The sequence below is a fragment of the Chanos chanos genome, chromosome 10 (genome assembly GCF_902362185.1).
Source record: "Chanos chanos chromosome 10, fChaCha1.1, whole genome shotgun sequence".
NCBI lineage: Eukaryota > Metazoa > Chordata > Actinopteri > Gonorynchiformes > Chanidae > Chanos > Chanos chanos.
In genome coordinates, this window is record NC_044504.1 from 24264132 (window position 1) to 24335159 (window position 71028).

General features: G+C 39.3%; 6 protein-coding genes across 8 annotated transcripts in view; 3 read left to right on the top strand and 3 right to left on the bottom strand.

Annotated features, from left to right (window-relative positions):
• Positions 1-6855, bottom strand: part of LOC115823459 (multiple epidermal growth factor-like domains protein 9) — a 51366-nt gene extending 44511 nt beyond the window's left edge. The window contains exon 1 of the mRNA XM_030787509.1: positions 6672-6855. Within this exon, the coding sequence (XP_030643369.1) occupies positions 6672-6855 (184 nt within the window). The remainder of the gene's footprint in view (positions 1-6671) is intronic.
• Positions 6856-8778: 1923 nt separating this feature from the next.
• ppp6c (protein phosphatase 6, catalytic subunit) lies at positions 8779-12717 on the top strand. Of its 2 annotated transcripts, XM_030785846.1 has the most exons (7): positions 8779-8853; positions 9659-9754; positions 9902-9967; positions 10343-10484; positions 10787-10866; positions 11187-11396; positions 11697-12717. In XM_030785846.1, exons 1-7 carry the CDS (start codon positions 8779-8781, stop codon positions 11943-11945), a joined length of 918 nt encoding a protein of 305 aa, XP_030641706.1. In that variant the 3' UTR covers positions 11946-12717. The 2 variants fall into 2 exon arrangements, with proteins under 2 accessions (XP_030641706.1, XP_030641707.1); XM_030785847.1 differs by lacking the exon at positions 9902-9967.
• A 5125-nt stretch (positions 12718-17842) lies between these two features.
• scai (suppressor of cancer cell invasion) lies at positions 17843-28277 on the top strand. The gene is made up of 16 exons (XM_030787110.1): positions 17843-17949; positions 20853-20948; positions 21404-21490; positions 21608-21706; positions 21998-22094; positions 22202-22300; positions 22723-22875; positions 23140-23241; positions 23347-23448; positions 24723-24801; positions 25664-25763; positions 26131-26212; positions 26756-26828; positions 27391-27564; positions 27795-27895; positions 28131-28277. Exons 1-16 carry the CDS (start codon positions 17843-17845, stop codon positions 28275-28277), a joined length of 1698 nt encoding a protein of 565 aa, XP_030642970.1.
• Positions 28278-32861: 4584 nt separating this feature from the next.
• On the bottom strand, positions 32862-39121 carry arpc5lb (actin related protein 2/3 complex, subunit 5-like, b). 2 transcript variants are annotated; one of them, XM_030786815.1, is made up of 5 exons: positions 38779-39121; positions 38466-38469; positions 34283-34360; positions 33863-34039; positions 32862-33349 (listed from the first exon to the last, which is right to left on the bottom strand). In XM_030786815.1, exons 1-5 carry the CDS (start codon positions 38916-38918, stop codon positions 33287-33289), a joined length of 462 nt encoding a protein of 153 aa, XP_030642675.1. In that variant the 5' UTR covers positions 38919-39121; the 3' UTR covers positions 32862-33286. The 2 variants fall into 2 exon arrangements, with proteins under 2 accessions (XP_030642675.1, XP_030642674.1); XM_030786814.1 differs by lacking the exon at positions 38466-38469 and having other exon boundaries at positions 34283-34355.
• A 1002-nt stretch (positions 39122-40123) lies between these two features.
• Positions 40124-43682, top strand: zmat5 (zinc finger, matrin-type 5). Its single transcript, XM_030787194.1, has 5 exons — positions 40124-40356; positions 40660-40722; positions 40829-40909; positions 41578-41689; positions 43541-43682. Exons 1-5 carry the CDS (start codon positions 40230-40232, stop codon positions 43680-43682), a joined length of 525 nt encoding a protein of 174 aa, XP_030643054.1. The 5' UTR covers positions 40124-40229.
• A 3840-nt stretch (positions 43683-47522) lies between these two features.
• Positions 47523-55326, bottom strand: cabp7b (calcium binding protein 7b). Its single transcript, XM_030787075.1, has 5 exons — positions 55218-55326; positions 49336-49479; positions 48536-48648; positions 47956-48103; positions 47523-47650 (listed from the first exon to the last, which is right to left on the bottom strand). Exons 1-5 carry the CDS (start codon positions 55324-55326, stop codon positions 47523-47525), a joined length of 642 nt encoding a protein of 213 aa, XP_030642935.1.
• Positions 55327-71028: the final 15702 nt, after the last annotated feature.

Here is a 71028-nt window from a genome sequence, read left to right on the forward strand (position 1 = left end):
GAAAACGATCCTTTCTGAATTCGTCCCCCAGATTTTGGCATTTTCTAATCATGTACTGTAGGAAGTGGAAAAGCCAAAACATTTGAGAAAAAGTGTTTTTGTGGCCACTGAGGACAGAGCTTGTTCTAGATCAGTCGGGTGTCATTTCAGACGAAGGCGAACAGAGGTGAAAAACTGGGCCATATTTAAACACTGGATAAGACACATGTAAATGTACTGAAACTGCAACACCTAACAAGTCCACACTAATCAGTTTGGAAGTATGTGTGTGTGTGCGTGTGTGTGCGCGCGTGCGCGTGTGTCAAAGAGAGCCAGAGAAAGAAATCACTACAAAATACAAAGCTTTAAAAAACCCTCAAGCACCAGTGCTCTGAAACCCAGCCTTTGATCTGAAGAAAACCATCTGCAAATCAGTTCTACTGAAAAATAAATCAACCGTGGATTTCAACATCTTTTCAGATTGTTTCATTTCAATTCAGGTGCAATTTTAATTTCATTCATTATTTCAACAGTCACTCCAGCCTTGGAAATCAATCCATTTAAGCTTTGCTTCATGGACCATGGTGCTCTTATCAAACCTACAAAGGTAAGGGCAGTGAACTACAGGTTTCAATCAACATGAGCAAGAGTCTACTGGTGTTGGACCAATATGGTAAGCCTAGTTTCATGGCATTGTGGACATTGTTTTCATGTCCACTCATGTTTATATGCTCATACGTAACAGGTGTGAACAGTGACCTTTGTCAGGTCTCTAATTTCATAAGAGAAACAGTGAGAGGAGGAGGTCAGTATGAAATCTGTCTTGCAGTAGTTGACTCCCGTAATGGGGAGAAAGGCATTTCATTACCAAGCTCTTAAGCAAGGCCAAGAACATGGCATACCAGCACTCCCAACAAAAAGAAATCCAGCAGAGCATCCAATTATCACTGGAAGACTAGGCCTCTGGCAGCCCTTAAAACCAGCCGCCAAACACAGAGGAGCAAAGAAAGTCAACAGACAGAACAAAGCAACACCTGCCTATGAGTGAGACAGTTGCAGGTACACAATCAATGGCCACACCAACATCAACATCATCATCATCATCATCAGCGTGATCATCATCATCAATATCATTTTAACGTGGATGAAACTGAACAGTGACTTTCTGTTTTTTTGTGCGCAACACTGACTGACTAACGTCAAGTGAAGGGGCAGCAGACGAGGGAAAATCTCCTGCCCATACTCTCACAAACGCACAGAGAAACACATCTTACCTGCCTGCTGCTGACTCCAACTCACAACTATTAAAGAGATTCTCTTATGCTAATCTAAGTGTAGTATCTTGGCACTGTGCCCTTTCAGCCTCAATATATCCATGACAATAGCCACACCTGGCAGCTGCGATGACTCTGAAAGCCAGGTGCTCTCTTGTGTTACCTCGAACTCTAGAGGGTGTGTATGTCTGGGTGTGTGTATGTACGTACACTTACTGTCTGCCACCATGAACAAATGTTTCCAAAACCAAATTCTATATCTATTCCCCTTGATTCAAGTCTGTTAATGCCATAAGTAACAATTTTGTACTTAATTCAATTTTTTCACTAAATAAAAACACAAAATATGTAGTTGTATTAATATTTGTGAATGATAACAGCTGATTATTGTCTAAACCAAGAGAGCCACTCTTCTGAATCTACTGGCTTAGAAATTATAGAGCATGTGTCTGAGATGATGTGTGTATCTGAGAACTGCTGAGGCAGAGGGAAAGACCGCCTAGCATGCTAAACAGTTCACACAATACTGCTTTTCTCTGCAGAGAGACAGGGAGAGAGAGAGAGAGAGAGAGAGAGAGAGAGAGAGAGAGACAGAGACAGAGACAGAGACAGACAGAAAGAGAGACAGACAGAAAGAAAGAGGGAAAGAGAGAAAGAGAACAGCAGTTGAGAGTGATGTGGAGGGGTATTTTAGGTAGTTTTGTTACTTACACACAGACACACTCTATTCCACTGATGGTTTGTCTGAAAAGCAGGGACTAAGACCACTAAGCATGAATAAACACGTACACACAACAAGTGCTGTCTGAGCAACATTATAGTCCTTTCTCTCGCGCTCTCTCTCTCTCTCTCTCTCTCTCTGCATGCTGTCTCTTGTCAGGTCATTGCAGTGCAATGACAGGAATGTGTTAACATAACTGCCACTCTTTCTATCATCATTTTTGAATGAATGGAAACAAAATAGCACAAGTAAACATATTTACACACCTCAGGGTGTGCTTAAGTGACAACCACTGAGGGAGGAAGAGACATCTTTTCTTTTATTGTGTCTGTCTCTCATTCTCCTCCGCCCTTCATCCATCAAATTACTGAACCAGTGCTGAAAGGATACACACACACACACACACACACACACACGTAACAACAAAACTAAAAAACAAAATCCTAATTATTTCACTTCACACAAATAAACTGTACATATTCACTTAAAAGCCACTTTATTTTGCCAGTTTACTGTTCTGGTTATCAGAAGGTTCAATGCTTTCAGGTTCTGGGATTGCAGATATACCTTTATCAAAACTTGCAACTTAATTTTATCAAATAGGGAAAAAGAAAAGAAGAAAAATTCTCACTGTAAAGAAGCCAAAAATAAGTAACACAAGGACCACAAAGATCAGACTGAAATAGAATAAAATAAAGTTTCTGGTTGACTGATAATCATTCAAACACTTCATTAATCCCAGAGTAAAACTGCAATTTTGTCTGATGCTCTCTGTCACACACACATACACACACACACACACACAAGCACACACAAAAGTTTTACAAAAGGTCTTTCCTGCTGGCTGAACACTACTGGTACGAAATGTCCTACACACACACAAACAGATACACACACACAGACACACACACACACAATTTCACATTTACACTCACACACACTCCCTCTCTACCTTGTTCATTATTGAGGGGTTAAAAGGGTGTGTCTCTGGACTACACCTATTGTGTGCAGCACTTTTACCTTGAATGCACTGGACTCCAGAGTGGTCTTCATTTCCATAATGACAGCAGACCAATGTGCCCATATGTGTCTCATATTTCCCCAGTTCTCAATAGTGAGAACTGGGGGAAGTTTTTAGATGTATATGTTATACTGAGTTCTGCCCAGTAACCTATTCTGGGATTGAGAAAGAAACAGAGATGAAAATGCTGGTGTACTCTGAGTCTGACAGGGCCATTGAAATCTTTTAGAGAAGAGAAAGAGGGAGAGAAAAGGGGAGAGAAAACAACAGCAGGCATTAAGAAAACAACAACAGGCATTAAGAAAAAAGCATGTGTAATCACAGCCCTGTCCTGTGGCCTGATAATGTGACAGAATTGCAGAGTGCATAAAACTGTTTTGTACAGTCAAGTCTATGGAGACAGAAGACAAAAGACAGGAGATAGAAGACAGGAGATAGAAGACAGGAGGGAGAGAGAGAGAGGGGGGCACCTGCAATCTGTTTATGATGTACTGAAGAAAACTGAAAATCTGGTCTGCTATGAAAATGAGCTGGGTCTAACACAACCAAAGACAACAAAGACACATGATCTAGAACAACAACAGAGACACCATCATGAAAGCAAACACAAAGTAGAAAAAAATCAGAACAAATATCATTACGTCAGAGAGGACATCAGATGGACTTGAACAGGACTGTCAACCAACAGAGAGAGAGATTTCCCAATTCTCTCAGAGAGAAAAACAAAAACAAATGGCCAGAAGAAAGGTTCCCTTTGGCTGCTAGCTAATGTTTATACAAAGTGAAGTATTATCTTTTCCTGTCAAGTTATTTTGTAACAACTGATATCATTATGTATTTTAAGTCACTTTTTTATTTAACATATGGCGAACATTATTTGTTTCTGCTGAACTGCGATGTATCTTTCTCAATCAGGGAGACAGAAAATGAGGCAGAGAAATCAGCAGAGACTGGCCAAGCAAGTGGTGCATAAGATGAGACACTGTGGAGATATCTGAGACATTTAAGGAGACACAGCCCCCCAGTCAGAGGGTGAGAGAGAGAGAGAGCCTGGGGCAGGGGTGTGTTTTCCGAAAAGCCATCACTGGGTAACTCCTGTATTTGAACAGTGAACATTTCAACTGTCAAAATATTTTCTGTATTTCACAATGCTGTTGATGCTGGGAACTGAAACTGATGAAATTATGAAAACAATACTGATTTATTTATGCTGCTGACATTAAAGGAAAGTTTCAACTATATCCCATCTGTTCACCGTCATGTTTGTATCCACATGACTCCACAGAAAGGAGGGGGGGGGTTGGAATGCATCGAGAAAACACAATGATGGAAACATGAATGACTGGTGATGCTTTCCTTCCCGAGATGGAAAGGAAGAAATCAGAACTGATTCTGATGGCTTTTTGATATGCCACTAGCACAGAGGAAGCCCTGCAGCTCAGGTTTACAGGCCTCGTGGGAAATTAGTTTTGGTCCGTCAAACGTGCTGTTGCCTGGTTAGTTTCATTAGAGCAATGAGGCAATGGAAAACCCTCTCGGTCCCTCACTGAATGGAGTATTGTACAGAATACTCGGGAAGTGGGCAATGTAACAGTCGTTGGTGTGCCAGCAAAAAATAAAATGCAATTTTTTCCCCCTTAAAGCGCTCCTGTTTTCCTGAAAATATTTCTGATTTTCCAAAAAACATTGCAAGTTGTAAATAAAAGAAATCATTCCATTCTGGCTTAAAACTCTCCTACGTTTCTATACAACATTGCTGTTTTTCATTAAAATGATTTCACTGACCGTCATCCAGAGAAATCCCAAACAACCCCTGCTGTTACGTCATCAACGTATAACCTACTCAAAAAGACAGTGCTGCAGAGAAAAAAAAAAACCACAGGTCTTTTTTTTCCCCTTTAACAATAAAGCGATGGTCTGTTGCAGCTCTAGTCTTGTGGGTCCGGATCCTTGCATGGTTAAAGCAGGCAATTTCCTGTGCACGGGCAGTGCTATTCATCTGTTCTGCTGTGCCGTCCTCATGTTTTCATAGGCCTGGGGCTGAGACATTTTGTGCTCGGCCATTTTGCAGACTGTAACTTCCTAATGCGTGTTAAGTTACGCTGAAAAAACACTGCAGAGTTTTAGTCATCACACTTCACTTGTCCCAATATCCTCTCTGGCTCAGGAGCGCATACTGTTCTCAACCTTGACCTTCCCCTAAACTCTAACAGGTGGGCCGCCAAGATTGGCAGGACGAGATGGACGAGATGAGGAATAGTAAAAGAGAGACAGAGAGAGAGAGAGATACACAAACCACAGCAAAGTCAGTAAACCCAGTAAAGAGACCCTCAGTGGATAGGGGGGACAAGTCTATGGTCAGGTTATGAGGTGATATCGAAGGCCTTCAGATTATTAGAGCAAATCAGTGGGCTCTGTTGTTTAGAAAGGCTTTTTCAGATCATTAGCACACACAAGTGGACACTGTATTTGCCCGTAGTCAAGGCTGTGAACACTTTTGTACTGGTGTACTTAAGCTGGTCCAGCTAATAGAAGTGGGTATGTTCTGAGTCCATGTTTAGCGAAAAGTGGAATGCGGTACGTAAGCCAAGACTCCTGTTCTTAGGAGCAGACCGGATAAAATAACGCGAGAGGGGGGGACCTAACAGTTCACGAACACTCATTTTTGTGTACAAATTAAGTTTATGACACTTTATTTTTTAACAGAAAGTGCGCTGATAGTGACGGTTAATATCAAAACACGAAGTCAAAACACGGTATTTTCACTTCCCCTGTAAACATTGCTAGGAAAACTCCACAAATCCGACGTTCTCTCTACAGCAACATGAGATAGAGGAAAAACAGGAGGAGAACGCTACAGAGAGGAGAGAGAAGCTCGCAAAATAGCAGCTGAGGAGGGAGAGAGAGAGAGAGAGAGAGAGAGAGCAAAATATGTTGTCTCTACGGTTAACTTAAAAGGTCCTTTATAATTCTCTTTAAATACTTGACTTACCACAAGGGCAAAGGATACCAGAAAGACATCTAGCCTAACACTGCAACGAATTAAAACGATTTTATCCACCTTCTTATCTGATACATTAAATGGTTTTTAAACACATTTTGCTATATATTCTCTTCAGGTGGCTATGAGTCAACATATTTTAAGATTCATCGCTGATCTAATTTTGGGGCATGTTCGACATTTTTCCCCCAATATTTTTGCTCTTTGTGGGAAAGGTAAGCGATCACCCGACAAAGGAATATCGCTGGACACAGACTTAAGAAGCTCAATACGGGATGCAACATTCCTCTCCTAATATACTCTGTTAATACATTTCTGCATCATGTAGTTACCTCGCTGTCCCATTTTTCAGGTACACACACTTTGTGAAGCACAAGTGACAAAATTCGCACATTTACCTGGGAACTAATAGAGTATGCAGTATTAAAGGTATAAAGGCGAATTCTCAATTGTCAAAACACACCGTCGTTCCCCTGGACTGCCATTCATTTCAGTATCAAAATGTTAGGTTCACCTAATGTGTGGTTTCCCTTGCCATGAGCCAGTTCATGACACGCTGGCTTCACAGAGGGACACTGACAGCGATTCTTACAAGTCACAACACTGAACTTGACGAAATTTAACATGTTATTCTCCAGTAATTCATTCTACCAGTTACATTACCAAATGACTCACGTTTATCTGTGGACAGGACAGGTGGCACACTGGTCCAGGAGGTGGTATTGTAAGAGCTTGATGTATATGGCTTTTCCACATCGTTTTGTGAAGGAGTGGACGTGTAGACAGGTTTTACTGTAGTGTTAAATCCTGTTTCAGTTGTTTGTTTTGTGGTTTCTGTTTGTTTGACTGTTGGTACCATTGTTGTACTGATGAAATTGGCTTGAGTGATATTTGAAGCGGAGTCCAAATGACCATTTTTATCGTAGCTACTTGCGTCCTTGACTGGTATTACTGGGACCGGAGTGTGTGTAGATGGTGTGGAGACTCTGAAACTATCCTCCGGCAAGTAGTTTGGCATAGTTGTAGCTTCAAGCTCAAGTGGGGCATCCGTGACAGCACGAGTGTGTCTGGCGACAGGCGATTCATTGTTGTCGTTACCCGGTGGTGCACTGTGACACAAACCGGGTGTGCATAGAATCAAAAGTATATCCAAGACCAAAGAGGCAAACATAATATACCAATGTTTCATCCTTGCTCTTTCAACTCCCCATGTGAAATCTCCTGGTATTCCTTTGACAAAAGCGTGTAATTGTGATTTCTCCCCTTCCTCGTCCAGTAACCCAGCGCCTTGTGAGTACTGTAACCCTCTTCTCTTTACTCGTATTTTTTGACGTTCACCCTGTCACCTCGCATCCACACTACTACAGCCACTCCCGCCAATCAAACATGTGCAAGCTAAGTGGTTAATCGATTGACTGACGTGTCCTTGAACCAATAGTAATTCTGTTGGGAAGCGTCAGGGTGTTTCTAATCTTTAATCTTTGTGTGAGGTGCTTTCTCTGAAACAGCAAATGTTTGAGCTCAAACAGAATCCTCTCTCCACACTGTTTAAATAATTTTCTATGACAACTGAAGACAATTTTAGATGTCAAAACATAGTTACGGCCATCAGCCACCAACGTATCCCATGAGATCCGCAAGCAATCTTGGATTTGAAACTAAGGGCTGCATCAGGATCAGGATCAGCATCATATATTCATATGATTTCTATACATTCAGTATTGCTGACTAGGAGAAAAATCTTAATCATGTGAAAGCAAAAGAAAAGAAAAGAAAAGAAAAGAAAAGAAGGAAACTGTGTATTACAACCAAGTGCGCCACCTTGTGGATGAAAGTACATCGAGACTTTAACACTATACCTCTCTCTTTTCTGTAGAATAGAATAGAATAGAATAGCTGTTCGTTTTTAACTGTGAAAACAGTGAAAGTTTGCATTAGCATCAATCTTGCCTTTTAGGTCACGTGTATACCTTTTAATTACAAATGCAGGATTTCCGTGCTTCTTTTCAAAGACAGAATCTTCAGTCAAAGCCGCAGTACACGTTTAGATGTTACTGGTCATGCTTCTCTGTGACATTGTGAACAAGGACTCCCTCTGTCGGTTGTTCTCTTGTGGTGCGATATCCAATGTTGCTTCAAAGCACACCTTTGAAGTTGAAAACGTAACCTAACTGATGCACCAGAGAGAGAAAGCAGTAAGTTTACGAAAAGGGAGTCCTGAAACCCGTATTACACAATTTTAATTCTGTTACATGTCAGACAGACTATAACTGTGTGTAAATAAATAACATTCATTTCAAAAATAGCTAACTAACTAAATAACGAGTTAAGTATACAAACACAGAGGCGCACATTTTGTCTGACATAAATATGTCTTTGTTGTCTTTGACACTCAAACGTCTTAAACGTCAGTTTTGTTCAGCGTTCCTTCTCTCTTCATTCAGGCCATGGAACAAAATATTAAGTTGTACTGCATTTTTTCGTTTTAGATGGATAACAATTGTATAATTATTTCATTAAAGCTGAAAAAAAAACTAAACTTAGATGAATCCCCGTATGTCCATGTTCCGTTCATGTTTGTTTCATCACCACGAACGTGATACATGCAGGTAGTCATGATGGCTATTAGCCTTGCAATTTATCAGATCTTAACACCATCTTTGAGAACGTGAACACATAGTTTAGATATCGACAATTTTGCACATACTCTATGCTATCAGTCCTGTTTTTAGTGACGTATACAGACTTCCTTTCTGCTATCACAGCAATTGTTATTCTTAAAATGGCGCCGTTAGATCTGGACAAGTATGTCGAGATTGCAAGACAGTGCAAATATCTACCAGAGAACGATTTGAAGGTGAGCAGTAATATTGTCATTTATCCCTACAATTTTGTCAGAATCCCAGCTGCTTTCAATACTTCAGGGAATTGAGTGTATTAAGTATAATGTAGCGCTCTTAGTTGTCTCACTTTAGCGGAAGGTTAGCAAGCAAACTAGTTAGCTAGGCAGCTAGCCAATGAGTTAGCATAGCATCAAGCATCAAGTGAGGTAGTGATATTAACCCATACACAAGAGTAAAGAGATACAGTTTTCACTGGCTGCTCAACTCCCCCGAACTGTGCTGTCGATCCAGAAACTCTTATCTGCAGGAAGTAAATGTAAACCTCCACACCAGCTCAGTGTCAGTTATGATGAAGGAAGGCTTAGCGTAGCCGACCGACTCCCCTGCATCTAATATGATCAGTCGACCTAAGTATTTGTTGACAGGTTAGACTGTGGTCAGAGTTCACTAATTTACCTCTTGATCGAACAGACTATGTCGCTTTTTATCGGTAAGTGGATTATTTAGTTGTTATTACAAGCGGAGGATATTATCATGACTGTGGATAGTCACTAGGTGAAATTTCGTCCCCATCCCATGTTTGACTCTCTAACCCACAAAACATGTTAGGAGGTGTGAGTGGCGTAAGTAGCGTTGCTGCTAAGACGAAAATATCAGTCACATTTTCTGCAAAATCGAAAAAAGACTGTTTTAATGGAAACCCAGACGAACATTGATTAGACGTAGCAGAGGTACCAGCAAGGCCTTGGTGAGTTTGATGGTCGCGGCTGTGGTCAATTTACCTGTCGTATAACTGTAAGATGCGTGCTGTCTTCACAGAGACTGTGTGATTATGTATGCGACCTGTTACTAGAGGAATCAAATGTTCAGCCAGTATCAACTCCAGTCACTGTGTGTGGAGACATCCATGGACAGGTACCTCTGTTTGTCTACATACTCTAAGTCTCACAGTTTCACTCGGGGGTTCCACTGGTGATATTCTGCACATTCTATTGACATGGAGTATTTTTGACACATGGAATATTATTTGGAATTTCTCATGTCACCCTCTCTGTTCAATAGTTTTATGACCTTTGTGAACTCTTCAGAACTGGAGGACAAGTTCCTGACACAAACTATATTTTTATGGTAAGACTGTGGGCGTGGTTTTTTGGAAGGCCAGCAAAATGTGGTGTCTTGTTTTCTGTTTGCTCTCTCATACAGTTTGCAGTACGCATCTTTCTTACTGACTTGAAATACTAGCATTGCTGTTGTTTTTAAAGGGGGCAGCCCAAAGGGGGCAAAATGTTTGAAAATCGCTAACATAGTGTAAGCCTACAGTAAAAGGATTTTTTTGCCATAATGTATGTAGATTGATACAATTTTTTATTTGACATAAGCTTTTGGCTTAATGTCATACAGATACCATAATTTTCACTTTAATCAGAAACAAGTTTGCGAATGTTAATTTACTGTCTGTGTTGTATGAAGATGCATATTTTTTAATTTTTTCTCCTGCTTTAGGGCGATTTCGTGGATAGGGGATACTACAGTCTAGAGACATTTACTTACCTGTTAGCATTAAAAGCCAAATGGCCAGATCGCATCACACTACTGCGTGGGAACCATGAGAGCAGACAGATCACTCAGGTCTACGGTTTTTACGGTGAGCAAATGTGCAAAGTCTTATGCCTCAAGACTGCACTGGCTGTGACTGATATAGGAATTAAATCGAAGTAATTCTGGATGAGAATCGCAGCTCAATGAATAAATCTTTGTGTTAATGGCATTCTCCGTTCTTTTTTGAGGGTGGTCATTGTTGGGGTGTACACATTTATTTATTTTATTTACCATGCTTTGATGTGATGCGTCATGTTTGTGTTAGTCCACTGCAGTGAATCATGCAATACAAAGCTATTACACTTGGTAATCAGAGTGTTTGTGTCTTGTTCGTGTTGTGTCATACAGATGAGTGCCAAACTAAATACGGGAACGCCAATGCCTGGCGGTACTGCACTAAAGTGTTTGACATGTTGACTGTCGCTGCTGTGAGTAGATGTTTCATTTCTTTGTGTATGTGTTTTCAGCAATATCAGATTTATACTCAAGCAAATGAGAGTTTACAGTACCCTCTCACCCCTCTGTAAATGCTACATATCTAATCGCTAAATGTCACATTTCACACCGTCTGACCACTAGTTGTGGACCATCAATCCATCAGTCATTTCCTGCTAGAAATTCTTATTGGATTGAATTAGTGCCCGGGTATTTTGTGAGCTGGTTTAAGTGAAGAGCTAAGCCTAACTCAGGCTTTAACATACTTTCACAGCAGCACTCTGGTAACGCTGAAATGTGCTTTTGTGTTCAGCTGATCGATGAACAGATCCTGTGTGTGCACGGTGGCCTCTCCCCTGATATCAAGACCCTGGATCAGATTCGCACCATTGAACGGAATCAGGAAATTCCCCACAAGGGGGCATTCTGTGACCTGGTGTGGTCTGACCCAGAGGATGTGGACACATGGGCCATCAGTCCCAGAGGGGCTGGCTGGCTCTTTGGTGCCAAAGTCACCAATGAGGTAAAACCTATACTGTTCCCATAGTAATCACCCTGTTTCATACTGGCTTTATTTTTAGCAGTAATTCAGAGTTTTTCCTTGTCTAAAAATGTAGATAAAATAATCTCAGATTGTAATTTATTGAATGGAAAACCCAAACAGGGCCACACATTCTAACACTCTTGCTTCCAGATTTGAAGACTCTAATTTGTGGGGTGTTTTCCCGAATACACTGAACTAATTAATCTTCCGTGTGTGTGTGTCTCTCTCTTTCCTTCCTTCTTCCCCACCTTTTCCTTTTTTGTTTGTTTGTTTGTTTAGTTTGTCCACATAAATAACCTGAAGCTCATATGCAGAGCCCATCAGCTGGTCCATGAGGGATATAAGTTTATGTTTGATGAGAAGCTGGTGACAGTGTGGTCCGCGCCGAATTACTGCTATCGCTGCGGTAACATCGCCTCCATTATGGTGTTCAAGGACGTCAATACCCGTGAGCCTAAACTGTTCCGTGCTGTGCCCGATTCAGAGAGGGTCATACCTCCCAGAACAACAACGCCATACTTCCTCTGAGTCAACGCCCACTTGCCCTCCCCATGCCGTCACCACCCCTGCTGTTCCCATCTTCCCACTCCCTCTATTTCTTTATTTCATCTCTCTCCATCTGTCCTTTTTTTTTCGTTCCCTGCCTTTTTAAGAAATAATTTTCTTAATGCAATGACATCAAATTGAGCCCTCAGTTGAAACTAAATCTTATGTCCTCTCTATTCAGTTTTTGTTTGATTTAATTTTATACATTTCTTTGTTTATCTTGTTAGAAAAATATACAAATAACTGAAATATGGTTTCATTTGCTGAGAATACCAATTCCAGTGCTAAATGTCTGTTTGAATGTGAACCGTTTCTGTAGCTACAACTCCTATCAGAGACTGAATTGATGAAATGGAGTCAGGCATGGTGTCACTGGTCCAGGCATGGAGACAAACCTCAAATTTAAATCGAATATTTCTGGCAATGCTCATTGAATGTTGAGTTTTAGTTAGTAAGAGCAAGGAAAATTGGTGGAGAAATTGTATCTTGGAACATATTTTTCTTTTTTGTCTCCTGTCTTCTGTTAATTTTATGGTATTCCCTCAAAGATAGCTGCAGTGTCCACTTAAAAATTTAGCAGGGGTGAAGGAGAGCAGTATGAGAAATACACAGGGGTGTGTATGTATGTGTGTGATCCTTTTGTACATTCAGAAAATTGTATTGATTTTTCTCCTTTTTCTTTCTCAGATTTGTTGTATTTTATTATGTAGAGACTGCAGCCCATATTCCAATTAAATATTGAAAATAAATCGTCTTTAACTTAACTCTGTGTAAGTGTGTGTTGGGGGGGGGGGGGCGGGGTGGGTATAAGTATGTATGCATGCTTATGTTACTGTAAACGAACATGTCCGTCTTTTCCAAGTGCTGAGATGACGTAGTAGTTCTTCAGTATTGGCCACGCGGTGGCGGATTTGCTCCATGGAGTGCATTTTTGCCAGCCGTGAATCTGTCCAATAGACGCTCTCTTAAGAAATTACGACACTGATTGACTGGTAGGTTGGCGAATCAAATTTGCCTTACGTCAATGCAGCCCAAGAGAAATAGAACCGAAACATCATGTTTGATTGAGCAGTTGAATTAAGGTTAGACACCCCGGCTGGGCGAATCTACGGTGCAGTATCGTACGGGTGTCCAAATGCACCGGCAGATGCCCGTGTACTCTGCGGGGAGGGTGAAGTGAGCTCGCCGTTAAATGACGGTGCAGCGCTGCACTGGACGTTGTGACTTAATTGGCCTCATACATTTCCATACGGGTTGCACCTGGATACGGGTTTCAAAGGGACCACTGGAGGAGAATCTACGCAAGTATCTAGCCATAACGAAGGTAGACCCACTGGGAAATTCTTTCTTATTTTCGTATAATCTTATTTTCGCAAAAATGTATCGTATTACAAGTCGAAAACGAGTAAGCTGTTTTGTACCCAAGGCGCTTTCCAATTCTGAAATACACACATGCATTTGCTTTGAACAACACTTTTGCTTCCAGCACATTTAGTTTTAGATAAGCCCCTAAATGCATTCAGTTTAGCACGTTATAACTGCTATACAGGTGTCGTTTGTGAGACAGAACTGCCGCCTATGTCATTCCTCAGTTACAAACGCATACATAACATTACATTACAAAGACACTACACTAGATAAGTCACATAACATGGAAATGCTTATCTGTTGTTAGTAGGTTGTAACTCTACGTGTGTGTGAGTATGATTCACTCATCACAGTGATTAACTGACAGACTCATCACAGATTTGTGGGCGTAAGTTTTATATTAATACCTTGCTGGGTCATCAAATGAACCACTTAATCACGCATTTGAACTTCTGAGAAAACCTTCAGTTAATAAAGTATCTTTTCAGCATCTTTTCCTGCGATCTCGTGGATGCGTGGTCATTTTGACAGCAATAAGTGGCACTGAGTCGGTCTGGCCGCTGTCTTGGATGGGAGCGTCTTATATATACCTAGTATTTAACAAAAGCCTAACTAGTCCTGTCCTTCGCTCCTTTACAGATGACAACCTTCTCTTTTTTAGCAGAATCAAACCAGTTGGCCTAGTCGTCAAGGCAAGGTATGCTAATGTAATCTGCAATTCCAACCAATTTTGAAAGCGACACGTACACACACACACACACACACACACACACACGCTGAGAGAGAGAGAGAGAGAGAGAGAGAGCGCAAACCATCTGGACCTATACACTGAGGGTAAGCCGTTTTATTAAACACAATATACAACTAGCGAGGTAAAAAACGGTATGTGTAGTGTGGAAATGCGCATGTGCTCCACGATTTGTGGTGAAAAGTATGCGATATAGTTTACCAGTGTGCACAACGCGTGCACCTTTTAATACCTGAAGGAAAAAAAACAGCCTCAAATTAGTATGATGTGATAACACCAAAGCGGACTAGACAGGTCTGATGTTCCTATTCACCATACTATACAACCACAGATGCCTCCAGACGGGTTCCGTGCAGACAGTAATATTCTTTTCATTTTGCTGTTGAGGTCTTGATCGAGATTTCGAATCGGTAGCATATTCATTGTCTAGAACTGACCACTGAACGGACCAACGGTTCGTCTCATGAATGGATCTTCACGTCGACAGAATCACCCCCCAAAATTGACTAACGTATATATAGATGCTTTTTGGAAGAAAACGTTGTCTTATATGTTGAAAATGTTTTAAAAATGTGAAGTCTTAAACGTCGACCTTGGATACATAATTGCACAGTTGCGTGCACAGCGACAACGGCGCTTTGCACTGCTTATACATGAGGTATGTGTAAGAGGGAAATATAGTTCGTAATGAGACACTGCATTTATTGCTGAATACGCCTTGAATTCAGTAGTAAATTCAAATATATTTTGTTATTAAAAAGAGATGCTTATTTATCCTGTCAGCTAAAAAAAACCCCACAGGCCACTTAAGCGTTTCTCCCACATATTTTGTCATGTACGCTGACAGGAACAAGTTACACCCTATAAAATATGATATCTGATTTAATTAAGAATGAAAAGTAAAACCAGAAGTGTTTATTCATACACATGTTAACGATAGCTTTGACAGTGACGTCGTCTGCTCATCTTGACCACCTCTTCCTCGGTGTGTTTTTGTAAAGGGAGTGTGAATGGGTCCGATATATCTGAATGGTTTTTATCGCATCGGCAGGTTTGTAGTAAAGCCAGTGCGAGGCACCAGTTTTAATGACGTCATCGTGCCCACGCAGGCTGCCAGGCATCTCTCTCTTTCTCTGTCTCTCTCTCTCTCACACTCACTCACTCACACACACACGCACACCTCCACCTCGTTTTAACACTACTCTAATACAACACTACACTACCGCAGCTGTCTGTAACTTTGTGTGTGGAATGTCACAGCCGAGCATAGATGCGTGGTTTATTGTCAAAGCTGTTCAGGGGCATAATATTTAAAGGGACATTTCAACTGGAGTTAACTTTTTGTGTAGCAAAGTCTAGTTTTGAGGCACTGAGTAGGAAATATGCTGTTTCTGCTAATGGATTTTGGCATCTGGGTCCAATAATTGGATGAAGGCTCTAATCAGAACCATGTGGTCCAGAGTGTATTAAAGCATGTGTTTTAATGAGGTGATGGTCTCACCTCACTCTCACGCTCAACCCCCCCCCCCCCTTTCCACTATCATGCCACTCCCACTGCCTCCTCCCGGAGGTATTGTCTCTCTCTCAAAAAATGGAGTTTGCTAAATGGCAGTTAAATTGCACTGGCCTAGTGTTGGTGAATTAGTATGAATTGCTCAGCAGAGATTTGGCTTAACCACAATACTGGTTTCTGTGTCATGAAGACCCCCTTTTTAATCCAGATGGAGTGATTTCACATGTTAATTGAGAGACACCTGTGTTGTGTTAGTGTTTATATGTGGGACTTTATGTGTAACATTATTGAGTGTCTGTATTGACTACAGATGATGTCATGAAAACCAGTCTAGTTAATTTGGATTTTTAGAGAAATACTGTTTTTTCTCATTCATGTCTAAGATTTCTGTCATATTAAGTTAAACATGCTTGTGGCGTCAGCACTTTCATGGATGTCAGCTACAGTTTGTCATGTCATCTTATGTGGTGTCAACTGGGATGTACTGCTGCTTCAGTTTGGTAATTCCACATGGAATTGTATCTCTCTCTCTCTCTCGCTCTCTCTCTCTCTCTCTCTCTCTCTCTCTCTCTCTCTCTCTCTCTCTCTCTCATATATTTGGTAGTTTTGGGTGTATTATTAAAGACCTGACTGGTTATTTGAGAGACGTGACATGACACATTGCAGTACAACAAAGACATGCATGTAGGCTACATGTTGTTTTTTTTTTTTTTAAATAATGTTACAGATTCTGTACTGCTGTTCAAATGTGAAGCTCACGTATTTTATGGCAAGAGGGGGTGTCTTTAAGAGAGTGATAGAAACGGACAGAGAAAGAGAGATACAGAGAGTGTGTATGTGGGTTAGACGGACAGTACAGTTGTTCACTAGCTCTCTCCTGCGCAGGCAAACACCACACTTTTAAGAATGAAAATACAGAGGGGCATTTACTTTAAGACAAAACTGGGCTGGGCTGGTTTGTCACTGTTGAGAACAAGGTAAAAATGTCATACACACATCCAAAGACAAAAATTCTCTTTCTCTCTGTGTTTTACCCCGTACGTGACATTTTCTTGGTTGCTGGTTGAAGGCTGGGATCGTATGGTTGGTCTGGTTGGTCTGTGTTTTGTAAACGTGTGGGTGTGTGAGAGGTTATGTATGAAGTTAGTGTGACTTCTTGGTCAGGCCAAGGTGTGTGGTGTGGAAAATACCCGACTTCTCCACTGTCACCAGATGGCTCATCTAGCACACAGAGATAGAAAAAAAGAGGGAGTATGTCACTAAAATCGCTACACAGGCATGTATTCAACCATAGACTGAAAACAGTTCATACACATTAGGTTTCTGTGTGTGTGTTTGTTCGATTGTGATCCAACAGCTGTGATCCTGTTTTTGCCTCAAGCATAACACCATAACATCCCTCCCTCGCTCTCTCTGTCCTCCTTCCTCCTTTCTCTCCATTCTCTCCTTCCCTTGAGCTCCAACATAGTTGTGTCCACTGCAACTGCTAGAGAAGTAGACAAACACATTGCACATATACCCACACCCACCACTGAGAGACCATGTGTGCTGGCATCTTGTTTGGTTGCGTTTCATTGGCTCATGGACCTACAGGCCAGCCAACCTCCACAAAAACTGTTTTCAGGACATGGCAAGGCAGTCTCTCTCTCTCTCTCTCTCTCTGTCTCACTCTCTCTCACACACACACACACATTGCAGTTCTCTGTTGAGCACACACTTGTGCAGACTTAAATAACTGTCAGTCAGAGTGGGACTCCAGTTCGATCAGTCTGCACATTGTGAGGTCTGGAGAGCTGGGTGTTGATGTAGAGTAACCATGCACAAACCATCTTAAGTCATCTCAAACTGTGTTTAGCCAAAATATGGAGACACAAGCATGCGCACACACAAGAGATGACAGACAGATGCTTTATGCTGTGTTATCCTGCCATAGTCTTTAACCTGACACTAGAGCTTTCATCCTTCTGTTGGTTAGAAGTATAACAGATCTCGAGGAACCTCAAAGACACCATTAGAAGCACCAAATCAGTCCTTATGTATTCAACATGGTTAAATTATTACAGCTATATAATTCAATACAGTCATAATTTCATTTGTTGTATTAATATGGGTGTATTATTCAGTGGGTTTTTCTAGGTTTATTTGGTTTATAAAAAAAGAATGAACAATTAGGAGGGATGATTGGTTTTTGATTATGCTTTGCTAACCGGTCATCTCCTCTCTCTCTGTGTTTGTGCATAAGCAGGGGCCATGACAGGGGTGGGGGCCGAGGATGACATCCCCTTGAGTGAGAGGAAGACTGTGACTGATTTCTGTTATCTACTGGACAAATCCAAACAGCTCTTCAACGGCCTCAGGTCAGCCTGGCTATTTGTGTGTCTATTTTCTGTGTCTGTGTATTTGTCTGTGTCTCTATATAAAAATAAAGCTCTCTCAGTACCCCGGATTTAGCTTTGAAGTGTTCACTGATGGAACCATTGCTACTTCAGCAGCAGAATCTTTCTGAAATCAAATTTAGTTCATATGTTGAGTAATTATTTTCTTAGCTGTTATTAGCTATACTAGTTTTCACACGTGACCTAAAGGGACGTTTAAGCGTTGTGGATGACCATTGTCTGTGATTCTCTTTCTTTCTCTCTGTCTCCCTCTATCACTGAATTATGTCTGTACCTCTTTGTAGTAGCCAGTTCTGGCACTTCTGTTGTATTTGACGTGAACTAAAGTGGTCCTCTCCCACCTCCTCATAATTGTGAATATCTTCAAAAAAAAAGAAAAGAAAAAAAAAAGGGAAACACGTCAGTCTGCGTTTTTCATTTTTCATCGTTCCTCCATAACCAGTGGGCTGAGTATGACTTAATCAGGCATTTTTAACTCATTCTATTTATAGGATGAGTCTGTCCATAGCTGCAGGCTCTCTCTCTCTCTCTCTCTCTCTCTCTCTCCTTCCCTCCCTCCCCCCATTCTGATGTGAAGCTGAGGCGGTAGAGGTATATGTCTGCTTAGTTGTCTTGGTTGCTAGACCTGATTGCCACACTTCTCTCTGTAATAAGCTGTGTAATTCCCCCTCTTTCTTGCTGTGTGTGTGTGTGTGTGTGTGTTTGTTTGTGTAAGAATCAGAAAGGATGTTTAATGTCATTGTAACTTCCATAAGTAAGAGAAAAAGGGGGGGGAAGGGTGTAACCGGAGAAGAGATGATTCATTTAAAAGAAAAGAAAGGCTTCACACATGATCACACACAAATATGGTTTTTTTTCTTGTTTTTTTTTTTTTTTTTTAGAAATGTTAATGTTTGAAACCCGTGAGAACCATTTCTTTTCCTCTGAGAGCACATCCTGAGGGATGTGTGGGGACAAGCTCTTAACATGCAGTAACCATGCTGCAGCATGCTGGATTACAGCCTCTTTAGATCACAGCAACTGCAGTAGTGCTCTGCTGCAAGACTGTGAACCTGCTACAATACACCTGCTGTTGCATTTCTTAAAGCTCTTCTGACATGCGGACTGTCTGTCTAGTGTTAATGTTCCTCAGAAGTTGCTTTGGCAGAAATATTGACTTCATATGTCATACGTTACACCAAGAGAGATTTGCCTCATGTATTCCCATGGTGTCCAGCTAGGATATGCTACTTGGTAGAATCTTTAGCCAGAGGAATGATTCACACCCCGACTTGTAGAGTCATTTTAAGGTAAGAACAAGACAGTGAAAGATGAAGAATTGGCCAACCTTTCCTTTAAGAATATGACCATGTTTTCAGACAAACTCCTTTTAAACTCAGTTTTGAAACTTGAGAGTTTAGTTTGGGGACGGTTTCGGAATCTGGGGCACATTGGCCCCTTTCCCAAGTCTCAGGGGGAGGAGTCTTAGTCATAAACTGGAATAAGCCTGCCCTCATGCCCTGTTTCTGTATGCTAATTGGCCTGGGAGTGTGTGATTGGTGGAAATGGGAACTGGGGGTGGTTACCAGTGGCCCTGTTTTGCTTCTGATCATCACCCCACTGAACAGAGGAAGGAGGGGGGACTATTATTATTGGTCTCATTTCTTCACCATTTCTTCACCTGTTCTTTCTCTCCTTCTCTCTGTCTTCCCTCTTTCTTGCTTTCTCTTTCTCAGCTTTATTCTGTCTGTCTCATCCATTCTATGTCTTTCATTCTTGAACACAGCCTTGCGCTCTCTCTCTCTCTCTCGCCCACTTTTTCTGATTCTGACTCTGATTCAACCCTTTAGAGTCAGAATCAGCGTTCTCATTTGATGTCTTCTGTCTGCCATTTTACCCTCTTACCTTCTGAAAGTCACGTATTGCACAATTATATTTATAGAAGGTAGTTGAAGGCCAGCCTCCTCTAGCTGTTCACCACCTAGAAACAAATACGCAGAGAAAGAGAGAGAGAACATGTCATGACAATGTAGCAGCGTGGCTAAGACATATGGTTCACTTTCATCACCCTTACAAGCACAGAGCATGTTCTTTTACACTGCACATGCATACACACATGACCTTGCAGACAGTGTAAGTCAGAATGAAGATGTGGTGATACTGCATTTCAGTTCATTCTCTTTTGTCATCAGTTTACCGCCCTCATGCACGGTTGTTGTATCTGCTCTGGATGAGTCTGAAAGAATCTCTCTGTGTACCTACCCTCAGGTGACCCCCACACACTTGCATATCCTGTTGGTGTGTGTATGTGTGAATCATTTCTTGGTCGCAGTCACGGGCTCCCTCCACATACCCTCTCTGCATATGTTGTCATGACAACACTCCCTACGATAACAATAGCGCCCAGGGCTGTGTGGGGTATAGAGGGAGTCAGAGGGAGAGGAGAGGAGAGGAAAGGAGGGGTGGAGGGGGGGGGGGGGGGCGCGTATAGCTGATGGGCTCAGCTCATCAGATTCCGTCACATCACCACTGCTATGACTCATTCAATCCACAGCCCAAACATACACATACAGACACGCTCTCACCCATCCACCCCCCCCCCTCCTTTCTCTCTCTCACACTCTCTCTCTCTCTCTCTCTCTCTCTCTCTCTCCCTCTGTGACTCACTCTCCTTTATTTCTCAGTTTATTGAGCCTCATTGACAGTGACATAGCAACTAACAATTTGTGCTGCCAAACCACTGATAAAAAAAACAAAAACAAACGTTGATCTTTTAAAAAGACACGAATGCTGTTGACTGCGGTAAAGGCAGAAATGAGTTTTTAACGATATGTAATTATGTAACATAACATTTACCTTTTTCTCGCACTCGCTCTTCCCTGTAGAGATCTCCCTCAGTATGGGCACAAGCAGTGGCAGTCCTATTTTGGCCGAACTTTTGATGTCTACACCAAGCTGTGGAAATTTCAACAGCAACACAGGTCTGACAAAGAAAGAGAGAAAGTTTGATTTAGTCAAATGTGGGGTTGAGAGGGCAAATGGGTTAATGAGGATGTAATAAATAATGTGGAGAGGTGCATTACTAAACCATATCAAAGCATATTTAATGTAAATTAGAAAAAAAGGAAGAAACGTGTACCTCTAAAAGATGAATCAGCCGAGCACGTGAAGGAGAGTCGAATTGAGAAAGAAAAAAGACAGAACAGGGCGGGACAAAGAGCAGATGAAAAAGTCTTTAATGGAAGATAAGGAGAGTCACTGAGTGATTAAGAAAGAGAGGGAGATGATTGCAGAGTGCAGAAATTAAAAAGACGCCAATGCATCTGATTTAATTTTTCCATTGAATAGTACTCTAATTATTAAATGTCCAAATAAGCATACATTGCTCGTTGTATGTTTGTGTGTGTGTGTGTGTGTGTGTGTGCTGTGATAACAGACAGGTTTTAGATAACCGGTATGGTCTGAAGAGGTGGCAGATTGGGGAGGTGGCCTCTAAAATTGGTCAGCTGTATTACCACTACTAGTAAGTCCCTTATGCATACATACAATATAGCTTCAATATTTTGCCTCCAATGTAAGTCAGCCATTTTGGTTCTGATGTAACAGTTGCACCCTCTCTAATACATTTCTCCCCCTTTAGCTTGCGGACATCTGAAACCAGCTATCTGAATGAGGCGTTTTCTTTCTACTCTGCCATTCGCCAGCGATCTTACTATTATCAAGTCAACAAAGAGGATCGGTAAGTCAGCCAGAAACAAAGGCAAACTGTATTGCGTCTGAGAGCAGTAAGAAAAAACAGCATTTAAAATGAAGGGGTTTCACACGAAGAAGTGAACCGTTTGGTTACTGTTTAGTTCTTCTTTTACGTCATTTGTTCATGCATTTTTATACATTCTGGTTTGTTTTTCTAAACACTTTCTCCATCCTCTTTTCCCCTCTCATCCTCTCCTTCCATCACTCTGTCATCCTACTCTCTCATTACCATCATCATCACTCCTCCCTCCCCCACTACCTCCACCTCTCTCCCCAGGCCTGAGTTAGTGGTGAAGAAATTGAGGTATTATGCTCGCTACATCGTAGTTTGTTTGCTGCTCAATAAAATGGACCTGGTCAAAGTTTTGGTCAAAGTGAGTATACAACAGATGCTTTTAAAAATTGTGTGTGTGTGTGTGTGTGTGTGTGTGTGTGTGTGTGGGAACATAGACCCATCTGCTTTCTCTGCCCAATTGTTAAGGAGTTATCTGAGGAGATTGAGGACTATACACAGCGTTTTAACACAGAGGATCAGCTGGAGTGGAATCTGGTCCTACAGGAGGTGGCATCTTTCATAGAGGTCAGAAATACACCCATTTAACGTCAGACAGACCAAATCATATTAGATTTTATGAGCACCAGACTACCTTAAATAACTTTACTGATGTAAAAGTAAATCACCGCAAACCTTTACCACCTTAATGCATTTCCCAGCTAAATCTTTTGCCGCCTTAACGCAGGCTACTTTAAAACCTTTAGCACACTAAACCACTCAAAAATCTCCACTGTCTTGAAATGGAACCTCATTTTCTCTCCTGAAACCTATATTGCCCTTACCCTCATTTAAAACCCAATTCAGATCATCTGAAAACCAATACGCAGACACAGTGAATACATATACAACTGCACAGTGTTTTTTTGCTTGGCCGTGTTCTTGGGCAACAGTGATTTCATCTGTATTGTTTGTATTTTGCGTGTGTTTATGTGTGTGTGCGTGCGCAGGCGGACCCAGTGATGGTTCTGAATGATGATAACGCAGTGGTAGTGATGTCCAATCGGCTGCAGGAGGGGAGTGTCCCCCCGCTAGAGCAGGGCATGGTGGTTGGCCAGCTGAACCTGGCAGATGCGCTCATCATTGGCAACTGCACCACTCAGGTAGGTCACTCTGGGAACAGTCATGGCTCCCATTCACACCATCCTTTAATAAACAGCATTTAAGGAGCAATTTTAGTGTATAATAAGGTGTGATAACTTGTGGTTCACAAACAAACAGCCAACAACAAAAAAAACGTGTGGGATGCTCCTCTGAAATGTCTGTATGTGTGTGTATGTTTGTGTTTGTCTGGTGTTGTGTGGGTGTGTGTGTGTGTGTGTGTGGGTGTTGGTGTATGTGTCTGGTCTTGTGCCTTGTGTGTTTAGGTGAAGTTCAGTGAGCTGACCATTGATATGTTCCGTATGCTTCAAGCCCTGGAGAGAGAACCAGTTAACCTGGCCACACAGTCAACCAAACCTGGAACACTCGTAGGATTATTTGTCTGTCATGCTGTTCTGTTTATACACTAACACACGTACATATACAAATATCTGTGTGTCTGTCTGCTGACAGATATGTGTGTGCGTTTGTAGGAGCCCACGGAGAAGCCAGCTAAGAGAGAGAACCCTCACAAATACCTGCTATATAAACCAACGTTCAGCCAACTCTACACCTTCCTCTCAGCCTCCTTCAAGGTCAGCAGCTCTCCTCTCTCTCTCCCCACCCCTCTCTCTCTCTCTTCCTCTCTCTTTCTCTCTCTCCAGTCTCACAGTAGAGTTAAGGTATTTGTCCATATGATATAAGGGATACAGAATCATCTGAGAAAACATAAACAATATGAAATGGCCTAAACGGACTTTCACTCCATTTTAAAACAATCAGAAGCATAGAAAAATAAACATAAAATCGCTCACCAAATATATTTGCCTCTGTTGGGTTGTGGCAGTAGAAATTTAACTATCCCCTGAGCTTTCTACAATATCTCTGTTGGGGAATCAAGCTAAATCTCCCTAATTCTTCTCTCAATGCATTCCAGGCTCATCCTCCTCCCTACAGCGTCTTTGTCTTGCTCTTTTGCTCTTTTTTTGAGTCCTCTGGGACACCGTCTGTTCCTAATCCAGCTCTCCAATGAATCAGACTCAGTGACTGTATCTCTGCTTATGCAAGTGGATCTGTGCTCTGTGTGTGTGTGTGTGCGTGTGTGCTTGTGTGTGTGTGCGCGCGCGCGTGTGTTTGTGTGTGTGTGTGTGTGCGCGTGCATGCGCATGCCTGTAAGTGTGTGCGTGTGTGCGTGTGTGTGTGAGAGCACGTGTGTGCACATGCCTGTGTGAATGTGTGTGTGTAGGTGGGTAGGGAGGGGAGGGTGGGTAGCGTTGGCACATTACTGTAGTGTTACTCAGTGCTGAGTTGCGAGTGTCAGTGTGTTTGGCTGCCAGGCTGCAGCATTTCTCAGACGTGTGAAGAGTGAAGCAGAGTCTCGCATATGAATCTCATTCAGACACACAGTCTCTCCCTCTCCTGCCCTCCCTTATGTTTGTCTCTCTCTTTTTCTTCCCTGCCTTTTTTTTCAAAGCACTGCCATTACAGTCTCTTTAATATAAAATCTTTCTGTTTATCCCCTTCTATTTCTTAGCATTACCTCTGTTCTCTCTCTCTTTATCTGTATGTGTGTGTGTGCGTGCGTGCAAGAGTGTGAGTTGACCAAGTTCATTGTCATGAAGACATATTAATAACAAGCTTTTGTAACATCTGCAGTAAATTTGCTTTCTCAAATTTTGTCTGAAATCTGGAATCAATTTTCAAAAGTCTTAAGCCATACTGTTTGTGCAAGGATTACTATTATTTTATTTCATAACCTTTTTAGAGTCAGTTCTGTACAGTTAAATTTTATGGTAATTGGAATATTTATATGCTGGTTGTGCTCTGCCCCCTGATAGGCTCACAGTTATTTTATTATGCATTTTTTCAGGAGCTGCCAGCCAATAGCGTTCTACTGATGTATCTGTCAGCCACAGGGGTCTTCCCCACTGGACGGCCAGATTATGAAGGTAAACCACGTCACAACTTCTTCAAGTTTAAGCATAGAATGACAGAAACTTGGAGAAAGACAAAGTGATTATTCCCCTAAGACTTACATAGGCGATTGTGGATTTGGGGTGGTAGTGTTTTAGAAGTGGCTGAGCAGGATTTGAGTCCTGATCATGGTGGACGAGACATTAAATCCCAAGGCTGTCCCAAGGGGTGTGTGACCTCTGACAAAGGAAATATGTGTGAATTGGTCTGGATGAGAGCAACACTTAAGTGTAATGTAAGTGTTCGACAGATGTTTTCTCCCTCTCTCTTTCTGTTGCTTTCTTCCCCAAATCTCTTTCTTTCTCACTGCCCCTCTTTGTCCTCTTCCAAACTGCCACATAACAGATCCACGCTGTGTTCCGTGAACTTCTGTAAAGACGCGTAAAAACAGTTAGATTTTCCTGCTGGAGAGCAACCTGTTCCCGTAATGATTCTTCATCTATTTGTATCCTTCTGCTGAACAGACGACCGCTTGTCTTGCCATGTTTAAAGGAGGGAAACCCAGCTGCAAATCCTGTGTGGCAGGGAGGTTTCAGTGTTGGGATGTGGTAGTTGAGTCAGAGAAGGAATAAACCCAGCTTGCCCTCTCTCTTCTTTCTCTCTCTCTTAGATGGATTGATTTCTCTCCTTCTCTCAGACAGTGCTCTATTTCAGCTGTTATTGATCCTTGCTGTGTGTTATGGGCGATTGATTCCACTCTAAGTGTGTAAGCAGGGTTTGAGTTATACCCCCTGGGACAGAGAGAGACTCTGGAGATGCTCTGGATATAGAAAAACTATATTTCTCTCTCTCTCTCTCTCTCTCTCTCTATGCGTTTGTGTGTGCGTATGATCCCAGGGCCATATGATTTCGGGGGAGTGTTGACGAATTCTAATCGTGATGTGGTGAATGGAGAGACAGTACAGAAGAGGAATCAGGCACAGAAAGAGATGCATTGGTGAGAGTCTCCTGATTTTGATTGCAGACATATTTTCCAGGCCTGAACCTAAATGCCAGCTTCATATACCCCCGTTATAGTTCGATGCTTCAGCAAATCATGTCCAGCTCTAATCTAAGACACCTCTGAATGATGGTTGTGTGTGTGTGTGTGTTTTAACTTAGTGATGTTGACTGGTCTGAGTGTTGTTTAGGTGCAGACTGTGACTAGTATTGGAGGATTAACAGCACTGCAGGATGACTTGATACAGCTGAGATAAAAGCTAAATAATGAGTCTGCTTAAATTCTGCCCTGTATCATCATAACACACCAATGAACCCTTCAAAAAATTGTGTGTGTGTGTGGTGTGTGTGTGTGTGTGTTTCAGTCTGCACCCAGGAGATCTCTACCCCTTCACCAGGAAGCCGCTGTTCGTCATTGTGGACTCTTCTAACAGCACTGCTTATAAGGTGACAAGCATACATGTAGCCATACTCATACAGACAGAAATGCACACACACAGCACACACAACACATAGACACACGTGCATACACATGCTACTCCTCTTTGCTCCAATAGGTCTCATGTCATTGCAGTACCAATCTTTGACCTCACTTGCTCATTCATAATTCACCAGCAGAGGAAATATGGCAATGCTATAAATAAAACAACACAAAACACCGTGATGGGATCATTTAAATGAATAGAAAGAGAGACCAAGAGACTCACCTACAGATAAAAGGCAGAGTCTGAACAGTATTTGATCATTTATTCATACATCAGTGACTAATGTGCCATTCTTTTGTTTTTGGAGCATTCTACATCTCTGAGAAAGACCATTAAAAAACAGAGCAGTAGGTTTTAGTGTGATAGATTGCCCCCTGGTGTTTTGTTACTGGGACTGCATTTTAAAGGCACGCTGTTAGGTCACATGTGCTGCATCTTTTTTGTAATATTAATCATCATTTTATACTTACTTTCTTGCTATCTCTGTTTTGTTCTCTCTTTTTAGAATTTTTCCAATCTCTTTGGACAGCCTTTGGTGTGTCTGCTGTCTCCCACAGTGTATCCTAAAAGCATGCAAGGTCTCTTTTAAATCACTATTTATTATATTACCTATCAGTTGCTACTCATTATTATTATTATTATTATAATTATTGTTGTTGTTGTTGTTGTTGTTTTTATTATTATTACTACGACTACTACTACTACTACTACTACTATTATTATTATTGTTATTGTTATTACTTATTATTAAAGATGACAATGGTGATATTGATGCTGCAGATTAATACACATGTTAACTATGCTTTTGTTAGTGATATTTCATGAGTGTGTACACAGCGCTGTAGATTTCGATAAAATTTGTGCCTGTGTGACATAAATGCAGTAAGATGTTTACATTGGATTAGATACGATTTAGAACCTTGTACGAGCTAAAAAGCAAAGAGAAGTGCTAAAACAAAAACTAGTCTCATCAAGGCCTGACTAATACCATAGTATATCAACACATGCTCTCACAGGAAAAACTGTTTTCATGTGCCTTCACGGTCTGTAGCACCTGCAGTGTTTTGGCTTCTGTTTACTCATCATGCTCTTTCCTCGCCTTTTCTTTCTCTCGTTCTCATCTCATCCTATCCGTCATAGACCAATCGCAGCGCGGCAGTCTCTTCACTCTCTTCCTGTACTGTCCTCTTATGGGCTTCCTGTCCGTGTGTGGCCTCACCAGTATGAGGCAGGGATTATGGGAAAAGGCCCAGGAGCTCCTGCGCAAAGCCAACCGAGACATTGGCCAAATCATCACCAGCTCACGAACTATAGGTATACGAACCAGAGAGATGCTACACTGTCTGAAAGACTTTCACTAATGTCTAGTAACATATGAATTCATTTTATATATCAGCTGAATAAGTTTCTGAGTCTTTGTGTATGCAAAGAAAACAGCGATGAACAGAAGTTATTTCGTTTTCTCTGTAGCCATATTTGAGGTTTTATTTGCCACCTGATGGCTAATGTCTATAACTGTGGTTTGAATGCGTGTTGTGTTGTAGACCAGGCCTTCCTGCAGTTCTATGGAGATGAGTTTCTGAGACTACTCATGATCAGATTCACGTTCTGCTGCGCAACGCTCAGAATGCACAAACTCTTCCGGGTAAACACACACGCACACACAGAACTCCCGAATACCTTGATCTTAAATTAAGTCATTTAATCCAAATGCGCAGACTCTATCTGCGGTGAGTTCATGCACAATTGATATCATTAGCGTCTGTTTACTTAATGAATCATTTATTCGTTTTTTATTCGATTTGGTTTCTATCATTCACAATACAGCCCTACATACAGTCTGGATTACCGTTGCAGAAAATGTATGTTTGTCTGCATAGGAGGCGCGGAGCTTTCCGGAGTCGTACCCCTCGCTGCCCAAACAAGAGATTGTGGAGAACGCCCTGATACAGAAACATGTCATGGAACTGGCAGCCATTTTGGACGTGCAGAACCTCTTCAGCGACGGCCTGCTGGATAACTACTGAGCATTCACGCACACACTCACTCTCACAGCCCGTGTCCTGTATGTAGACCCCTTTTGATTGAACTGGTCAGTTCCATAACCAGTAAACATTTACATCTAGATAGTTTTTAACATTAAAAAAAAAAAAAAGAGGTTCATCTTTGTGGCCTACGATTTACAGTTTGTGTCATGTTCAAATATCTTTTGTAGATGCAAATGATAATACACACATTCACACAAAACATTTACATACCTTTAAGTATGGATACACACATTTATTTAAGACAAATAAAATCTAAGTGTAGTACCACACATAAAGACACATTCTCTCTTACACACACACGCATACACAAACACACACACACACGCACACACTCAAGATGAAATAGGGCAGCTATCCTCAGTTGATACTGATGGAGAAGAACAAGGGAAAGTGAGGAGTGTCGGATTCAAAACATAGTTAAGGGGAGGAACATGAGTCCTTTCCAAAGATGGATACTGCCTGACAGTTTCTTCCAGAAGTCTGTGCAAAGATGAGACTTCCTTACATGCTAAGAGGCTATCTGCTCTCAACGCAAACGTTTACATGACCTATTTCATTGAGAGCGTCTTTGCATGTGTCGGTTTTTTTGTTTTTTTTGTCTTTCACATTGCTTGCCTTTTTCTTTGTTTCTCTTTCTTGTCATTTTTTAAAAGAAAATCTCAGTTGTTGTTTTTTTTTTTTTTCTGTGAATGTGTGAACCCAAACTTGTGTCGGTGGAGCATTAGACAGTAGCGGAGTGCCTCTGTCTGAACCGTGTTAGCCCATCTGTAATTTAGTGACATTTTGAAGAGAGAATATGAAATTCAGTGTAAATTTTTCCCACAGAACACAGACTTTTTAGCATGTCCTTTTACTGAAGTCAAACAATAGGCAGATCTGTGCAGTCTAATATTATCTTTTTCATTAATAATTGGAGACGGTCCATGAGAATCTGAAAACAAGCAAGTATGTGTCCAAATATATATATACTGTATCTCTCTCTTTCTATATATATATATATATATATATATTTAAAAATATGCATAGTAATATAACAGAACAGCTGTAATTGGTATGGAGAGATGTGTCCATCTTGCATATGTTTGGGTCACCCACTTACAGAAGACAATGTAAAGATGTTTCAGCCCTACCAGCAGTGGAGGGTGCTATCCCAAAGTGGAATTTTCTGAATGGACATAATACTGTCTCATGTCTACCCCCTGTGGCTGTAAGGTGAACTGCAGCCAGACATTCTACATTCCAATGAGGCATGGTGAGAGAATTTCCATTAGTCACATTATCGAGACAGTGTTGTCTCAAGAAGAAGGAAAAAAATATTACAAGCCAAGTGGCAGTTCTTGTTTTTTGTTTTATTTTCTTTTAATTTGTTTGTACAGTTTAGTCCTATCGATATTACTGATAATGAGAAGTAATAATATTAGCCTTGCACTTTAAACGTGTTGAAGTTTGACATGAAGTTTGTGCCGTGGGGGTAAGGGCGTGTCCCAAAGCAACTGTTCCGCTGTCTGTTACCCCTCAGTCTCTGTTTGTCCAGATGCCTTTGAACCCTTTACAATACTCAAAACTCAAATCAGGATACACAGACTTGAACACTACAACAATAACAGTTTAATGAAGTTTGTGGAATTGAATGTCAAAGTCCCACCCCTTTTCAGAGCACTCTGATATGATTGGACACTGTTATTCCTCTGAGGGCAGAACTGCAATTTGATTTGTAGCCAGTTACACGGGACCAACAAATCCAAGCACTAAGAATGAAAGAACATAAGCACAAACTACTCTATTGATTTTCCATCTCACGCTCTCTGTTTTTGGCACTTAGTCTACTCCCTTTAGATTCAGACTCCTTCCACTATATACTGCCTCCCCACCCCATGTTCAAACTGGTCCCATCACATCCCGACTCCTTATGCATTTAGACCCCACCTGCATATTCTGCCCCACCCCCTCCCCTTGACCTGTCTCCTCCCACCCACACTTTTTTTTTTACCCCTTTTTCATTATCTGTGACCTCTGGACTGTACATGTCTGTATTTTTTTTTTTTTTTAAATCATTCTCTCGACTGAAGACCTCACAGATGTTTTACAGTGTCAGTTACCTAGTCACTGCCAAACAGAATGTTTCTCCCTCTCTTCCATCTGAAGATGTATGAGCCCCACAGACAGATCTAATGTATTGTTTACCTCAATTCCCATAGTAGGAAGGAGAGAGAGATATATAGGGGGAGAGACAGACAGAGAGAGTGCGAGAGAGAGATGGACAGACAATAACAGCTAAAAGCACAGGCATCCATGCAGTGTGTATATGGGAGTGACCAAACTCAAATACCGCAGAACAGCTCTTAGCAGATTAAAACTCTGTCACTTACTGTCGGACAAGTACGGTTTAAGCAGTGCACAGAAACAGTACTTTTGAAAATGCATGTTTTATTGATCAGTTGATTGGTAATTACCTCCTATTCATCACTGAAAGTTAAGACTTTCTGATAAAGCCCTTTCTGATAAAGTTTCCCCACCTGGGGATTAATATAGTGTTATGTTATCTTATCTTAAACACTGACCTGAATCACAATGGTTACAGTGCAATGAATCATTTTTTGGGGGGGGGGGTGTTTATTGAAATGCACCCAGGGTGTTAGCGTTTCTTTGTAGATGTTGGGGCCAGATCTGAATTCCCTTATTTGGTTAGTATGTGCGTGTGCGTGCGTGTGTGTTTTTCCTGCCACTCTTGTGGGATACAGTGAAGAATATGTGTAGAGGTTAGAGGACTCTTACTTGATAAGATAAAGGGGTTCTTGAGTCGCTAGTTGAATCCATCATCTTGCATTGTCCAGTTGTAGTGTTTTCAAATAATTTCAAATCAGAACAGTGTTTGCTCCCATCTGTTTGTAGATTATATTTGATGTTATATTTGTTGTTGAGTTTTGAGAGAAGTAAGACAACGTGATAACAAAAACATGCCAGCGTTTGTTTGTTTGTTTTTTTTTTCCCCCCAGAATGCTCTTTAAGAATATTAAAAGTTTATGACTGTTTTGATTAATGTGAGTACATGTGAGTTATGTGAGTAATGAGTCTTTCTCTCCATCTGACTGCGTGTGTATGCATTGTCAGAACAGTATAAATCAATAGAAACATTTTGGCTTGAAATTTTGTCAAAGCTCATTAACTTCTCTTTGTTTCATCACGCTGTAAAGCATGAAAGCGCTATAGATTGGGGTTTTCATTAAGTTAGACCTTGGCCTCACACAGGCCTCTTGTATTTATGAGAATGCGACTTGTTGGGTCTTGATTCTCAATGAGGAACAACAGTGACTGTCGAATGTTTCTTTTGGGTTAAATACTCTGAAGACACCTCCAGTTAACTATGAATTCAGCTAAATCACTTTTAAATGCTCTTCAGTGAGTCTTCAATCGCTGTCTTGTTTCTACAACATCTCTATCTTATTTATATATTCATTTCCTCATATCTTATGGATGCAATATGGCAATTATCATTGACATTCAACAACAAAATAAGTACTGTCTCAGAGTGCTGCAAGGAGAGACAATCCAATAGAAAAATACTGCCTTCACATTCTTAAACAGTGACAGTTACTGAATGAATAGAAAGATCTGTACACTATTTGAAACACTGTGTCCTGTCAGCCACCACGCTGTAAAATTCCTTCATCCTCCTGGGAGATTCAATGTCTCTGTGGGAAAGTGTGGCAAACAGGTTTGGCCTCAATAAGGGCTACACCCAAGATACTACAGTGATGCGTCCTGCAGTAGAAATGACCCTAAAACCAGGCAGCCCTAAAAGGGAAACTAGGGCATCACATAATTCCTCTGGAGATAATTTGGCACCGTCTCATCCATCGTGGCTCGTGCCTGGTCCTTCGTTCTTCTCAACTTCCCCTAAAAGAAACCAGCCTGACCTGATCTACTTAATTATATGGTCAGGTACATCGTTGGTTTTACATAAGCCAAAAAACTACAAAGGCATGTAAATCTTGACCCAACATGCAAAAGTACCCTGAGGGTAGTTCCATCGTTGCTGCAATTATCTTAGTTTAGAAACTAGCCAGTGTCCAAAGAGTATCTACTAATCCCGTAGGTGAAGACTTGTTCAAAACTGAAAAGATGATGTTGAAAGACGAGTAAATGAAGGAGTGACCAGTCAAAACACAGGTAATCTATTTCCTTTATTGCAGCAGGCACTTTACAATGACACCACCCATCTCTTTGATTGGACATCTCCCTCAATCAATCATTCATTTATATACCTTTATATTAAATGTACTTTCTCTCTCTCTGTACAAAATGAGAATGAGGGACCAAAAAAAAAAAAAAAGCAATAACAAGAAATCTGGATTTGAAACACTAGTTTCAGTCAAGTAGACACGCACGCGCACACACACACACATGCGCAGTGCATTCTCGCTCAGTCAGGCGCACAGGAGAACATGACTGGGTTCAAACTAAATCGGTTTCTCCCAACCGCGTGTGCGCACACGCACACATACACACACACACACACACACACACACACACACACACACACACACAGTGTCTGGCCAAACTCTGCCTATTTAACTTCAGTCTTGCAGGTACGTGACTGCTTTTGGAAACTAAAGTAGGTTGCTAGTTTTCCACTGCAACTTTCATATCCCGTTCACTCCTCCACTCCACACAAACACATACAGATGTTTTTCCCCCAATTTAGATAACAATAATTTATGATATTGTAGCATGTATATGTGCATTAACCCTCCCAAAGCCTGGAGACAGCTTTCTTACTGTATATACAGCTTGCACCTCCAAAAATAATGACGTTTCCTTTTTTTCAGCATGTCTTTTATCGCTCTTTCCTTTATAGCAAATGGGTTTGTTCTTCAGGAAGAGAGGTGGCTTTTGAAAAAAATCTACCCTCCCTCAAGAGGTCTGACTGTCTCATGTCCATGCTGGCACCCAGAGAGGTTTCTGTCTTTTTCCTCTGTCCTGTTCATTCAGACAGTTTTTCTGGCTGTCATAACCCGAACAATAGACCCCAGCCCTCCAACAGCAAAGGCCTGACAAAACCAAGAGAAAGGGAGAGAGAGAAAATAAGAGAAAAAAAAAGGAGAAGAACAGGACAGAGACAGAGATTTCCACAATTTTCACAACAATCTCTATAAAAGCCCTTTATTTATTGATTGATTGACTGATTGATTGATTTATACGAGAATGGCTGGGCTGGTTCTCTACATTAAAACCCCCTCTTCCACTTTGCTTAGTCTACTGCCACTTTTCTTAAAGCACATTCCTTTGACAGGCTGGCAGTCTGCTCCACTGAGTGCTAAACTAGGCCTGAGACACACTGTAAATTCAGCCAAGTCTCATTTCCATTAAATATCAGAATGTAATATTTACAATTGGAAATACGATGCTTCTTTAGGAATTTTTACATATCCAAAATATATTTTTGCATTGTGACCCGAGCGTCAGGTTTCAAAAAGAGAGCGGACTCGTGAGCTAACTGAACTAGAGCGTACTGGTAATAGGAACTGGTGATTGTGCAGTTCTGGAATGGAGTGAGGGCTCACTTTTTCGTGCCACTGAAGCAGGATGGCGCTGCTGTTCTCTGAAGGTTTCTCAAAACCTCTGTAGATGTATTTCATGAGCAAGTCCACGCCGTTCCTGTCTAAAGAGCGCACCGCTGGCTCGATATCACTACTCCTGAAGGAGGTCAGTACCCTCAGCACCACAGCCTGGGCCCTCTCCTGACAGGGGAAGAGAGAGAGAGAGAGAGAGAGAGGACAGTCAGAGAGACAGGCAATATAGAAAGGACTTTAGTATGAAGAAAGATGCACATGACAAAGGTGAGTTTTTTTAATCCACACACACCTGCACATGCAAACTGTGCATTCGGGATAGGTTTGCACACACTACACTCTGACATTACACTGCACCACTAAATGGGACAGGAAACTCTTCCTTTATGAAGAGCGGGGACATATACTGACCTTCACTGCTGGGTTCTTCGTGTTGATTGGTGGGTTCCTGAGTGCAATGTGAAAAGCTGTCATCATGTCTCCTGTACACTACAGCCGGTCAAGGAGCTACTACCCATTTCAGAGCGTCAGTTCAAATAAAATAAAGAAAACATTTTCAAAAATCATTTCAAACTGTAAGATAATGTAAAACATTATTTACAATTCCCTTTACCCAGCTGCAATGAATCCTTAAATCACCTGGGCTGTCTTTAGATACTTCCACCTGGTCTACTGGGATTCAAGTTCAGAAATTGACTATCAAATTCATCTGTGTCCTGATCTTTCATGTACTAAACTCCAAACTGTCCTTACTTTAATGAATTAAACCTCTAGCTGTCCTAGTCTTTCATGTACTCAAACCCTTGACTCTCGCAGTTTTCAATGTCAAGTTATGGTCTTGAGAGGCTTTTCTTGCACTCTCATCAAAGCATGCTCCAGCTGTAACTGAGGGTGACGTCTTGGGGAAAATGAGAAGAACACGAAGCCCTAGTCATTCCCACTGGAGATATTTCAAAGTTGGAGAGGTGATATGACTAATTAGGTGGTAAATCCCAGCTGGCATATTCTGGTTAGAGTTCTGCACAATGGATGTTTTCATTTGTCAGTGTGACCAACCAATCTTCTTTAGGTGTTTTCACCTATATCACATAACTGCCTTTGCCATTGAAACTCACACTAACAGATACCACAATGACAGATATCACACAACTGCCTTTGCCTTTCACACTCACACTAACAGATACCACAATGACAGATATCACACAACTGCCTTTGCCTTTCACACTCACACTAACAGATACCACAATGACAGATATCACACAACTGCCTTTGCCATTCAAACTCACACTAACAGATACCACAATGACAGATATCACACAACTGCCTTTGTCACTCAAACTCACACCAACAGATACCACAATGACAGATTACTCGTACGCTCTTTTCAATTATGAGAATACTTATGTCAGCATGTTGAAACCCTGTCATTGTGGTAATGTTTGGCAATATGCACAAAAAAACATTGTAATACAGTTCTGGCCGGCGCATCTGAAAATATTCCTGATGATATTTCCAAATACTGTGTTTCTAGCGCGTTGGAAGAGGACGACTTAGAGGTCAACAGCCCAGAGCGTCTTCCATATGAGTTTTCATATTCTGGGTTAACCAAAACAAATAAGATGCTGGACTTAACCAAGCATAGAGAACGACATGCAAAAAACTGCCATGCAAGTTCAAGCTGCAGGTCATGCTTGGCAGGAATTTGTCATCACATCCTTCAATCAGTGAATGTCTTATCAGCAATGCACACAAGACTTTATTGAATGTACTTGATAATGCCATATTAAACACTGTGGACAAAGAAGACTTGGTATTCCAATGAACGACAATACGTGTCCCAGTCCTACAGAAATGTAGGTGACATGAATAAAATACAAATCTTAATTTTAAGGTGAGAACAATGTGAAAACATGACAAAATAATGCATCTCTTTCGACAGTTTGACCAGTTTTAACCATCCATTTTCAATAAACAACGGATAGGGAGCTAACACAGAAGTAGACTATTACTAAGCACTAGATTCGAGAGTTTTATTGTCATGTGCACAGCAAAACAGGCAGTTACACTGTACAATGAGATTCTTACTTTGCTAATCCTCCGTTACCAGACAAGTATGAATAAAAACAATATATAAATAAAAACGTATAAGGAAGACAAGAGACAAAACGAGAGGAAAAAAAAAGTCAAACTGGGTGTTATTTTCATCCTGTGGAAATAAGAAGTTTTTACTGTTTGTTCATTAATGTGTCAGAACTTTCGACATAAATCCCTTGAGACTCTTATTTAAATGACCGTTACTGTTGAGTTACCTTCAGTCTCTAGAGATTTACACGGGGAAGAATACTACACCCTTGTTATCATCACACTGAAGAATTAATCTATAACAGGTTTATTCTCAACAAATATTAACTACTTTTTGTGGTAGGCAGAGAAGCACAGACAGAAAAATTAAGCCAAGTTTCCCTCTGAAACTTAAAATTTAACTGCTATACCAAAAAGGTTTAACAGCTGCTTGAAAACAAAAACCCTCCCTCATACTCAGTGCACATTCACACTGACAAAAAGTATTTCACAACAACATAAAATTTGTTGTTATTATTATAATAAGGGAAACCATTCATATACTCTCTTCTAAAGGTATCTCAGTATTCCAGTATAAACTAACCTGACCTGCCTGGGTTCACACACTAAAGAGTTAATAATGAACACAAACAGGACACAATGGAGCTGACAACTGGTGCCTGGGGGGCTCTTTATCTCAGTATAAAAGCTCCCATCATCACATTTTGTCTGTGTCTCACATACACACACCTTTCACCTGGACAGAGATAAATCCTCAGAGGCTGAGTTGGTGATGAGACATCACTCTGAGCCCATCCAGCACTGAGTGTAGAGCCCATCCAGCACTGAGTGTAGAGCCAGGTGATACCATTCACAGTGCTGACAGAAAAGAACCGACCCAAAAACAGACACTCACTTCTCAGCCAATTAACAAACACTGAGATAGTCCGTCAATCACTGGATCCTTTGTTGTCACAATCAAATACATGCTGTACACAGGAGAGAGTGAAAGCGAGATGGAGGACTAGTAATTAGATCTAAAATTCTAACAAACAAACAAACAAACACCATTTGTTTGCATTATATCTACAATGTTTGCATTATATCTACACAATAAATGTTACACACAGCAACATTTATTTTGATCAAGACTTGTGACAGAGGAATTGGCTCTGTGGCCTCCAGTTTAACACGGAGTGTCAATACCCCTGGGTTAGGCTGTCCCAGCTGTTAAGCTGTCCTAGATACCATCAACAGGAACTGACACCACCACAAAGCCAGGGAGAGGAACCAAAATACTGGTATGCAAAGCAGAGAGCTCATACCTCCACCGCAAAACTCGCTTAAGAGCTTCCAGACTCTTGACTTGTTTTTTGGGGGTTTTTTTGTTCTGTTTTCCCACCAAACTCTTGCCTAAACGGACTCCACAAAGTCTCTGCCAAAATCAACTATCAAATTACGAGGCTTTCTCAACTTGACAACGCCACCACCACACACACTCACACCGATATTAATGTTACATGCTACTGCTGTGACAACCTCGCTGTCTCCTATGACGGTATTTAGATTCCATGGCAACAATTGAGATATATACGGGAATGACTGAAGTGCCGTTACGTTCTCCCAATTTCCTCACCCGCAGAGGGAGGGCGGTTACGGGCCGCGCACCCAGACCTGTTCAACGAGTGGACAAAATAACTGCACTACTTGTACCTGTGAAGAATCTTCATGAGGAACTTATTTTCTCTGGTCATAAACTAAACTCGGAGCCAGCTATATTTCAGATCCATATCGGCTATTCCTTCGATCATCATTACATGATACACCTTAAACTGTTTTTTTAATTTGTTTTTCTATGCTAAGCCTACTGTAAAACATACTTTGAATTGTCGCGATTGTATAAACAGTAATGAATAAATCAATACACCGAAGAAGAGGGAAAAGAGGAAGAAGAAGAAGAAGAAGCAAGGGCTCGTTGAAACCGGCTTGACGAAGTTGCTTGAAAATGTTGGCTCATTACTTCAAATTAAAACAAACAAACAAAAAAATGTCGGTCAGATTTAAGTTACTTCTTGAGGGAACATACATCTGGTAGCACTAGGGTTAAAAAAGCCTTGTTTCACAAAGTTTGGAAGTCTGCAGCAATAATGTTATGCTTTACGATTCAGTTTATGCTGAAGTACAACAGCTGACACTCGAGAAACTGTTAAAAGATATCTTGGCGGTTCATATAAAATTATAAATTGTGAGCCCTTGCATATTTTTAATGCGATGTCAGACAAACAAACGAACAAACCAACCCACGAACTAATTAACAAACAAACACGCTTCCGAGAGGTAATCAAAGTGACCTCCAAATCTGCACACTTGAAAACCATACCTCGGGTACTGGAATAGGTCGGCGTGACAGGTAACCACAGCGTCCGAGAGTGCTTAAAATTTCTAAGTATTTATAAAACAATACGACTCAGCGACCTCAGTAATTACAAAAGGTCTGTTCATTTCCAGCATTCGGGAGACATTTTAAATTAACTGAAGTCAAAATGGGAAAACCATAACACTCCAAATGTGATGAGAGTTGCGGTTTGTGTGCCCGGCCCCAAACACCACAAAACTCCAAACCGCTAAGTGTGGTTTAAAGGGATAGAGTCGAAAGTGCAGAACAATAGCATAAAGCTAAAGCAAGATTCTATGTATCCATAATTCTGAGCTAAATACCCTTATGTTTTCATGGATTAAGGTATCTTGTTTGCTGCCAACTGAACAGGCGAGGAGGGTGCGCTCATGTCAAATTCATGCGTTTATGCGGGATCCTACGGTACATTTCTAAACCCAAAAAAGGATATTGCCTGATCAAGTTGTCGACCTCTGTTGCGTCCGGTCCAAGCTGGTCAGCAGCTTCGTCGTGGTCGTCTACAAATTTATTTTCGTCGTATTCATCGATGTCTACCTTCCTGAACCGCGAAGAGAGGGTGTTCTTCGCCATGGGGGCTACGGTGGTTAGACGGAGATGGACTGCAACTAGCTGACGTTAGTTCACCAGTAGCTGCACACCAGGTTTGACTGTGAAGGACTGGTGCACGAATTCGTTGTGTAAATGTTGTAACCTGGAAGGTTGTTATCACACACTAGACGGATCTGTGTTATGCGAAACGCATTGAGATATTGTTGGTTGGTTCTCAACCTCTATCCTTGCCTATCCTTCTCTCTGAACCTGCATGTTCTCAAATAAAATCACAAGCTCGGGTTTCTTTCTCTTCAATGTCGCGCTATTGCTTTCATGCGCACATCGCCACCTACTGCACTGGTGATGAAACAGGATAAAAACAACTCAAACCTCTCACTATCAAATGCCTCTCTCTCTCTCTCTCTCTCTGAAATGGCCTTTAATGTCAGTTCAGTGTGCTTAACGCTTTTTATGGAATTCTGCATAAAATAGGTTATAAAAGCCAGATAATATCCAAAACAATGTTTTCTCCTTCAGTTCTTTTTGGAAAAGGATTCTCAGTCATCCCTGTCCTTTACTTCAGAGGCGTATCCCTCTGCTAATGGGAAGTAGACAGAAGAATTAACAGACGAACAAAGAGAAACACAAGAGAGGAAAGAAAACTTCTTGTAGAAAACAGCAAAAGAAAAAAGCCGGTTCACTCTGATCAGTAACTGCTTTCAGGTGTTCCGTCCTGCTTTTGCTTATCTAAACTGGCAGCTTTAACATGAAAATTGACTATGCAACCAAGCTTCTTCACATTAAACAAGGTTTCTCTTTACAACACAATTATGAATTAATAGGCATTTATGTAGCTTTGTAGGCAGAATAATATGACATTTTTTAAATATAAGCAAAAAAAAAACAAAACAAAACAAAACAAACAAACAAACAAAAAACCCCCCAGAATACGAAAGAACAAGAATATACTATACATTTGCATTTGTGTACGGATATGGGAAAGAAAGAAAAATATTGTATTTTAATACAACTTTCTAAATATGAGGGTACATTAACATTAGTACAATATAATTACATATTAATATTGCCTTTAGAGACTCCGTATCTCATTAACACTTTTACACTGTTGTTACACCATTAGGTTGGCCAAGCAGCGTTTAACGTAAAACGTTTGTAACACATGCTGAGCTCTTCATTGTGCGCAAGCGCATAAATGTTTCTGTCCACCATGTTCGTATGCCTAACCAAAACATAATGAGCAACACGGCACCAAAAGCTTTGAGTAGTAGCAGGGAATAGCTGTATCTTTTTCAGATTATATTCTGGATAGTTTGTCTATATTTTGACGCCATGGGAAAACGGTATTACTGTGACTATTGTGACCGTAGCTTCCAAGACAACATGCATAACAGGAAGAAACATTTGAATGGCGTACAGCACCACAGAGCAAAGAAGGCTTGGTTTGACAACTTCAAAGGTAACTTTCATCTAGACTGTGTAATTACAAAACATTCTTAGTAAAGTAAACACAACTCTTGCTGATGGCAAATACCGGTCTGCCAAGATTTCACTGTGTACTTTAAAGAGTAAGATGTTTTCTCGTAAGGAAGTTCTTGGATTAGCAAACCGAAACAGCCTAAAGGCGTTAATGTTACATGAATTTCGACCCATACAAACGTTGTCAATATCGGCATCTTCGGAATATATCTTCTTCTGCAATATCTTCAAGTGCATTGAGCTGGTTGCAAGGACACGGTGTTAAAAAGTATGTTTTGTTTAGACGCTGCTGCAATACTACGAGAAGAGCGCGCCAAGGAGCCGTGCAGGAAGTTTCTTCAGACTGGTAGAACTTCACTGTTTTTGTATCATAGGAATGGATCGTTCACTTTGTTTGAGTGATTCTGAATTAATGATGTACTCCTCACCCCTACCCCCATGTTTCTCGGTAGGTCAGTGTGGGTTTGGTCCCAGTTGTCGTTTCTCACACATGACAGACAGAGACATGGAAATTCTGAAAAAACAGGTCGATGGTAAGATTCTTCATTGTCGTAATTCATAATAATCAATTAAATTGGATTTAGTGCGTGTAGCTACCTTTAGACACCGCTAGGGCGCGCCGTTACCTTTATCTTAGTGACAGTCCTAGACTTTTATGAGAGCGTCAGTACAGAGATGGTCGTTTAGAATTATATAAACTCTGACCATAATATTATTTGCTCCGTGACATTGGCATGATGAACATGATATTGAAAACTTAAAACATTTAATTATAAATTATGCTCTGTTGTGAAGTGTTGAATTTTAAAATTCACTTTTAGAAATAATCTATGGTGTTTTACAACACTGTTTTACATCAATGAACAAGTTGTAAGGAATTCTTTGAATAAATATACTTTTGCAAGTATTACATTTTCTGTTTTTTGTTTTGTTGAAGTGGGTGTGAGTTAAAATAGAAATAGAAATGTAGCAGGGATAGACTGTACATTATCAAAGTTATTTCTTGTGGTCTCATGTCATTTAAAATTGAAACTACAAATTATGAATATGACCTTAACCAGCTTATGTGTTGTAATACTATGTCATACATCTTAAACAGAATTTTAATGTGGGCCAAAATGCACTTTCAGATGTCATGAAAATATTTATATCTTTTTGAGTCATAAGGGAGACTGTTATCACTTTTCTTGTCCTCTGGTAGATGAGAGGAGACGCAGGGAAGATCCTGACCTTGGCAGGGCATCTCCTGAGCGCAGTATTGAGGAGTGGCTTGCCAGGAGAGAGAAGAGGAGAGCATGTTTGAACACAGGAAGGTAACCACAGAACGTCAACCTACTCTGTAATGTACAGGGGTTTGTGAGAACTATGGAAATTATTGTGGGTGTGTCAGTTAATGACATCAGAAACTTGTGGATAAACCTGCTGTACTTAAAAGGGGGGCAGGCTCACCTTTTTTGATACATGGACTCATTATAACCCTTACCTCAGTGTTTGCCGCATCAAACACATGCATTTTTTTATTCTTTCTTTCTTTTTTCTTTTTTTTTTTTTTTGCATTTCTCATCAAAAAGTCTCTCAAAACTGCATTATTTGCTGCTGTTTGTATTGACTGACTGGTGAAATTTTGTGTAAATGATTTTACTTCTGACATATAGAAACAAACAACACTAATGTGTTTTGCTCCATCACTTGGTTTTCTGTGAAAACCTGTGACTTGTGATTTAATTCGTCCTGTTTTCATTTGTTCTCGCTGGATCTGTGACAAAGCAGTTTCCTTTCTACTGGTCTTGACATAGTTTAGAATTCATTTATTTAGTCCTTGTACTTTGGAAATTAATATTCTTATGAATGTCAGAGTAGAAAAATAAATTAGTCATTTAATTGCAAAGCTGCATATGCGATCTTTCTGAAAAATCTAAATAGTCACAGACACTAAAAAACTGGTCTTTTAAATTAAAACAGGACCAAGAAAGGTGTACTATATTAATAAGTAAAGCTGACTTTAGCACAAGTTGTATGGGACAAAAGCAGTATGACAGCACCATTTTGTTTCTGTTAGTTACAGGGTGTACTGCACCCCTAAATCTAAATTCTCTGCTGGATTGAGCCTGTGTGAGTTTCATATTGTTGGGAAATAGGACCGTTCAGTATACCAGACCGCTCTCCATGCTCTGTAACCTGAGATGAAAGAAAGCAAACTGAGGCTACCATTTGACTCCTTTAAGATTCACAGAATCGTGTGAGGTTGTAGAGGAAATATTTTGTCAGGCCTATCTCCATAGCTTCCGCTTGGTTGTTGTTGCTGGCACAAGAACAGAGATCAGCCGTACTTAAAGTGGAGTGATTTGTTAAGGCATTTGGCAGGAACTTCAGCAATTAAGATAACTCCGTTTGCTGGCATTTCACAAGCTGTGTTGCTGAAAGCGAATGATAACTCTCAAGAACTGACATCATCAGCAAAGAGTGCCTGAGGGGGGAAGCTCCTTTATCATGATGTCCTTCAGAAAGCAACAGTGAGTCTAGAAGTTATCATAATTATCAGATGACTCCATATTTTCTTTTTCATCAAAAATGAGAGTGACACAAAACCATAATTAGACAGGGAGGATTTATTGTTTTTTGTTGTTGTTGTTGTTGCTTTTAATCTGTGTTTTTATGTGATGTGACTGTTTATTCAGAAATCCCATTCGTAAAGTTTATGGGAAGGGTATAATCTTTCAAATGAATACTTTTCATGCATTCTTTTAGAGCGTTGTGTTTTGAAGGGTTTGCCAAATTGAAACCTCGCCATTCTGAAGTTAATAATGATCTCATTAATAACTGCTCTCTCCTCGAGTATTTGTAAAATGGCTTACTTTAATTACTCAGATGAGTGCTACTCAGTTGTGAAGGATGAAGTCAATTTGTAGTGTAGAACAAAAATTATTTAACGATCCAACAAGCAGCATATTTTCCTTGGACTCTTAAATTAGAGACATGTCAACTGTTACAGAGACAAACCTGTCAGGGTAACGGCTTACAGCACTGAGTCTTACAATTTTGTGAAAAGGGATGTTATCAGTCAGCCATCCATTCAGGGAAACATCGGTTATTGCTGTGATTCTGTATGTAATGAGAGAATAGTGTTTGCGTTTCATTAACATGTGTTAATGCTGTTGTTTCAGTGTTTTAAAAATGGAAGATGAAGAAAGGGAAGAGAACAGTGACATTCCTCCTCATTTTCTCTCCATCCCGGATCTCCCTCCATCCCTGCTACCCCCCCCACCCGGGGGATGGAAACACACAGTCCAAAACGAGTGGGGCTAAATCTTGTGAAATGATTTGATCACTTCCCCTGAACATTAATGGAAAATGTCAAAGAAGAATTTTGTTTTTATTATATTTCTGTTACAGACCAGATACGATCTAATTTATTTCTGCGTTTTTTTTGTCATCTTACTGTTTACCAACAAATGTTTGGAAGCCTTAATGTTTTTTTGTTTTTTTTTAATTAAACCAGAACTACCAAAAAATTAAGCAAGTGAAGATGAGAAGAAATTTAACCAGGATGAAAATGATCTGTCAGTTGAGTATAATTATAATTGTTAGCAAGACTGTTGTCCCAGGCAAAATAACAAATGAGCCCTTTATCTGGTATTTTACATTGCGTGAGACACAACAGTGGTGCCACAATGTTGAAGTCAAACAGATGTTCCAAACTAAACTAATTTAAAAGGAATGGTAACCTAGTGTGAAAAATTAAAAACAGGCCAGACTCATAGTCCTAGTGTTGGATTGAAAGGGAAAAAAAGCTTGTTTTTGTGTGACTCTGAACCTTTATAAACATCAGGGTGCTAAAAGGGTGTTCAGTTTGAAGTAGTTCTCCAAGAAACTTGAAATACCAGGCAACATTTGGTGTAGTCAATTAAAGAATGCAACAGGACCTTTCCACTGACACATACATTAATCTCTGGAAGCTGAGCAGTATTCGCCTGTGAGTAATAATCGTGAAGAGAATGACCCCCTGGGTACATTACACGCACACCGCCGACTCATGCTGGCCCTCATCTATTCACGACGATGTCTCAGCACCTGTGATTCTAGCATCTGCCAGGAACCCAAGCACTCCGAAAAGGACATCAAAAGAGAATGGCCCATCGTTTCAGCTGGAGTGTTCCACCCTCCGTGTCTAGCTGTGTCCTGACAGATCATTCAGTGGTCAGTTTACAGCTCATTGCACAAAGGCCATTTTTATTTCTATGACAATCTGCAAGGAGGAAAAAAAGTGTTTAAATTACACAGAGATTTTACATTCTGTTTTGATGTAGAATACCACCACCAAATGCTGAGCAAAACAATTAAGCAAAACCCAGAAACGAACCTGTAAGTTGTATTTGATATATTCATGACTAAGGTGGTGTTAGGCTCAATCTACTATTGCTAAGTAACCAGCTGTTCTACCTGAATGCCAGCCTTTGGAAGTGACTCATTCATTTTGTCTGACTTCTGTGTCTGTGGCTGAGCTTGAAATCTATCCTGATACCCTGGAAGAGCTTTTTCAATTTGTCACTGATTGGCTCCACCTGGGAGATACTTGGGTAGTTAGGATGCCTGAGAACATTCCCCTACCCTGCTCTGATGAATATTACAATGGACTTGGCTAAATGAAATCTCTGTTCTGTGTGATATAAGCTCCTATTGCAATTTTACCAGAACTGAGCATCAGTAAATGGCTTGTCTCAATAAATAACATGGCATCGCCATAATTTGCTGAAGCAAAGGGGTTGTTTTAGGCTGTTTGACTCATTTGTTATTGCTGTACCTATACATATAAAATACTCCTTTACCTTTTACCTTAATATATATAGCTAGACCTTTTTTAACACTTGTGTCTCAATATCATCAGCACACCCAGAGCATTGAAACTTGCTGGATGTTCATTTTCTCAAAGATATATTTTTTAAAGATGGATAATTTTCTCACGTGCTTTGACATAACTGATTTTTAGTAAAATTGATTTGTGGTGAACAAATGATTATACTACCTCAAGTTCTGCTTCAAAGTGTCTAACCTCTTTCTGTTTGGAACTAACCTGAATATTTTTCACAACAAAATAATTTTGTCTAAGTACTTAAAAATAATCTGAGGACCTGAAAAAAGGCACATGATTTTTTTTAACTTACAGGGAAAGTGGGACTGTTAAGAAAAAAGAGAAAATGTCATGAAATGTAGTACTTGCTTCATGAAGCTATTATACTATTTCACATTTAACTTGAATTAAATAACAATAATTCTACAACACAATTAATTTAACCTGAATGAAATAACAAAACCACAACACAGTTAATTTAACCCTGAGTTAAATAACGAAACTGCAACACAATTAATTTAACCTGAATTAGCCCAAAATTATAAAACAGTTAATTTAACCTGCGTTAAGTAACAACAAAACTGCAACATAGTTAATTTAACCTGAATTCACCCAAAATTACAAAGCAGTTCACTTAACCTGAAATTAGTAACAGTAAAACTACAACATGGTTAATTCTGGAGTTGCGAAATTCTCAAAAGCCAGACAGAATGGCAACAGATCTCATATGAATATTTTATATGAATCTCAGTTACACATTTGCTATTAACACACCAATGCTTGCAAAGACTTTGATTAATACATTTATTTTCTGAGTACAATACATGTATGCATATTAATTGTTCAGGTTATAGTGTTTCAGTGATTTACCATAGAAATTTTTCTAATCAAGTGACAGAAAACATCACATTCCGTGAAACAACAGTGTTTTTGATTCAAAATGAATTAATCAAACTTCTCAAGTACATACTTGACAAAGATAATATTTGACACAATAACATTAAATGTAATCTCCTCACATCATAAATTCAAACATTTTGAACACATTCAGTTTTGTTCTTAGAATTAATCGCCAGTTACTGGGGCGAGAACATTAAACTTGTGAGACAATTAATGATGCATATTAATTGTGCAAAATTTGTATTATTTTCCACACTAGAATCTTGATGTTGAAAGCTGGACAGATGTCCAGACTCTACACCTCAAAATCTGCTTTTTCAACTGACATAGAACACACATACACACACACACACAATACACACACGCAGCACACAGATTACCAGAGAAATACATTAGTGGAAGTTACATGATAAACTTGTTCTACTATACAGATTACAATTTTAAGATACAATTCATGAGAAAGTTGTGGATAATATACTATATTATACTGTAATGCAGTACATAATAGAATTTATATGATACTTCAATATTCTCAAAATAGTTTTCAATGGAGCACATACAAAAAATATGTTAATGACATTGCAAACATTTTTATAAATTCTTGGATTATACATTGAAGGATTATCGCTCTGTCAAAGTATTATTGTCCCATCATAATAAATACAAAAAAATTACATATTAATTACATTTATAGACTTTGGAAGTTGAACTCAGCAGAAGTGGCTTCTGTCCTGGCATTTTCTAAACATAGTTACGTAGGATTTTAACATTATTCACAGTACATTTTTGCATAATTGATAAAGAACACTAATACTGAACTTTTACACCACAAAGTATATAATACTTGTTGTGTAATTTACACATGCATACTAAGTGCCAGTGATTTTGTATTTGCACACATATCATTTTACGGAATTTGCTGTTGTTCTCTTGTTCATTTCACTGTTCAGTTTTGTTTTCCATCGTAGTTGATTAAAACATCTTCCACAGAATGCAACTCAACTGTCTCTTTCTCCTGTATACTATGTTTAATATATCATTTAAATGTAAACACAATCATAAATAGATTGATATTTTATGCATCAAGAGGTGGATTTGGCAGCAACATTCATTTTGCTACCCACGCTACGCTGGACAAAAGGCGAGGATAGGACAGTTAAAAAAAGGCTACAAAACAATTTTTTGTCTTTTGATGTATTGCTTTATACTGGTGCGTCCACGTATTAGATGTTGAAAACATGATGTAACTTGGATCAGGCAGGAAAAGGCTATAGCATCCTGCAGTCTTTTAGGACAAATAATTCTTTATCATGAGGCTTTGTAACTGAAAGTTTGATTATCCATCAAATGGATCACTAAGTCTTAGCTGGGTGAGTGAATGTGGTTAACAGAGCTGTTCATTTCATACCTCTTCTAAGCATCTGATTGGCTGCGATAAGCATTACACTGATGATGAATGCTATGGCAAAGGCGCAGATCAAACTCTTGCGCACACACGTGTGCTTGACTTGTTGCATGGGGCTTGCTTTGATGATGAAGGTGGAGAGAAAGAGACAGAAAGGATTCTGAATGAGATTAATGTTAAATTGAACCACATCTAGTGAACTTGCAAATGTAATATTCTAACAGGCTTAGGTGTCAGTGAAGATTAATAATGTATAGAACAGCCAAGAGAGACCATTAGTTACAAATAGGTGTATATGTGTGTGTGTGTGTGTGTGTGTGTATATATATATACACACACACATATAGATACACACACACACACACACATACACACACATAGTATGTATATTGTTATGTATGTAATTATAGTTAGAGAGAGCTTACTGTCAATGTCCACTTGGCACTCCGGGCTATCCAAATGGTTCTCCTCAGTCATGATAATATTCTCAATATCCTTCATGGTGAGGTGGTCACAGAAGGTGTCATAAAGTAATCTCTTAAGCTCATCCACTGTCAGCTTCTGCATATCACACTGAAAGCAGACAGGTTAGTCAGCTGAAACTCCATGCTGAATAAAGTATATTAATGACTCAAGGTCTCAGGGCTTCAGCTCTAAGTGCTTACTTTTGTGTGATGACAAATGTATCAACCCTCAAGGTGAAAGTTGCACGGTACGACAAATATGATTATTGTTGTCAAAATTATAACTGCAGCGAAGTAGCTAAAAATTGTTGGTGAAATGGAAAATTTAAGAATAAGCCTCTGTTAATATTATGTCACTTAAACACCACAGGAGGCTTGTGAACATGTCTTTGTTCAAATGATAGTAAACAAACACCAGCCTGTCTGATTTCCTTACATTCTCAGAGCTTTACAGACCCTTTAATTAGGTTTAAGGAGATTAAATAAAACCCCTGCACGTCACTATGACTCTGGCTAAAGGAGTGACATCAGTAAAGTGTACCTTCCAAAATATTGAGTCAAAGTCTGCACCATGGAACTTGTCAGGCATTCCAGCTGCTGAGAGTTTAGGTCCAAGAAGTGTGACAAACTCTTCAAAGTCAACCTGGCCATCACCTGCAAGCAGAAGAGTCAATTGCATTATACCAAACTCAGAGGAAACATATTAATGAGGTTAAGATTTATGGAGTGTTCTTTGGATGACTTCCTATACAGACATGTTGTGTGTTCAGTTTCAGCCTGGTTTTACCCATTTTACAGGGATTTGGGCCTCATACTGAAAACACTAAAGTGCCTGGTTTAATGATGCTTGTTATTCTGCACAGGCTTATTGCTTCATCTGACTGAACTAATTGAGTCTCCTGAAGTGTAACATCAGAATGATAGTGATGCTGCAACAAGCAGTTGCGATTTGCAAACAATAAATAATTAATGAATCATGAATCATTAATGAAGGTTGTATATATTTAGTTCACATCCATACTTCACATAAAATATTGTAAGCCTATGTTCATAATAGGAATATGTAATATGTAAGTCATACCTGGTATGTTGACAATATATTATTGCACATTTTTACAATGTTTTATTGCACAGTATGCACTAAAAGTACAAAACTCAATGTAGTATCTCCATTTCCAGTACACACACAAATCATTAAGGGTAAGTGTGATTCTTTACATTGAAAGATTCCTTGACACGCACTAAAGAGAATGCAAACAAAATAGGCGCGTTATATGTACGGTTTCTCTAACACAGGAAAACTAAGCAGAATGCCCAAACAGAATGGGGGTGTTGCTGTACCATCCATGTCCAGCCTTTGGATTATGACTTCCAGTTCCACCTCATTGGGCATGTAACCTAGGGAACGCATGGCCATGCCCAACTCCTGTTTGGAAATGAAGCCATTCCCATCACGATCAAACACTTTAAAGGCCTCTCGGATCTCTGGACAGGAAAACACATACAATACACTTTACAGTTACTTTACAGTACAAACTTGAATAAAAAAACATTTGAAATAATGTAATGATGAATAAATCTCATGCTGGTCAAGGTGTTTGTTTTCAATACAATGATACAAAAGCTGAGAGTGAAAGTATAATGGATTTTGGGATATAAACTCTTACATGCCTTGTAATAGGACTTATAGAACCAGCTGTGAAGTGAGTGAAAAATTCTTAATGAACTGGATTGACTAGAGGGTACTTCCTATCTGTTAGAAATGTTGCATAACTAAATAATGCAAATTACAGTACAGATAAGCTAGATGTCTTCAGATTTTTTTTGTCCTCAAAAATAGAACTTTCAGGACACAAGCCTACGGTTTACAATGCTTTAGAGTCCACCTTTCAAGTTAACTGACTCTTATGAATACACTGCAGTTTCCCAGTAACCTTCATTTTAAAAGGTTATGCCCCAACTTTGACTCAGCTTCCATTACACTGAAAGATGCCAGATCCACAGCTCTAAGCCAACAATCTTTTTTTTTTGCTCTCCTCAACAGTTCTGTCTCATCATTATCATTCTCTGCTGGAATAACCTCTTAAACATTTTACACAGAGATGTGGTATGTGTTTGTGAAATATTATTTTGTTCAGTTTTGAATCAGACGCAGGGAGCGGAAATAATAACTACTGAGGATTCAGTCAAGACTTTTTCTGTGTTATTCCTGTTACAGCTTCAGACTGGAAAACCTGCTACAATGTCTGTCTAGCTAAGGCAATTTAGAGAGCTGATTAAGAGTGCTGATAATGAGAAACAAACTGACTCACATTAAATCACCACAAGAACTCTGTTACTCAGTTTGGAAATGAAGTTCATTTTTATTAAGTTACAATGTGGCAAATTCTGTTTTAATAGCCAATTTGAACTTGAATTTGTAAGTGGATACTGTCAGTGATAAAGTAGAGAAATTAAAACACCTTAGTTACAATCCCACACACTGGTGCAGAATCTGAATTATAAGAAGTGATTTTTTAATAGCTGTCCTTGCAATAAGTAAATCAAGTGAAATCATGCATGCAGACTGTGCTAAGACTATGCCTTGATATTGATTTATGGATTAGGCAGCACTCTCAAAACTGTCATCTTTTGTCATTTAGTGCTTTGTTTAGGGTTCATGGATTAGTTAACAGTGAAAATAAATGCCCCAGAAAAGTATAACGCGTGAAAAGTGAAAACCCCAGGAAGACATATTATTAAAATGGTTTATTTTCATGGATAAAAAACATGGATGTTTATGGATAAATGTTACCAAAGAAATCTGCAATGTTTTTCTTTATTTACCTGTACTTTAATTACGTATACTTCAGATGTTCACATTTTCAGGATGCACACACAATCTGCATCATACAGTGGACTAATACATAGTGTAACTGCTATGTCACTTAACATAAATATTGTTTGCATGTGCATTGATCCACTTTAGCACGATGTTGTGTACCCGAGGGATCGGAATATAATCCGGAATATCGGAACTTCTGCAGCTGATATCTTCTAAAATACCTACATGCTGTAAATTGTTACTCTCTCTAAATGGTTACCAATTTTTTGACATTAAGACACTGTAAAAGTACTCTACATATGATCTTCTGTAATTCTGGCTTCAGTTTGAATCATTCATCTGAAGCAGTGCAGTTTGTATCAGCCTAATGACAGGTGCCTTCAGAAGAGATGAGGTCTTCCTTGATTGCTGTAGGATAGTGGACGCTCTTGATGTTTTACTAAGTGACAGTAGAATACGCTGCAGACTGCTGCTGGATATAACCTGGGACATCACAAAAAGTCTTTCTCTCTTTCTCTTGTTTTTTTTTTTTCTTTCCTGGAGCAGCCTAGGATTTTGACCTTTACGGTACATTTTAACAGAGTGAAAAACATGACAATCCCTTAACTTGAAAATTTGTGCAGCTATAATGGAAATTCATCCTAAATCTCTCTGCACCCTAGCACACATTCTCTATTTTAATCTCTTCCTCTGCATGTACGTATAATATCACACACCCTCCTCTGAGTCATTTACCTCCTGAAAGGTTCTGTTCTAACCCTTATCATACATACAGGATTCATATAACATTCAGCTGCTTGCAAAATGAGCCAGATCATATATGTCAGGTTGGGCAGGAACACAATTAAACGGGAAAATGTCTTTAAGAGGAAGTTCAACCCCCTCTGTGATAGAAACTGTCTTTGCTTTTTCACTGTACATGCTCCTCTATTTCTTTCAAATACCATATGCATTATTCTCTGTGTCTTTACAGATTACCTGGTACAAAAATTCAAACATACAGGAGGGTGACGATGTCATCTAGTGCACAGTGGTACAGAGTCAATTTATTCCCATAACTGACTGAACAGATTCTATACTTGCAACGTGAATTTATTTCCATGCTAAAGTCATAACAATTTCAAAGCAAATGTAAAATCCAGACATCTGTTTTGCACACTTTTGATATGCAAACAAGTTTGCCTGTTCATCTGTTCACAGTGATATTGGGTTGATAAGTAAATTTTAAAGCCTGCATTTTCATTACCAGCTTGTGTACTTTGATTAGTCTGATTTTTCAGATGTAAGCTACCTCACATGAATGTCAGTAAATTAATATTACCTATTCTTTCTTTATTCACATCTTTGGAACCTTGCAACCTGATCAAAACTGCTATATTACGATACAAAGTTTTGACAGCAAGCTGACCAAAGCAGTCTTATGGTCTGATGTGTATTGTCTGATGTGACAAAAACAACATGTTTAAAAATAAGAATGAAGAGTTTTACCAAATGTAGCAGTAACAATAATTTAATCTAATAATCTAACAGCAGCAGCAGCAACAACGACACCACCACCACCACCAATAATCATAACAACAACAACAACAACAACAACAATAATAATAATAATAATAATAATAACAATATGGACACATTCTGTCAGTGACACTGCTTATTTGTGTTCACCTGTATTGATTGTTTGAATTAAGCCTGTTTGAATTTGGCTATATAAAGATTATTTTACTTATCAGTATCCCTTCGCAAACGAGTGATTAAACAACCAAATTTCTCCTGGAGATAAATTTGATCAGACTCATGCAAGAGCTGGTCACTAACTTCCTCCTAGAGACAGGCCAACAGGCCCAATAAATCTGCCTTGTCACTTTTAATATCTCACCAGCATGACTCCATTTCAGGATGTCGACTTTGCTCATTTTCTTCTACAAAACACTGGATTTCAAAGGCACTGACAGCACATCAAGTGTGTTTTTAGTGCTGTTTCAGAGGTAATCACACTGACCTTTTGACAGATACAATCCTATGTCATTTTTTCCTGTGGTTAGAGTGAAGGAGGAGTAAGCCTTAACACTGTCATAAGTGACGTACACTGAGAGCTCCTAACATGGATTATCTTTCTTCAGAATGTTGAGATAATGTGGAATTTCTGAGGAACAAGCATTTTAGTGTGAATCCCTGGAGATAGACTGGATTCTGTATTACCTGCTCATTTTCATACATCCACATTTTGGCTAATCCAAAAAAGGATTTATGACCTTAACGCTGAAGGATGTGAAGAGTTACTGACCAAAAGTCATGTAATATCATGTGTAAATATCAGTTTTACATAAAAGTTCTCTCTCTCTCTCTCTCTCTCTCTCTCTCTCTCTTTGTATAGATAGATAGATAGATAGATATAGATACATATATACGAAGAGAGAGAGAGAGAGAGAGAGAGAGAGAGCGAGCGAGCGAGCTTTCATAACTATTATGTAAATTATATGCTTACACATACATACATACATACATACATACATACGTACATACGTAATTTTGTAAACCGTTTTGTAAGTTTTGAACAGGCTGCATTCTCTAATGTTTCTGTTATACTGCAAAAAGAAATGACTCTTAGCTCTTAGGACAAAGGTTATTAATATTTTTCCACTATCCCACTCACTGCTTCTAATTGATACTTGATTTATTAAATGCCACTTGGTATTCTGTGGAGGTCCCAGTCTTTTATGTTTTGTCGAAGGTACCTTCTACAAAGAGTTTGTCTCAGTAAGAAGACACATAGTACATTCAGATCTCCTCTAAATGCCATCAAGTGTAATGAAAATGCACTAGTACATGCATTTGACATCTATTAAATTTTACATTTCAACTCCACATCACCGTTCGATTTCAAACATGAGTGAGAGAGAGAGAGAGAGAGAGAGAGAGAGAGAGTAAAATAATTAAACTTAAATCATGTCCACTTTAGAAAGGAGCAGACCACAAATGATTCACTGTTTTGTAATAATACCTTATGGGCTGGTTGGACACATGTACAGGATAATAAACTAAGACTGATATCTTGTACTATGGGGTTATCCAGTCGTTGCTGCTACCCACCCCTCGGCTTTCATTTCTTCCATCAAACTTGGCTTCAGTGGCCTGTATGCATCCTTTCCAAGGTGTGGTAATGATAATGCGTATGATTTCTAGTTGTGGTGAAACTAATTAACATCCAGTTCAATCTGGGTAATTAGAATCAATGCCAGGGGATGCTTTAACAACAAACAAACAAACAAACAAATGAAATAGATTAAAAAAACACATTTTCAGCCTCAGTCCTTGTGTCAAATGTGACCACTCCATAGAGGCTTTTCACACTTCAACAAGATTCTTGATTACCTGATACACACATGCTGTAGTTATAAACAGAGCAAATACAGGAAATGATGAGGTACCCATGGGCTCAGTTGGGAACTGCTATCACAGAGAATAAGAAATAAGGATTTCTTTGAAGTGAATCAGAAACCTGTCTGGTGTGACACCAGTGCTCTAAATAGGGCAGAAATCTATCCAGTAAGCCAGAAATGACTCGCTTTTCAAATTTTTTGCATTTGTGTACATTTTTGATGACTACTAAAATGTAGAGCAGTAGGAATAACGTTAAACATGCCATAAAAATTATGAAATGCCTATAATTGCCTTAATATGAAATGTGGAAATGATCATTTAAACTGATTTGTCTTAGTTTCAGTCAACAAGTTTAAGTTCAGTTTCAAAAGCATGCTTACTGGGGGCTCACAGTACAGAAATGAAACAGTTAACTGTGCATGTGAAAATTATTGTGTGAAAAGGTAACTAACATTGCACTAAAGCTAACATGTAAGGCGAACACCCTGCTGTGGTAAACATATTCTTGTTTCACATGTCTAAGAGTGTATGTTTTAAATGTACTTATCAAGGGCATGGCACAAGGAACACTGCAGTTACTGATGTAATCACAGGGAAAATGATGCACAGAATGTTGTATTTCATATTTCATATTTAAATCTATTGTGTTGTTATTTATATATGATGTATTGTCTTTTTAACAAAAGTGAAAAAATGGGAGCATATACATTCAACATGTTAAAATATCAACCTCATGTACAATAATACAGAACATTAATTATTTTGAAGCTGTTGCAAACACCTATTTTATTTGCCCATCGAGGTCTAAAACTAATTTTGAAATAACAACCATTTTTCCCAGAATATTTCAATTTACGAGTCATGAACAGGGATTTTCCCTGGGGGAACAGCACAGGGTTCTGAAAAATTTTGTTTGCACAAAAACATACCCACTGAGACAGCTTTAGCACAATTTTAGACACACTGTAAACAAAGTAACTCAAACCAAAAGATAATGAAACTATTATCTACTTACCCTCCACTTCGTCCTCGGGGAGGCTGATGGGGGTCCGGTAGGAAAGGATATCTGGAATAGTGCAAAGTCCCCTGTACATGAACGTGGAGGTGACGGCGCGCACTGGCATTGCTCTGGGATCGTGATCTTCATACAGCACGCTGTAGTTAAGCGACTGAAAGTTTACTACAGGGCGTTTCTTTCTGTTAGCTGAGGGTGATAAACAGACATAAGATCCATTTGGTGTAGCCTTTTATTGGCCCTTTTCAGTTTTGCTACGAAGTAAATTCTAAAAGTCACTGAATCATCGGGGTCGAAGGACAAAATCATGCACCCAGAGTAGGTGTCTGTTTTTGACTGAAGTAATGGTCTACGGCAATACACATTCAAAAACTGAGAACGAACGAGCATTACATTGAAATACCGCTGATAAAGGCAACAGTTTTATGCAGTTATTGCCGCGTTACGTTACCTAAACAACTGGCGTTTGCGTGTCTGTGTGTTAAACAAGGAGCACTGCAGGATTTATCAGTGTCACGCTGTTTTAATAAACATGACCATACGGTAAATCTCACTGCAAAGCAATAGAATGCCTGATTTTGGAATCGTACAATATCAGAACCCTAAATGGATAAAATCCGTGGAAGACACAAAGTGGCTAATCAAGAGGTCTTAGTGAACCAGTCACATAATTTTGATAAAATCACTTTCGCAATATTCGTTACGTTCGCTGTAGTCTCGATGGGAAGCCCTACAGGTAGTTTAAAAATGTTGAATGTCTGTACGTCGAAGTGTCCACACATTCTGAAATGATGAAATCTCTCAGAAGTCTATCATATTTCTGTCCAAGTTTTGTCTCTGACATTACAGAGATAATTCGTTTGAAATATCGAACTAAGGCGTTAGTCCATCAAGTTTGCCCTCTAAAAATCCGCGTTGTCCCGAAAGCAATACAATGTCCAAAATATCCGATTCAACAAATCTGTCCCTTGCGGATGAAACGAGAAATCGTCCTGTGCTTGTCCATTGCCCGCTCCTTCTGTTATCTCTTCCGTGGATCTAATTCTTTTTCCCCCGAACAAAACCTCACTCTCCACCCACTAATCTACGAACCTAACGTACACACACGCACACGCACACACGCTACCTCTGTAACAGTCTCATTTGTTCGGCCAGAAGATCTCTCCATGGTACTGAAATTTTGCAATGTTTTGTCGTGCTATCCATCTTTCTTTGTTCTTTGGAGAAGCGAAACATACGTGTCACATTTGGCTGTTTAGTGCGAAGTAATAGGATATGTATGATGTTTTCATTCCAGACCCACAATGAAATTTAATTGTGCTTCTGGTCTAATGAACACACACACATATATACTGAACCCTCTCGCGAAAAAATGTTACCTTGATACCTGAAAATGAAAAAGTGAAGCACTGCAGACGCCGGTGTCCTTTTTGCCATTTTTGTAGTCGCCATTCACAGTGGGAATGGGGGGAAGTTTTTTGAATGGGGGTTGTCTTTACGAGTTGTTTATAATGTAGTGGTAAGAGTTTGACTATGATACCTTTAATGCTTACAGTAAATCTGACGTGACCAGAATGCTAGTAGATTCATCAGACAAACACTACTGATGACATTTCATATAGGCTACAGTATACAATTATCAATGACATTATATTGACTGACCTTCCAATGTTGCTTCATCAACATATATTTATCTGACTTCCTATTGGTCCTTACATTTGCTGTTGATTAAACAGACAACCGTAGCACATGTAGTAGCTTCTTTGTCAAGTTTGGAAGGTAGAGCTTTGCTGTGGCTTGTCTTCTAGACATCTGGTGGTTTGGGCTTACCTGACAGAGTGTTTCCCCTCACTGGTCTCTGCTTGCTGCACCTCAGTCTCTTTCTGTATATCTCTGACAGGTGCTGTCAACTTGTCTTTGAGAAGTTTGCCCCATCTGAATATGCTCTTGAAAGAGCTTGTTCATTTATTTATTTATTTATTTATTTATTGAATCTGTATTCAACTCATGCAAGTCTTACATTTTGCTAAAATGGATGCTGGCAAGCATTTTGCAGGAATATTCCAAAATGCTTTGTAAAAACTTATTCACAATGCCAATTTTAGATGGATTAGATTCCAAAGTCTACCTTCCCAAAATGCTATCAACTTATTTTTCATAGTCTTTGTTTTGAAAATGGTCTGAAAAAGACATGTAGGTAAATCGAAAATTCAGTTACTTATAACTTGTCTCTGTTCAACAAAGACACATGCCAAAAAGGAATTTGCTATATACAGTAGCAACACAGTAAAGGCATGGTGATATTCCAGCTTAATGCGCCAATAAAATATTGTGTCCCTCTTGGTGCGTTTGTTTGTATGTGAGTTTGAGTGTGTACACATATATATTTTCGTGCATCTTACCTGTCTGCCCAACAAAAATAAATCAGTTTGCCTGGGTTAATGATAAAATTTTGAATCTCAAGAGCATTACGCATTATTTACTTTAGTCTCTAATCTGTCATATTCCAACCTCCATCAGAGCTCCCTGGAATAGTTTGTTCTCAGTGATGTCCCAATCAGCAGGCTGCAGTCCTGACAAACATGACATATTCATCTCAAAACCATCCCAGGGCCTTTGTGAACAAAAGCTTTAAAAGCAAATGCACATCTGTTTCTTTGAAGAGAGTTTGGTGGTGTACAATAAAACATTGAGAAGAACCCTGTGATGTTGGTAAAGCGATTAAAGCTTTGAGCTTTCTACTATTTGAAAGTTTGATGTACACTGAAAGGTGCTGGTTTTTGTTACTTGAAAGCTAGGCCAGAAGAACACTGTACAATTTCAGAATTCCAAACTTGTTTCACTTAAATCAGTCTTAAATCAGTTTCTAATTGTGCCTCTTTCATTTTAACCAACTGTCTCTGTAGAAGAAAGGATTTTTTTGTAAACAGGGGAATCTTACAGTTCAATGGATCGATTGTCAGTGCCAATCTTTTACCAGACACAAAATGCACATAAAAAACAATGGATTTAGTTTGGTTTATATTCTGTCAATACCAACAGATATACCTGATTCTTGTGTGTTGTAAAGTTTCCATGGGTGTAACAAATTTGATGTGACATCTACACAAAGTTTATTCCACCCTCTGGCTTCAGTCTGACTAAGTTCTTTGTGTCATTGATAGAAATATGCAAAATGCCCCTCAGTGCCTTTTTAGAATTAAAATTCCCTTCACATCACATTGGATCAAATCTTTAGCACAAGTAGAAGGAGAGAATCTTTAGAAGTGACACATAACCTTCTAAAGTCCATTGATGTTACCTCTAATCTAGAGGCTGCAGGCTAAACTGAGCATACTCTTATTCAATTGATAATACTTTAGAACAGACACAGCTTTTTTCCCATGCTCTCATGTGGACACAACCATCTGATTAAAGCAGTTATTAGATGAAGTGTTTGGGAGACAAATCAAAAACCTTATTTGTAAAACAAACTTGAATGAAACGTCCTGGCAGAAAAAAAAATGTAATCTATAAAAACCAACAAAGCTGAGAAAAATCCTCTGAAATCTCATCAGCGGCTCCAACGTGCCTTCAGTTTACTGCCCCAAATTCTATTGAGAATATTGATTGGCTGTGTAATTGCCTAGGGAACCATGTACTGTTGCTTCTCTGATGGAGACTCGTGTGTGATCAGAATGCATTCAGTCCCTCCATTTATAAGAGCTAGTGTGACGGCACTGCCTCACATTCTCATCATAAAACAACATTGCAAGGGCAAACCAATGTCAAAGGGTCTAGCAAATAATGCAATGCATCAATATTTTGAGTGTATCAAAAGGTGATAAAAAAGTACAATTTTCACACCACCTCTGAGGCTTCATCTAAAGCACTCTCACTTACTGACTTGTAACTGTCAAAGGGGAGAAAGCATAATGTCATGGATTTGTGGCAGATTTGAAAAGTCCATTTTCAATTTTCATTCTGACTGTAAAGAAGATGTCTTGGTTGAAACATAGGGATGGTCCTCTACCACTATGGCAAACCATCCCAGCCCCCTGAAGTCCATGTTTATTTGTTACTGAAAATACACTCAAAAGATTGTAATAACAAAATCAAAGTCACCCAATGTGCATATGGTTGAGGGACAATGACCTTTTTTTTGCCAGAAACGGTTGAGACCTCAGGCTTGGAAATGAATTATTTCCAGAGGAGACTTGTCCCAGGAGCTGACTGATTGCATTCACTCCTAGTTTTAGCTCAACGCACCTCATCATCTGTACTTACTACCACAGAATGATTAAATATATGAATTTATCTGAGCAGAAAATCTGAATGGATGTCCTTAATTGAATTCCTTGATTGTGAAGGGCAATCCTGGTGCTTGCTTGTACAAGGCTAATCATCTTAATACCACTGCAAAAGGGGAGAGAGGGCAGTCAGTCATTTTGTTCAATTATGATTTGTCTGCCTCCAACAAAGTGCCCTGAGATTATTAATAACATTAACAATGGAATGAGCACTGAGCTCCAATGAAAATGTAAGGTGAGACACATAATGTAAACTACATTTCATAACGTTATTATTTAGCCTTTTTGAGGGAATTCCCTCATACTTGCTGCAATACTTGAAATGTTGTTAAAGTGCTTTGTCTCTAGTTATTGAATTATTTTAGTTTTGTGTGCCACATTGTCTCTCATGCCACAGATAGCTAATCTTATTCACTCATTGTCATCCTACTGATTGTCCTCCAATGCCAGATGGAACTGAAAAATCATCAGATGAATTGCATGATTCTGTAATGTGCTTGTCCCTGTATTTAATCTATTAATTTAAATGGAATCATTTTAGAGAATATTGTGTATTGATATGTTTTATACAGCTTCAGAAGATATATAGAGCAGAATAAATTTGAACTGTATGCAAAAACATGGAACTCTTGTTTAGTTTTTTTTTTTTTTTTAGGTAAGGTGAGCTGGCAAGTACATGCCTCAACTCAGTCACCCAAGGCATAAGGTAAATAAATTTTCTGTTTGACATTGTTCATTGAAATGTGTCTGACATATGCAAAAAAGATGTTTTATTCATATATTTGGGTATTTGCACACCACAGGGGATTTAAGTACTATTATACAATTGGGTAAAATTTGAATACCACCATCACTGCAGAAGAATAACTTCTCTTGTGTAGCAGTAGCTGAGAGTCAAGAGTGAATATGCAAAGACCACAGTCTTTGTGATTTTACACAGACTTTCTGGGCCTGTTTACTTTTAACTAGATTACATGTTTTGGTAATCTAGTTTTACATGGTACAAGACCATTGTACCATGATTAGATTTAAAACCTTGCTAATCTTGACGAAGTTAAAGTAAATATCAGTGGAGGATATCAATACATCAAAGTATCAGTGTATCATAATCAATGTATTTAACCAACATACAAGTTAATAACAAGCCAACATGTTTTGATTTACTTTAAAAAGTCACAGTTAAAATATTAACCTTGACATAGCACGTGAGCTCTGTGTGCTATACTTTAATTCTTCTTGAGGCAAGACTCCCACAGTCCTCATATGTCTCCCTGTTGTCATTATATGACTTTGGCAGCAACTGTAATTTGCTTAAAGTCCACATGAAAAGTTTTATCAGAATATGCTACGTAAATCAACCCTTTTACCAAATATTGTTCTTGACATTAATTCAATTTCTCACCACATCTGGTGTTTTTCATCACTACGGGGAACAGTTTAGTTTCCTCTGATTTACATGTAGATGAAGGATCTGCCAATCTTTTCCTCTGAAACCTTAATTTAGTTAGTTTGAAGGAGAATGCACTATGACTTGCATAGCAAATATCACGTCTTGCGTAATCTTATCAGCGTGTAGAGAGGTTATAAAACAGTGAAGGAGCGGCATGGCAGAGGCTCTTATTAGAAGCCCCAGTTAATCATTTATTAATTAACATATTTCAGATTAAGCATTTTTCTGGTTGCAGTGCATGCAAGGTTTATTTATTTTGCCTATCAATTTATTTGAAATCTTTTCAGTGTCGTATCTACTCTTACCTCTTTACTTAGGACGAGCCAATGACTGCTCCAGTGTTTTTTTTTTTCCATTTGACTTTGTTCACATCTCACCAGATCAGTTTGACAAAGTAACTGAACTAATGATAATTTCAATGCAGGAAAAGCACTCCTGATGCCTGTATTGGCTTCTCCAGCAAAAATGACAGAAAGGAAGTATGGAAATGAACATAAACTGGAGATGCTCATTGTTTGTCTACTGGTTGACCTGGTCTCTTCATTAGGACAAGGGGCTGTCTGTTGCAGCATAGTCGGTATTTCTAGACTCTGTCCGGATATTCTTTTCTGCTGCTGCACATTTGGAAGTCGCAGGGAGTATCATAAACCCACACAGAGCACCTCTCTGGAGAGAAATTTTACGGGCTTTTTAATCAGTGTCACTTTCTGTCTGAATGAGCTGTTGGAATGGTGAAGTCCAGATGGCAGGTCACACTTTTCTGGCACTGGAGGTCAATGCAGCCGTCATTCCAAATGTGATAGCTTGCTGTGACTTTCGGAAAACACCATGTCCCACGACAATAATGATGCTCTGGATCCTAATTCAAACATCAAGGCTGACAAACAACGTCCACAGCCTCCATGTGACTCTCCCTCTGGAACTTGGAAATCTCCAAGAAAGTGGAAAAGGGGCAAAGGATAGAGAGCTAGCGTTTTTACCAACTTAGTGCATAAAAACTATGTATAAGAAATTATTTACTGTATGGTAATTAGCCACTACACAACTGAATAATATGTGGGAAAATGAGTTGTAGCAAATGTCATGATTGTGAAAAACTTCTACAGAAACAAAGAAGTTACAGATGTTATTATGTATGAAGCAGAGCCAAAGCATACTTCACTCAGTTGTACTGATTTACTAATATGACAGACCTTGGATGATATGTGTTAATGGAGAGTGTGCAGACTACATGCACAAAATGTTTCAGTTGTATTTCAATATTTCAGAATAACTTATGTGATTCTGTTCAAAAACAGTTTAGAAATGATTTCACAAAATCTGGGATCATGTGTATAAAGGAGTGAGAACTTCAACAGACAAACCTGTCTATTTTTACAATGAATTATAATGATGGCACTGTGATGCTTAGGATTCGACCAACAACAGAAACCGTCTCAGAATCTGATGCCTATATTCAGCACCATCCCGTCAGATCTACATCAAATCCTCATGGAGTCTTCTCAGATATGTTAACAGGTTCTGAGCCATCCACTTTAGCAGAACTGTATAATAAGTAGGAAGGTGGTGACACACACACACACACACAAACACAGACCTCAACCAGTTGGTTCACAGAAACAACATTGTGGTTGAGGCCACTCTGGAGTCTGTATTGCAACAGCATGTGTCACACCCCCTGTCTCCTCTTCCCTCTGATTCATCCTATCAGCATTTGGCTTCGTTGGCTCATTAACCACTGGCCTAACCAGCTCATTGACTGATTGTTTTGTACACCTGTTCCTTGTTCATGAACTTGTTAAGCCTCTAGTATATATACTCCTTAATTTCTCTCAGCTCCTTATGAAAGCTTCCAGTCTACTGAGTGTTCTGAGCCCTGTTATTCCTGTTCTTCTTGTTTTTTTTTTAAACCCTAGTCTGTTTCCCTGTTTCTGCCTTCCTGTTTTGGCTCCAGTAGTGTGATAACCATGCAGCAGACTCTGTGATTTGATTCTGGATTACATTTTGGAGTAAAGTCTGCCTTGTACATGCACCCTGTTGCACTGAGTATTTATGACAATATGGCACCTGTTTCCAGTGTGGGTGACACAAATGGGGTGAAACGGTACCTATCAGGTACTTTGTCACTCTATTTGTTTCATCCAAACTGGTAAGGTTCTACCAAACTGGCACTACCTACGGATAAGAATAGCAGATGCAAAACTACAAGGGGCAGACACAAATAGCAAAAGATCTTTATTGTGATTTCTTGTTTCGCGATTTTCTTCGTCATAAAATGTTTTATAGACACCGGCAGACTTTGTCACGTCAAAACAAGCAAAAACACGTGCGAATATAACAATCCTATGGCTCAACAAGCACTATCAGTGAACTATTTCAGCAGCGAATATATGCAAAACTAGGAGATACAAATGATCTTCTGGCATCGTTGGACTAGTTACATATCAACCAAGAATTGTCTGAGGATTATGCCTCCAGTGGTGTGGACCCTCTACTCTTGGAGATCAATGTCAAGGGGAGAGCGGCAGATTAGACTTTTTTCTACAGAAAGGCCGAGAGATGTTTCAGAGCTCTGACTACAGAGACATACCAATACGTGTGTTATGATTAACCGATCTTTGGCAAAGTGTTCAACATACGGATGCACCGATTCAGCTTGTGTCCGGCATCGTCGGAGGGGAATCGGGACTCAGTCACACGGGGTTCTTGTCGGTAAAGTTCGATGCGACATGAGAATCACTACTTTTTCCTTATAAATATTTAGGAATATTATCAAATTAACTTCTTTTCGCACTGCACGTGTCTCTCTCGCTCCTTCTCTTTCTAGTTCACAGTCTAAGCTTCTCCCTGCCAGTCTGTAGCCGTGAAGAAGGCGTGGCGCCCCACTCCTCAAAGCAAAATACCTATCACCTTCGCGAAGGAGGGGAGGTTATGTTTTCGGTTTGTTTGTTTGTTGGTTGGTTGGTTGGTTGGTTTGTTTTTCTGGCATTTGGCCTTGGCGGAGGTTCACCAGCGACTACTCTAGATTCACCAGCGACTACTGGTGCAAATGGTGTCAGAATTGAAGTGCAATTGTGGTGCAAATGGTGTCGGAAGTATTAAAGTGAAGTTACTGTTGAACTGTTTGCACTGTACTGAATGGCACCGCATTGCATCTTGAGGAATCTTTGGCTGCTGAAACCTTTACAATACTAAACAAAGTGACTATCAGGGTAATCCTTGACACACTGTTTTGTTCACCACATAGTGTTATTTTGTTGCGTAAAATAAGCGCACGGATTAATTTGTAAGGTCACCATGACATCATATCATAGTTTAAAATGCAGACCTCACACATGCTCTATTCCCTGACACTTATGTTGTACACTGGCATTAGCAATACACCGAAATATTAATAAACAATAATAGTAATCACTCTTATGCACTGTTCTTAAATCTTGGGCATTTCTTTTATCACAGAGGATAAAACCCCAGCTACCTTTTGTACTTGGAATGTAACAGCAAAGTCTTAAATCTATTTTCTTGTGTTTTTCTTCCCTATTTCTTCCATACATAATGCAAGGAAATTCATTTAAAATCCATTAACCAAGAGCATTTGTGATGAATTTCAATCACAAAGTCATGCAAAGGGCCATGTTCTAGTAAACGTCAAAGTGCTGCCATCTGCCAGGTTATGGTATATCTCTGTCCATAAGGAGACAGAGGCTTGAGAAAGATGTCTGACCAGGCCGCTTTACTGAAATTTATATCACAATCAATTGCATTTGATAGAGCAATGTCTGTGTACTGTAGAAGTGACATTGGTCCTTGGAACCAGCAAACCAGTTGATGGATGATACAAATATGGAAACTTATTTCTTTTTCTATTAGCTAGATGTGCAATCAGTTTGAACATAGCAGAATAACTGAGCTGTGGCATTAATTACTCTTGAATATTTAATTTTAAAGTTGTTGTGGAACAGTTAATGGGTATTTGTTTCTCTGCAGACCTCATGGACTGGGCCTACTCAGACAATCATGCATTTCTTGTGGGATCTACACTTTTTACTTTGCACAGCCATTTAGATACATCTCATGTTCCCTTGGTTTTTACTAGGGCTGTACTTGACTCAGAATTTTGTCAGTCGAATCGGCTGTTCAGTACGAATATTTGACTACATCTCTCATGGAGACATATTTCTGAGCATTTAAAATAAAAGACAGCTGCGTATGATGCAAGATTTGAATCGCGGCCTATTTGAATTGCCAACATGTAATGTCAGGCTATGGATTTGTCAGAATAATGAGACACATGTACTTCTGTTTAAATCAAGCTCTTATAGCCTATTTTTTTCTATTTCATTTTAAATATTAAAAACAACGTGTAGCCCAAATGAATAAACAAATGAAATAAATTCACAGCATTGTCCGCTATGAAATAACTTCTTGTTTTCAACAGGATTAGCTTATCAGGCTACATTTCTCTTTCAACATAATGTGTAAATCTTAAGTGTGAACAAATAAATAAACAAATTAAACAACTGCAATTTAAGATTTGAGATATTTAAGATGAAAAAACAAATGTTTGTCTTCAGTCTCTTTTTCGATGGCCGCCTGCAACTTACCTGTTTCAAGTGGTTTGCCATGCTCATGTTGTTGAATGATGAGCGAATTCTTGCATGCAGAATTTGCATTAAACTTTGTTAGGGCTGCCCTTCAAAAGTTTAAAATGCCGCCATACTTTAGACTTCTTCTGAGACATGGTTAGTTTATCAACCACTCCATCCCCCAAGTTTCTATCTGTTTTATTCTTTTATTAAAATGCACACTGACAGACAAAAAAACAAAACAAAAACGACTGCCCCACCTGAAGAATCTCAGTCAACTGACAGGTCTCCTCCTGATGATTCGTCTCATTGACTTTTAGAGGGCAGCCCTAGTTTTTACACAGACACACTTGCGATTGTGCTGCACTTTGATTTGCCAACAAGCACTTATAAAACATACAATAATATCAGAGGTTAGTTAATGCCCCCAGTTAGTTGGTTGATAAATTGACAGATAAAACGTAGCTGGTGAATCAGGAAATTGGCTCTTTCAAAGTCACCCTATATCATACAGTAAATTTATGGGATAGGATCCTCCCTCACTGGACTCCCAGTGTGGAGAAATGACCTGATCAAGACAGTGCCAAGATGGTGCCATTCACTGCCAAGTCACCTCCAAGATTTGGCTGTCCTCCAAGGGACTTTCTCTGTTTCCAGTATTTTTTTTTTTTTATATTTTTTCCTTTCTTTCTGTCTGTCTTTCTTTCTTTCTTTTTGCACAGACATGCTCTGTGGGCTGTCTGTCATGATGTCTGACTGTAGGGGGGATGAATGTGGTATCACTCTGCCACAAATTTGGCCACATTTCCAGACCAAAGGTTGAGATTGCTGTGGAGTCTAAGATGATCCAATCTAATCCAATTCCAGTCAATCACTGTGAAGGTCAATAATTTTTCAGTGATGGCTGCTACTCTATGCAAACCTTATTATCCAACCAATTATTTTCTTGTCAGAAACTGCTCAGATCTAGATACGCATTTTTAGTGGGATTTGCTCACTTTTCAGGCCTCTGAATTACTTTATTGATTCAATTTTCGTTTAACATGGCCCAATTAAATTAAATTGCTGCCTTTGGCTTTCACTTGCTTCACTCAAGCACTTCAGTTCAGTACTGTAAGCACTTCTATTCCACAGTCATTTTCATTATTATAGAAGGATTGCAGTGTAATTGCTTTCAAGAGCAAGCTACATAAACAACATATTACATATGTTGTTTATTGATACATCTGTCATCTAATAGTTTTTTCGTTTTAATCATTTAACCTTCGGTGTAGGCAACCCCAGGGATGCTGAGCAGTGTTACTCTCTGGTAATTCGGTCCAAACTTCATCAAATTCTGTCCTCAATTTAGATGCACAATGATGCAAATGAATTGTTTCTGTAGAGAAAACAGGCTATATTTTCTGATGGATAATTTGACCTTGTGTGTTCCTGGTAAAAATTCAAAGGGGGGGGGGGGGATGAAAATTTTATTAGCTGTCACTAGACATGATAATTTCCACATGTGCTCTACTCATCAAATGGCCAACAGAATAATGTGCTGTACTACAGACTTGGTGACATATGTGTTTGTTGTTGTCTTTATGTTGACACACAAGGCCCTGGCTGAGTGATCACTTAGCCACAACCAGTTCAACTAATTAGTTGAGGAGATACTGACAAATAGGACATTTGGGTAATTAGAGGAAAAACACATGATGAATATCTTATCACTACCCTTTTCTGAATGATGAGGGGGGTGTGTATGTGTGTGTGTGATATGTCTGTGTGTGAGTGTCTGTGTGTGTGTATCTTAGAGAGAGAGAGAGAGAGAGAGAGAGAGATGTAAGATAATGTTTGTCTGTTTGTCCTCTAAACTGTCAAGGCCATAAAGACCTCAAGATGTTTGCTTCATATGGTGTAATTCTATCAGTCTGTGTATAGCTTGTCCTTTCTCTTGTGAGATGTAGCAATTACTGGGAGTGCAGCTAACCTATCAGCACAAAGACATGAAAGCTAATTCTACTTCATCTCGTATAGAGGGATGACACAGGTGAAGGACAGTCAGTCTGGCTCTATAACTCATATCTCACAGTCAGAGCAAAAGGACCATTATCATGTTTAATGAATAACATGCCCATTTGGGCCATTTTCAGGGACATTTAACCACATGTTGTAAATGTTGTTTGTGGATTTTTTTTTTTTTACAGATGCTTCTTTCCTTATTATAACTGCTTTTTTATTTAATTATCTGTAGATGACAAAATACTCTTTTATTATTTCTTTTCTTCATTATAGTTATGCATTTCAAAAATATGTTTTTCACTCTCTCTCCAGTCTATCAGCAAATCATGCCATCATTACGTAACACAATCAACTGGTTTACTCCCACTTTCATTTGTGAAATCAGAACCTCCTCTCTAGTCACTTGTCCAATTGTCCCAGCCAATTCAAAAAATGGAAACTGATCAACTGATTTATTTTGATTGTCTTCCTTGACCCAATAATTACTATTCACCTGAATAATTAGTAACCAAATGACCTTTTTGCAGTTTATTCTCCATCATACATTCCAAGACCATATGAACAGGCATTTGCTTTTAAAGGGCTGCACCACATAGAATGAAGTATTTTATTAGTTCACTCTCATATTCATTGAAAATCTTATCTCAGTTTTTACAGCCAAGTCCTTGTTAGTTGTCATTCAAATCTGACCTGCCTTTCTTGGACCAGGGCTACAAATAGCGGTCAGACAGTGCATATGCAGAGTATCTGGAGTTTGTGGAGAAGTGAGGGAAGTGTACAGCTCACCTACTGGGATGGGATGAGGGGGAATCTGGCAAGGGCATCAACACGAGCTGTCCCTGTTACATCACACCCCTGGGTGAGCTCTGCTTGTCAGGGCTCTCTTTGTAGCTTTACACAGTGAAGAGAATCTCCCCTCAGATTTTAGAGATCTCAGTGTGGAACGGGAATGGAATTTCAATGAGTTTGTCTTTGACAGGTGGGGATTTTCCATTATGCTTCCTCTATAGCACACATGAGGGCGAAGTGTTTGGAGCGTGTAAGCCACGAACACACACACACAGAGAGAGAGAGAGAGAGAGAGAGAGAGAGAACATTAAGGGGGAAATGGGGAAACCTAAACCTGTCTCATTGTTGGTACATGGCAAAACATATTTAACCATATTAATTTTAAAAGCACTTGCGTACATAGCCATTTCCTTGCTGGTTGTTAGAGGATTTTATTTGAGGATAATAAATTTTATGCACTGCATCTTCATATATAATTCCTGTGGACGTATTTGATTTCATATTGATTTGTGGGAATTTTTTGAACTTTATGAACAATTTAACATTTAATAATCTCACGGAGAGAAAATGACTTTTTTGAAAACTACTAAACGTTATAAATGTAATCAATGTTACTACCAACAGAGTCATGAAGGTATATTTGGTGAGATAGGTTTCCTTTACCCTTTACAACAGAGCAACATTGTCACAAGCAAAAGTAAACTTGCACAGATTTGTGTATTTTATCTCTGTGTATCAGATATCATGACATTCCTTTGATACTTGTAACTATTGCACTTCCCACTTTCAAGGTCATATACATAATGAAATTGGTATTGTAGACAAGGTCAATGTGTGTAAGGCATTCGGTATTTGAGACAAGCTGTGTCCTCTCTGCAGGGTATTATATAGTGCTCCGGACATCCATGTACAATATGCCACCTCCCCACCCAAAACCCTGACCTTCTCACTACAAAACAAGCCCTTGGGACTTTTGTATTCCTTTAAAGTCAATTAGGCAACAGTATTGCATTATGTACGGTTGCATCCCTTGTCTAATCAGTCATTGCCTGCTAAGATCTGCTATGCTTAGGCATTGCCTTACCACATCTACACCCCCTTCCCTCCACCCCCTCCACCCTCCACCCACTTGAATCTGTTCACGTCGTTTGACCATTATTGTTTCCCACAAGGTGACCCTCTGAAGCATCTCATGGTTTATTCAGGAAGAGCACTCCGTTGGAAAACACTGCTTGAGCAATTATACAGCAGCCTTTAAACTGGCTCTATTGTCTTTCTGAAATCTCCTGAAGGGAAAAAAATTAAGTACATTTATCATAATCATGGAGTTTCAGTCTATTGTAAATCAGATCTTAAATCAAAAGACAGAGGTTTTCTCCTCCTTTAATTCATCATGGATTACACTGGCTCCTGCAATATGCCACAAATTGAACATTAAAAGCAAACAAACAGTTGGCTTTTACAGTGGGAGTATGAAACAGTCTTAAACAAGCTCATCAGGGCTTTAGTTTCAGTGTCATCCTTTAGATGATAAGCTCTGAGATCATCATTTTTATAAATGAGCTTAAACAGATCAGAGTGGCATGGTTACTCAGTCATGAAGAAAAATTACAATTGGTTTTTAGGCAGCGCATGCTGTAAATATCTATATTATCTATCTGTGAAACTCATAAGTTAAACAGATCATTTAGACTGTCTTCTGCCTGTGGACATTCATGATTATTGTTAAATGTAATTATGTTCATATATCTACAAACAACATTAAACATTAGCATTCAGGTATGCTAAGATTTATCAGCTTCATCTGTTCATTAGTAAAATTTAAAACAACAAGATCATGTTTGTCTGTAGCCTTCTGTTGCATTATAATTTATCATCACTAGCCATTCATCAGATCTGGTCAAACTGTATTGGTAAAAAAAAGAAAAATGGAAAAGAGAGGAGAAAATGCAGTTCAGTCTTCAATTCTTCTCCAAATATAATTCAGGGAAAATTGAAAGATTACCAGCTAAGATTAAAAAAAAAACGACCTAAACTTTAACATCAAAACTTCAATCATGAGAAAGCTATTGTGAAGATTATGAATTGCCAAATTTGATTGACTGCTATGCTGTATTATCCCCTGTGGGGGAAATTTTGCTACAGCATGTACTTAATAGTAAACCTTTAGTGACATACATTAAGTGTTATGACACACAAACATAACATTTGACAAAAAATAAAATCAAAATAAATAGTATGGATATATGGAAGCATCCAAAAGGTCTAGTGGTACAGATGCATAAAAATCAATATCATGGAAATCTTCACAACTGAATATATTGAATAAATTTTGACTTTGACAATTGAATATTTTTTTAACATTATGATCAACAAAACTCCATTTAAGTTGTCATTGTAAAACTGATGTACCACCTGCTGCTCATATGGAATTTAAAGAGTTAACTGGGTGTTGCCCTATGTACCTATTGTATTCCTCCGTCTCATTATTCAGAAACGAATGGCAGTGTTTTACCAGCAACAACAGAATGAATAACAACCCAGAGACTTGGTGCCAAGGGTCCTCATATCACGTTGGTTCTGAATGTGTTTATAATTTCTCTACGAACATTTTTAATTCCCCAGGAGGGCATCACTGAGTCGAGTTACTGTCATTGAAAACAAGCAAAAAAGCAACAACACCAAAAACCACA

What these genes read in the sequence shown, in the direction of transcription:
- cabp7b (XM_030787075.1), bottom strand. Translation starts at nt 55,326, where the DNA reads ATGCCAGTGCGCGCCGTCACCTCCACGTTCATGTACAGGGGACTTTGC. An exon ending in CCAAAGGCTGGACATGGATG is followed by an intron (nt 48,649 to 49,335) that starts GTACAGCAACAC and finishes TTCTGCTTGCAG; the next exon opens with GTGATGGCCAGGTTGACTTT. An exon ending in GTGCCAAGTGGACATTGACA is followed by an intron (nt 47,651 to 47,955) that starts GTAAGCTCTCTC and finishes TCATCATCAAAG; the next exon opens with CAAGCCCCATGCAACAAGTC.
- zmat5 (XM_030787194.1), top strand. Translation starts at nt 40,230, where the DNA reads ATGGGAAAACGGTATTACTGTGACTATTGTGACCGTAGCTTCCAAGAC. An exon ending in CAGGAAGTTTCTTCAGACTG is followed by an intron (nt 40,723 to 40,828) that starts GTAGAACTTCAC and finishes GTTTCTCGGTAG; the next exon opens with GTCAGTGTGGGTTTGGTCCC. An exon ending in TCTGAAAAAACAGGTCGATG is followed by an intron (nt 40,910 to 41,577) that starts GTAAGATTCTTC and finishes GTCCTCTGGTAG; the next exon opens with ATGAGAGGAGACGCAGGGAA.
- scai (XM_030787110.1), top strand. Translation starts at nt 17,843, where the DNA reads ATGACAGGGGTGGGGGCCGAGGATGACATCCCCTTGAGTGAGAGGAAG. An exon ending in TCCTCTCAGCCTCCTTCAAG is followed by an intron (nt 23,449 to 24,722) that starts GTCAGCAGCTCT and finishes GCATTTTTTCAG; the next exon opens with GAGCTGCCAGCCAATAGCGT. An exon ending in CTAACAGCACTGCTTATAAG is followed by an intron (nt 26,213 to 26,755) that starts GTGACAAGCATA and finishes CTCTCTTTTTAG; the next exon opens with AATTTTTCCAATCTCTTTGG.
- ppp6c (XM_030785846.1), top strand. Translation starts at nt 8,779, where the DNA reads ATGGCGCCGTTAGATCTGGACAAGTATGTCGAGATTGCAAGACAGTGC. An exon ending in TACCAGAGAACGATTTGAAG is followed by an intron (nt 8,854 to 9,658) that starts GTGAGCAGTAAT and finishes CTGTCTTCACAG; the next exon opens with AGACTGTGTGATTATGTATG. An exon ending in GTGGAGACATCCATGGACAG is followed by an intron (nt 9,755 to 9,901) that starts GTACCTCTGTTT and finishes TCTGTTCAATAG; the next exon opens with TTTTATGACCTTTGTGAACT.
- arpc5lb (XM_030786815.1), bottom strand. Translation starts at nt 38,918, where the DNA reads ATGGCGAAGAACACCCTCTCTTCGCGGTTCAGGAAGGTAGACATCGAT. An exon ending in CGAAGAACCCAGCAGTGAAG is followed by an intron (nt 34,040 to 34,282) that starts GTCAGTATATGT and finishes TTCCCCTGTCAG; the next exon opens with GAGAGGGCCCAGGCTGTGGT. An exon ending in TGCTTCAGTGGCACGAAAAA is followed by an intron (nt 33,350 to 33,862) that starts GTGAGCCCTCAC and finishes TGGTTTTGTCAG; the next exon opens with GCCTTTGCTGTTGGAGGGCT.